Source organism: Triticum aestivum, chromosome 7A (genome assembly GCF_018294505.1).
Source record: "Triticum aestivum cultivar Chinese Spring chromosome 7A, IWGSC CS RefSeq v2.1, whole genome shotgun sequence".
NCBI classification, from domain to species: Eukaryota; Viridiplantae; Streptophyta; class Magnoliopsida; order Poales; family Poaceae; genus Triticum; species Triticum aestivum.
In genome coordinates, this window is record NC_057812.1 from 28,374,624 (window position 1) to 28,446,712 (window position 72,089).

Below are 72,089 nucleotides of genomic sequence, written 5' to 3' on the forward strand. Positions count from 1 at the left end.
TTTCGCAAACAATATTTGTTGTTTGCAAAGATATTTCCTTTTCTTTTAAAATTTATCGTTCGCAAACACCTTTTTAAAGTCATGAACATTTTTTTCCAAATTCATCATTCGTGAACATTTCTTCAAATTCATTGTCGGCGAACATTTTTTTTAAAGTCGCGAACATCATTTCCATAAACAATATTTGTGGTTTGCGAAAATATTTTTAAATTTACCGTTTACGAACATTTTTTGTTGTTCGTGAACATATATTTAAATTTGTCATTTTTGAACACATTTTTTTCTTTTAATATTAGTGGCCGGACAGATTTTGGATCTAAATAACACACTTACTGCACTTCGAGGACCTGGATGCCTATTTTTACAGTTTGAGGACCTACATGACACCCTTGAAATAGTTTAGGGACCTACGATGCACTTCACTCTTTCTGATTAATGTGGGATTTTCACCACCGGACTCGCGGGCTATGCCTACGGCCCAGGGCCGTCGGCATAGGTCCATTGCCGTCGGCATAGATCTATGCCTACGGCTGCCGTCGGCATAGCCCCGTCGGCGTAGATCACGTCAGCGTAGATGTGTCAGACCGTCGGCGTAGTATAGCCGTCGGCATAGGAGCGTATGCCGACGGCCGTGGGGCAGCCGTCGGCATAGTTTAGCCGTCCGCGTTGTTTTCCGTCTGACGGCTACGGACGGCGCCGTCAACAGCGCTGGCGATTCAGGGGACGACACGTGGCGTAGGTATGCCGACGGCTTGGCCGTCGGCATAGATGGAAATCTATGCCGACGGCTTTGCCGTAGGCATATCTCTGCCACGTGGCAGCTCCTGGTTTCCCCTGGCGGCAGGGCTATGCCTACGGCAAAGCCGTCGGCATAGTTTTTCATATATGCCTACGGCTTTGCTGTAGGCATATCTCTGCCACGTGAAAAGCCCTGGTAACTCCTGGGCGTATATATGCCGACGGCTTTGCCGTAGGCATAGTTTTTTTGTTTTTTTTATTTTCCCTGTTTTCTCTTTTCCAATTCATTTGACAGCATTTCAAAACAGAACAATATGAAATTATGCAGAAATATGACAATTCATCATGTGAACATACTCAAGTTCACCATCATCATCTAAACATACTCAAGTTCATCACATCATCTAAAGATCATCACCGATGAAAGTTCATGAACATAAAAGTAGTGCAAGACATGAAACATGATAAAAGTAGGAATATGAAAGGCATGGCACGATGGCCACATGCACGGAATCATCAAGCAAGAGCACCCCCGCCAAAACCACCACCTCTGCCAAAACCACCACCACCACCTCCGCCAAAACCACCACCACCACCTCCGCCAAAACCGCCATCGCGACCACCACCACTCTGCCAGATCGGAGTGACTGGGGTCGACGGAGCAGGAGTCGAGCCACCGGTCCCCTACATGTTTCAGAAAAGATTCTAACGGTAAATATGATATGATAGTGTTTCATGAACGAGAACTAGTTTGCTAGTAGTTAGGCAAATGTACTAACCGGACCATCACTGCCTAGTGCCACCCATTCATCGAACGTGGGCACGTGTGGGGGTTCTCCCGCAGGTGGTGGTGGGGGTCCCATTTGTGGTGGATCCGTGCGGTTAGTCCAAGACGCCAACATAGCCTGAATGTTAGTTAAACAAGCAAACTAGAAGATCAGAAGGAATGGAAGTGCAAAAATTTAGGTTGGTTTTAACAGGGCAAAACTAACCGTCATCATCTGACGGTTGTAATCATCGTTTGCCTTCACTCGTTTCAAGTACTCCCGCACCTCGAGATTCCTATGCTCGACAAACTCCTTATATGCCTACATAATTTAGGTTGTTTCTAAGTGAGCAATGCTGAAAATAAACTGAGAATGCAAGATAGAAAAAGATAAAGAGGAAGTACTTACAGCATGCTGGCGGGCTAAGGGAGTCTGTGAACGCCCCGTACTCTCTAACTGGCTCGGGTTGCTAGCCCGAAGCCGTGTGTACGAGATCGAAGGAGTGATCAAGCCATCAAAACACGGATACCGGCCATTCTTCTTCCCCTGGATGGCCACCACCGCCGTGTCGTCGATCTGAGACTGGGCGACCTCAGCAACAGGAACATCCGGATGCAACTCCTGATAGTGATGAATGTAAGACCCCAGGTGCTCCTCGGTCTTGCCGTAGTACTGGCTCTCGCCCTCCTTGCGATGACTCCGCTCGCGGGCCAGCTTCCATGACTCCATGTCTGAGAGCGGCCTCTTCAACTTGTCCTCCTACAACGTCAAATAGAAGTCAGCCATACATAAGAACATGACGTAAAGAAGAACAGAAATGCATCATGCACATAGATATACCTTCATGGCCTTGAAGCCCCAGTGGTTCCTGTTTCCTTGGCTGTGTGTCCCGTCGTCTCCACGGTTAGCCCGGGCCTTGATGCTCTTGGCAACAAACTCTGCATCGGCGCCGAGCCACCTATCCACCAAACTCGCCCATCCGTCATGCCTTCCATAGCACCAACGAGGAACAACCTATGCAAATTTTGGAAGCATGACATGTGAGCACGAAACATATAGTTGACTGCTTGAAACAATGAAAAGTTAGTAATAGTTACCATCATGAACTGCTCCTTGCTCAAGGTAAGTCGTAGCTTCTGCGCTTGAGTTTTGGGCATCTTTTGTTGCAGGTAGTAGTGGTAGTACTGCGAGACGGCAACCCAGCGCACCTCGTACTGCAACTGACGAGCTTTCTTCTTCGCAGCCGCAAGCAAGACCACGTCGGCTCTGGCCTTGTGCTCGTCAAGAACTCTATAGAGTTGCTGCAATCATGCAAAAACCAGAAGCAAACAAGGCATGAGTTGAGTGATTCAATGATAAACTATGAACGAAACTGAAGACAAGTGATTCAGAAGAGAACTTACCCAAAATTTGGTGATCACGGCCTTAGCGGTCGTCCCGTACTCCGCGTTGCTGCAAGCCTCGTAGTGGGCCCAGCTCGTGGCCAAAACCCGCTGCTGCGGGTCCCTGTCTGGCCGCGGGCAGAATAGGCCAGGCCAAAACTCCTTCAACAGGACAGTGATAAGGCCGTTCGGTTTACGGCCCTTTCCGTGAAGGATCCAGTTTCTGCAAAAGAATCAAATGATTGCCATGTGTACAATAAGAAAATGTTGTCATGTGTTGAAAATATGATTGAGAGGCACTTACTCTGTCCCCACAGGTTCAATGAGCCACTTGTGCTCCTCGATAGAAGGTGGTGTAGGTAGTCCGGCATTACCACGCAGCCACCCCTGCGAAGAACCCGGTGGCAAGTCACCCCACAACGCGGGATCAACCCCTCCCCCCTCCCACCCTCCTCGGCCTCCTCCTCACCCTCCTCCTCGGCCTCCTCCTCCTCGCCATCAGGAACGTACTCCTCCTCCTCAGACTCAGAAGGTGCCTCTGTATAGGAGGGCATCAAAGAAGACCCTCCTATTTCAGACACGGCCCGGAGTTTTTTGCCCCGGTTGCCTCTCCCCCACCTCCTCCTCCTCTAGGGCTCTCCCCCCACCACCTCCTCCTCTAGGGTCTCCTCCCCCGACCCCTCCACCTCCCTGTGAGGTGTCATCCTCGCGTAGTCGGGAGGGAACCTTGTGGGCTCGTCCACTCCGAGTAAGTCCTTTAAATTTACTGAGGAAACTAGCGCCGCTGGACTTGCCCATGATTACTAAACCTGCATTGAGAAGAGAATAAACAATTAGTAAGGATATCAATTAAACAAGCATACAGGAAAAACATTAATACCAGAAGAGCACATTAAGCATACTATTGTAATGATCATTAAAAGAACTTACATTTTCTAGAACCCATATGAATCATCACTATTGTAATCTATTTGTGGACCGGTCTCATCATCACTATCACGCATATCTTCTTCGTTGTCTGACGGAGGTGGAGGCTCTTCCTCATCGTCAGCGTCTTCATTTAACTTTTCAAGCATAATTATGTCTCTTTGATTCACAACTGCCTCACCATCAATCCGTGCGTCGTCGTCGTTTGGGTCCAGGTCAACATAACCCAAGTCATCATCCTCGTTGTTTCGGACCACGTCATCATGTTCCTCTTGATAGAACACTCCCTCGTATGTCATGGGGTTTATGTTGTAGTAATCATCATCGTTCGGGTCCGGTAGCTTACCATGCGGCGACACCTTGAACACAACTTCCCAACCCTTTAGGTACTCTTTCTGGCATGGGTAAGGCAGATAATATACTTGTGTGGCCTGGGTAGCGGCGATAAAGAGATCAGCTCCGGCATAGACGGTTGATGGTTTAACTTCAACTAAACCAACAGAAGGCGTATGTCTCAGACCCTTTTTGGGGTCGAACCATCGGCATTTGAACACAGTGAGACTTAGGTGTTCGCGGCCACGTTTGAATGTAAGCTCGTATATTTTTCCTACCCTTCCGTAGTAATCTACTTTATTATCTCCTTCAGTGAAGACTCCGGTATTTATGGTTTTGGGATCAGGCCGACTGTTCTGGTGCTCCTCTGTATGGAAGCGATACCCATTCACATCATACTTTTCGCATGTCATGACGACAGGATCAAAACCCATAGAAACCCATCTCAATTCTTCATCCATTGATTCGGTCGGATCATTTCCCTACAAGTTTAATTGAAATTATAGGGTGCATGAGTTTAATTGAAATTATAGGGTGCATGAGTTTAATTGAAAGTGTGAAAAATTACTTTCTCCATGAACCACGCAACGAAATTTTTCCTTCCATCAGCACCCTTTCGGAGAAGAGCAAGTGCCTCCGCTTCAGTAGGAGGCAGCATTCCCGTCCATTCTTCTTCAACGAATCGACTACAATAAGAAAAGCGGTATAAGAACTAGGCAAAGTGAACATAACGAATTGACTCAAAGAATGGTGCTAAGGTATTACCTCATCCACTCATCCTCAACTTCCTTGATGTTGTGCAAGATATAGAACATGACATCCTCCCACTCATCTCGTGGCATGAGATAAGGTTTCGAGCATCCAGCCCTACCACCTTGCCCGATGAATAGAGGCAACTTGGGTTTATACTTGGGTTCTTCTGTATTGTATCGAGACACCTTATTGTGCAACGTGGGAACATGGTCCGGATAGTAGGCTGTCCTGAGGTCTGCCACCTCCTCTAGGATAACTGCCTCAGCTATGGAAGCTTCAATCTTAGCTTTGTTTCCACATTTCTGTCTCAGATGCTTGTTCTGTCTCTCAGGGCCGTACTGCCAACGATTCTGCACAGGGCCCCCCAACAATACCTCGTTCGGGAGGTGCAAAATGAGATGTGTCATCGGAGTAAAGAAGCCTGGCGGGAAGATCTTCTCTAGCTTGCATATCAACTCCGGCGCCTTCTTATGCATTTCTTTTATCTTCTCAGGACATACTTCTTTAGCACAAAGCGTGCGGAAGAAATGGCTTAACTCCGCAAGCACACGCCAGACACGCTCGGGAACATAGCCCCGAACCATCACCGGCATAATCCGCTCAATCCATACATGATAGTCATGACTCTTGAGCCCGGTCACTCTGCCCGTTGAAAGATTGACCCCCTTACTTATATTCGACGCATAACCATCAGTGAACTTCACGACGTGTTTCAGCCACTTGAATGCCTCCATCTTATGATCCTTTTTAAGTACGAAGTCAGCATCTGGCTTGAACCAAGATTTTCGACTGCCTGTGGGAGGCTGCATGTGTAGACGTGGTCTATCACAAATATTCTGTTGATCAACTCTAGCATTAACATTATCCTTTGTCTTATCAGGAATGTTGAGGATCGTGCGAAAAAGGGACTCTGCGACATTCTTTTCGGTGTGCATCACGTCTATGTTGTATGGAAGTTTGAGGTCCTTAAAATAGGGAAGCTGCGTGAAGGGGGTAATGTGAGTCCAGTTGTGCGTCTCACCATATCCTTCAAAAATTTCCCTTTACCTTTCCTTTCCTTTGCCCTCGCCCTCGTCTTCGCCTGTGGCTTTGCCTTTGCCTTTGCCTTTGCCTTTCCCTTCACCGGCAGGCTTAAGAGCTTTCAGCTGAGCAAGCACATCCGCACCAGAAAACGTTGGAATCTCGTTTACTTCATGGACAACTTTGCCTTTTGTGAAGTTCTTCTTGTCTTCCCTATCAGGATGGTCTGGAGGGAGGAACTGTCGATGCAGGTCAAATGCAACATACTTGCCACCCTTCTTCAGCCAAATGAAAATCAAGGCCTGCATGCACACTGGGCAAGGCATCTTTCCACTTGTACACCATCCGCAGAACAAGGCATAACCGGGAAAGTCATGCATGCAATATTGTAGCCAAACTTTCATCAAGAAATTTTTCTGCAGATGTCGGTCGTATGTCAACCTCGGGAAGTACCAAGAATGGTGCAAATCATCCACCAACGGCTGCATAAACACACTCAAATTCTTCCCCGGATATTCAGGCCCCGGAATTATAAGCGACAGGAACATGGTCTTGCGTTGCATTATGGCGCCGGGAGGGAGATTCAGCGGAATAACAAATACGGGCCAACAGCTGTATGGATTAGACGACATACCATATGGATTGAACCCATCACCTGTTATAGCAATTCTGACATTCCCAGCCTCGGCTGCTTCCTCCGGGTACTCTATATCGAATGACTTCCATGCTTCACCTCCTGATGGATGTACAATTTTTTTTGGATTGTACCTTTTCCCTTCCTTGTGCCACTTCATCATTTTGGCAGACTCCTCGGTGATGAAAAGGCGCTGCAGTCTTTTTATAAAATCAAGATACCGAAGAACCTTCACAGGGATTTTTAGCTGCTGCTTCTGACCATGCTTATCGACCACCTCAATATACCGAGAGGAACCGCACTTCCTACAGTACTTGTCATCCGCATACTCATGCCTAAACAAAAGGCAATTCTTTGGACAAACATGTATTTTCTCATAGTCCATCGAGAGCGCCTTCATGATTTTCTTCGTACCGTACATGGTTTTCGGCAGTTCATGGCCCTCAGGCAGGCTATTAGCCCATACTCCCAGAAATGCTTCGAAGCAACCTCGGCTACAGCCGTACTCAGCCTTGACTGCCATCAGTTGCGAGATGGCATCCAGCACAGACAGCTTGGCACCCTCATAGAGAGGTTTCTTTGACGAGGCCAAGATTTCCAGGAAGGCCTTTGCGGTTTCCTCCGGCTCCTCCGGTTCATTCGCTGAATGTGACGGAGGTGTCGGCTGTGCAGCAAAGACATCATCTAGCATGTCTCTAACCCCATCGTCCTCATAACCAGCGACGCGTTGTCGTATCACATCCTCTCTACCACGGTCCCGCTGGGCAAAGTTTATCGGCATATTAAAGTTGGGCATAAATCCATGCGTGCGAAGGTGCTTAGTCATCTCACTCTTATCTCTGCGGATACGCCTCTTACATCTGGCACACGGGCATTCTGGCACCATCCTCATTGGACTACGGAATATCTCTTTCAAAAACACATCAGTTTTCTCGACCCACTCTGTTGTTACTTGATTCCGACGGAAAAACCCACTATACATCCACTGATTATCTGCCATCTCTGCTTTATTGGAAGCCACACAACAAAATTAAGGATTCATTTAAATTACTCACATCAATATTTTATTTTTTGCAAGGTTGACGAGAAACGACATTTAATCCACCTACATCTCTAATAGGTAAAGATGGGTCCTAATCCCACCCGAGAATGTGTAGATTGAGTACGTTGTCCATGCTCTACCCCATTCCGGGACAAAATTTCGGCAGCACCTCCCCACTGTTCTCCAAATACACGTCTCGGCAAAATGCCGAGAGAATGTGCATCCGGAGAACAACAGGGAGGTGCCGCCGAAATCCTGTCTCGGAACGGGGTAGAGCATGAACAACGTACCCAATCTACACATCCTCGGGCTGTCCGTGGAAAGCGCTGGACAATCCGAAAGAGCTGCGGTGATAAATATGCAATTGAATGCATATTTATCGATGCAACCCTTTCGGACGGGAGACCTAGGTTACGCGACTTGATGTGAAAATTTAATCTAGTGACATGATTAAAAGAACGTATGAGGTGGTGGATTTGTAGCTCACCCTCGGATGTAGATGATGTAGTCGATCAGCGAAGGGACAATCAAAGACCAAGAGCTCCAACGTCAATGATCACTCCACCGGAGGCAACACCAGAAATCCTCTAAATTCCACCAAATGAAAAAAATTAGGTCATCACATCACATATAAAGCATCATCACACATCACATCATATCACAAACTTGTTTTAGCAAGACCAACTTGATGAAGTAACCACTCATCATATTCAAATTTTAACTTTCGTCTCTCTATCTTCACAAAAAAATTACTCTTCCCTCTCATCTCATCTTCACAATACATATATCTATAATATTGAGTATGTATCTAAAAACATAGTAAAACTACACAAATATCCATTCATCTCATCTATCTATCTCACATTGTGCACTTAATTTTTTTCACATTTATATTCAATTTCATTTCATTCATCTATCTAACATCCATCTATCTAATCATCTATTACTATACATATATATGCATTCATCTACAACATTACTACACAAAAAGGTAAAAAAAATCTTACCTACGGATGAGGGGGCGACCACCGGAGCAGGGGACGACCACCGGAGCAGGGGGCGGCCGGTCGGGGCAGGGGACGACCACCGGAGCGGCAGGGGGCGGTCGCCGGAGGGGCCGGCCGGTCGGACCAGCAGGGGGCCGGCCAGGATAGGCCGTGGGCCAACCGGGGCGGCGTCCACGCAGGGAGGGCCGGGGTCGAGGAGGAAGGGGCGGGGGCGGCTGGAGCAAGGGAGGGGGCGGGGGGCGGCTGGAGCGAGGTGCGGCGGCGGCGGCAGGTCGGGGTGGGGGGTGCGGCGGCGGCGCAGGGGTCGGGGTCGGGGGGTGCGGCGGCGGCAGCTCGGGGTGTGGGGGAGTAAGTGAGTGGATGGGGGAGACCGTGACTGGATAAGGTAAACTATGCCGACGGCTAAGCCGTCGGCATAGCTCGGGGCGCCACATGGCACCTATGCCGACGGCTTAGCCGTAGGCATACTTTTTTTTTCTTTTTTATTAACCACGTCACCGATCCGCGTATAAGCTTCCCTATGGCCGCAGCTATGCCGACGGCTTTGCCGTCGGCATATTTTTATTTTTACTTTTCTTATTTTGTATAAATTTTATAATGTTTTCTTATTTTTTATAAATATTTTAATGTTTTCTTATACATATTTTTTACATGCAGAACATTATTTAAAATGTACCATACATTTTCTTTAATGATTTGGAACATTATTTTTAATGACATGATCTTTTTTTATATTGTACAACAATTTTCTAAAATATCACGTATATTTTTTTCTATGGTCTCGTGAAAGGTGATACATACGAGAGCAACTGAGTGAGGGGTACCGTTACCGAGTGCCCGATCCGGTAACTATACGAGTGCCTGATCCGTCTACTACCGTGTCATCGCCGTTCGTTAAGGGGGGCCACGCCCCGGAGACGCGTGCCGCCTCTTCGGACATGCCACCACACCACCCCGCATGTATGAGGGCCCGGTGCGACGCTCCGGTGGCATTGCTACCCCCCAGGGCCCTCGACCCGCCTAACCCTGTAGCGTTTGACCACGGGATCTAGCCCTTTGACTTTGCACGGACGGGATTTGACCAGTGGACCTCTCCACCCGGTTGTGTTAGGTCAGCCCATAGGAACACTTTGGAGCAACATCCGGGCCAGACCCACAGCAAGATCCCCTCCGTGTAGACCCGACGCGTCCGTTTCCCCCCTCCAGGTGCCGGCGGTGGCGCCGTCCGTGAGGGGGGCCAAACCCCGGAGACGCGTGCCGCCTCTTCGGACATGCCACCACACCACCCCGCATGTATGAGGGCCCGGTGCGACGCTCCGGTGGCATTGCTACCCCCAGGGCCCCCGTCCCGCCTAGCCCTGTAGCGTTTGACCACGGGATCTAGCCCTTTGACTTTGCACGGACGGGCTTTGACCAGCGGACCTCCCCACCCGGTTGTGTTAGGTCAGCCCATAGGAACACTTTGGAGCAACATCCGGGCCAGACCCACAACAAGATCCCCTCCGTGTAGACCCGACGCGTCCGTTTCCCCCTCCAAGTGCCGGCGGCGGCGCCGTCCGTGAGGGGAGGCACACCCCAGACACCAAAAATTATGAAAAAAATATTATCGTTCCTATAGCACATGTGCCCACGTCGTGCAAAAAAACTCATGATTTTATCGCGCTCCGAGTATTTAATAATATTCACGCCGCATCGTTACCACAGAATGGCTACTACCGTGTCATCGCCGTCCGTGAGGGGGGCCACGCCCCGGAGACATGTGCCGCCTCTTCGGACATGCCACCACACCACCCCACATGTATGAGGGCCCGGTGCGATGCTCCGGTGGCATTGCTACCCTCCCAGGGCCCCCGTCACGCCTAACCCTGTAGCGTTTGACCAAGGGATCTAGCCCTTTGACTTTGCACGGACGGGATTTGACCAGTGGACCTCTCCACCCGGTTGTGTTAGGTCAGCCCATAGGAACACTTTGGAGCAACATCCGGGCCAGACCCACAGCAAGATACCCTCCGTGTAGACCCGACGCGTCCGTTTCCCCCCTCCAAGTGCCGGCGGTGGCACCGTCCGTGAGGGGGGCCAAACCCCGGAGACGCGTGCCGCCTCTTCGGACATGCCACCACACCACCCCGCATGTATGAGGGCCCGGTGCGACGCTCCGGTGGCATTGCTACCCCCAGGGCCCCTGTCCTCCCTAACCCTAGAGCGATTGACCACGAGATCTTGCCCTTTGACTTTCCATGAACAGGCTTTGAACAGTGGACCTCTCCACCCGGTTGTGTTAGGTCAGCTCAGAGGGACACCTGGGAGCAACATCCGGGCCAAACCGACAGCTACATCCCCTCCGTGTAGACCCGATGCGTCCGTTTCCCCCCTCCAGGTGCCGGCGGCGGCGCCGTCCGTGAGGGGGGCACACCCGGACACGCGTGCCGGGCGTTTGCAACCACCACAACACTTCCAAACACATGAGAGGCTGCCTACGCAAAATTTTGCGGCATGCTAGCCTCCGGAGGCCGCCGGCCACAGCCGTAGACGCGCGAAGGGCAATCCGCGTAGAGGGGATTTTTCGGATACTTCTCCATCACCAAAAATTATGAAAAAATATTATCGTTCCTATAGCACATGTGCACACGTCGTGCAAAAAAACTCATGATTTTATCGCGCTCCGAGTATTTAATAATATTCACGCCGCATCGTTACCGCAGAATGGCTACTACCGTGTCATCGCCGTCCGTTAGGGGGGGCCACGCCCGGAGACGCGTGCCGCCTCTTTGGACATGCCACCACACCACCCCGCATGTATGAGGGCCCGGTGCGATGCTCCGGTGGCATTGCTACCCCCCAGGGCCCCCAACCCGCCTAACCCTGTAGCGTTTGACCACGGGATCTAGCCCTTTGACTTTGCACGGACGGGATTTGACCAGTGGACCTCTCCACCCGGTTGTGTTAGGTCAGCCCATAGGAACACTTTGGAGCAACATCCGGGCCAGACCCACAGCAAGATCCCCTCCGTGTAGACCCGACGCGTCCGTTTCCCCCCTCCAGGTGCCGGCGGTGGCGCCGTCCGTGAGGGGGGCCAAACCCCGGAGACGCGTGCCGCCTCTTCGGACATGCCACCACACCACCCCGCATGTATGAGGGCCCGGTGCGATGCTCCGGTGGCATTGCTACCCCCCCAGGGCCCCTGTCCTGCCTAACCCTAGAGCGGTTGACCACGAGATCTTGCCCTTTGACTTTCCACGGACAGGCTTTGAACAGTGGACCTCTCCACCCGGTTGTGTTAGGTCAGCTCAGAGGGACACCTGGGAGCAACATCCGGGCCAAACCGATAGCTACATCCCCTCCGTGTAGACCCGATGCGTCCGTTTTCCCCCTCCAGGTGCCGGCGGCGGCGCCGTCCGTTAGGGGGGCCACGCCCCTGAGATGCGTGCCGCCTCTTTGAACATGCCACAACACCACCTCGCACATGTATGAGGGTCCGGTACGATGCTCCGGTGGCATTGCTACCCCCCCCCCCAGGGCCCCCGTCCCGCCTAACCGTGGAGCGGTTGACCACGAGATCTAGCCTTTTGACTTCCCACGGATGGGCTTTGACCAGTGGACCTCTACACCCGGTTGTGTCAGGTCACCCGTAGGGACACCCGGGAGCAACATCCGGGCCAAACCCACAGCTACATCCACCGTGTAGACCCGACGCGTCCGTTTCCCCCCTCCAGGTGCCGGCGCCGTCCATGAGGGGGGCACACCGCGGACGTGAGGGGGGTCACACTCTGGAGACGGGTGTCGGGCGTTTGCAACCGCCACAAAACTTTTGCCGGCATAGCTGTTTTTGATTTTAATAAAATATAATGATCTATATTCAAAAGAACATGACCGCACATTATTAACGTGCTCGAAAAATACAAACCATATATATATATATATATATATATATATATATATTCATAATATATGAGAAAAATACAAACTACATATATATTCATATGTATGTTTATATTTAACATGCTACATGTTAGTTTATATAATAATACATAAAAAGCTTAAAAAAATACATATGAAAAAAAAGTCTACCTATGCCGACGGCTATGCCGTCGGCATAGAGACGGCCAGGTTTTAGGCGGCGGGCGGCGTGCCGCGGATCGCTGACGTGGCATGTATGCCGACGGCAGCCGTCGGCTTAGCTCATGGACGGTGCGCCGCGGATCTGTGACGTGGCATGACGATATATGCCGACGGCCGGCCGTCCAGGCCGTCGGCATAGATTTGACGACGTTAGCCGCTGGTCACGGGCGGGCTCGCCGGGCCCACGGGTATGCCGACGGCCTGGTTATGCCGACGGCTGCTGTCGCCATGTTCGCAGCTGGGCCGACGACATATGTATGCCGACGGGTGCCGTCGGCTTAGCTCGTGGTAGCCCGACGGCCAAGGTACGCCGACGGCCAAGACGTGGCTGTCGGCATAGCGCAAAGTAGGCCGACGGCTGCCGTCGGCATTGATTTGGCCGTCGGGGTAGGGCCAGTTTCCGGTAGTGTTTGTGGCCTATTTTCCTAATTTTGTCCCGTATTTTTATTTTATGATATAACAGATAGATAGAAGATTTCATTAGCATCTCTTGAGTTCAGATGCAGCATGATCTTGAGAACTGAGTTCTTTAAGATTATATTTAATTTGAAAGTGTTCATAACTAACTAAATCTGCGCTGGCAAAGTCATGCGCATAAGAGCCGTACCATTCACTTCCAGAAAAGTGAGAAGAATCTGTACCGAGAGGGTGAGCTCTATGCAGAAGCAATGCTCAGGTCCGAGTGGTATCGACAAAGCCAACGAGTGGGATAAGCTGGAGGTAGAAAGCGATCTCATTCTGCACCGGATGGAGCTGGTCAGCTTGCTTCCCACTCATAAAGCAGCTGTACAGGTAGCTGCCGTCCTGACAGGATCTGATGAGCATGTACGTATGCCGGAGCGTCTCCTCCAGCTGCTCAACTGGGTTCCTCGTCTCCGTATGCTGCATCAGCTGCGTGCTCTCGAGCTGCTGGAGAAGGTCTCCAATCATCTTCACAAGCCGCGCCAGCAGCTGGCAGGTTTTCCGGTTCCTTCTGACTGTCTTTGCAGCTTCCACGATCATCGTGATGACCCCATACGCGTACACCCCGGCAAGCTGTGCTATGTTAGCCACCTGACTCATGCCATTCCAGAGCATCATCTTCTCTCAGTTTGTTGACGAAGAAGACCGGAGTGTGTTGAAAACAGCCACTCAGTAACCAGCTCCCATACCTTAGAACTTCTCTGAGCAGCGAGTCACAGTCTTCAGACTTCATGATTAACTATGTGGTTGAGAAGTTGTACAAGGAACCTCCCCTGATAGGATGGCCACATCCAAACTGTTTAGGTGGTGACTGGACTCTGATTTTTCTGAAAGTAGGTACTATATCTATACTACAAGAAAATGACTTTTCAGAAACTAAAACAATTTGGCATGGCATTTCAACACCACCAACAGTCCAAGACTACTTCCTACACCCTAAGAATATCTAACAGAACGTAGATATTATCCTGGCACAATCAGGAGCACAGATTCTCCTCCTGCGGAATTTCCACAAACGCCTGGCCTGCGGCTGGAAGAGGCCAGTCCACAGAGAGAGATAATCCTGAATATCGGCCGGCGGAGACCACTCCACAGTCCACACGAGCCCATGACTGAGCAATCGATCAAAGGGCAGGACATCCATTAAATGGCAAGGAGGAGGCACTGCCATCTGGACAGCTCCACGCGGGCATCCATCGCCGATCGAAACCAAACGCCGTCGCCAGACCCCCGGCTGACCGCGTGAGGCACTTCCACGAGCTCCCGACCACTGTTCTGCCACGAACACGACGCCGTCTCACTCACACCGCCTCCCACTAGCTCGGCGAAAGCGCGCGTGCAGGGAGAACCGAGAACGCGTCGCGACTGCTGCGCTGCGTGCGGTGGCCCGGCCTCTCGCAGAGAAGACAGAGGTGGACGAACGGAGACGGGCAGGCTACAGGTGGCGGGGCTCCGGCGAGCGGCGTTGTAGGGAGGATTCGACCGTGGTCGTGGGGAGGAGGACGTTGACAAGTCAACTCACCAATGCTGGTAAGAGCATTTTCAATGACCGCCCAACGCGTGGCGTGTTAAAAATCAGTTTGCAGCGTCTTGATCGCCTGCTTTGGCCCGGCGAGGAGCGCTGGCTCCAACGGCCGCAATAAATTTAGCGCACGCGTATTGCTCCAGCAAGCGCGTTAAAATACAGCGCGGCACGCTAAAAATCAGTTTGCGGCGCTCCGATCGCCTGCTTTGGCGTGGCGAGGAGCGCTGGCTCCAGCGGCCGCGATAAATTTAGCGCGCGCGTGTTGCTCCATCAGGCACGCTAAAATGCAACGCGCGCACTCTCGCACAAACAACATATGCGCTTCAAACACATGCAAGAAGATCAAACACAAACAAAAATAAATCAACAATAAATAGTTTAATTTCGTTATTACAACTCAAACAAATTGTTTATCTTTCAATCCAACAAATAATTCAACAATACAACATCAAACGCACAAATCATGATGCTTTTTGTTGTCCATTTCAAGCCCACCACTCAATGAGATCCTTATGAAGATCATCATGCGCTTCAGGACGTTGAATGGCATAATAGGAGGCAACAAAACGGAAGAATCATACGATGAACTCATCATGCGCTTTGGTTTTCTATTGATGTGCATAGCTAGGATCATTGCAAGATCCTCCTTCTCTTCCACATCAAATTCTTTTTTGGAAGAATCATACGATCAACTCATCTACAATGTTCAATTTAAACTAAACTATAAAAACTACAAACAACATGCACCAAATTCATGTAAAAAGGTGAAGTTGAAGCAATACATACCTTGCGGGCGTTTTGTCGAACATCTTGCGGGCGCCGAGCGGCAGTGAGCGGCCGGGCGCTGTTCGTCGGAGGACTGCCACGCGCGACGGGCGGTGGTGACTAGAGGGAGACGGGGGAAGTCGCGGCGGCGCGGCGATAGGCCGGGGAAGCGCCAGAACGGTTCCCGGAAGAAATGGGGTGGCCGGGCGGCGGCGGCGCCAGCAGCTGGACGGGGTAGAGGGAGTTACGAGCGAGTGCTCGAGAGTTCAGCGCGCGGGAGCGGACGCAGCAAATAAGCGGCGCGCGATGGCGTTTCAGCCCACGCGTTGAACTGGATATGCTGCGCACACGGTTTTTGCGCCTCCGCTGGAGCGCCCGGAGCGGTAGCGCGCGCAAAAAAGCACCAATTTTTCAACGCGGCGCTTATATAGCGCGGCTGTTAGAGATGCTTTAAAGACCCTCGAAGACATCTTTTACGGCCTCCATGTGATCCCGCTGGATACCGGCTATATAACCTTAGACGTTCTACCTGATGTGTATATAAGATAAGACAGAGGGTTTAGCCCGTAGAGGGGGCTGAATCACAATTACATTTACCTAGCCCTAGGGTTAGAACATAATTTACGATCTCGAGATAGATCAAGCTTGTACTCGGTACATCTTCATCAATATAAACTAGAGCAGGATGTAGGGTTTTATCTCCATTAAAGAAGGCACAAATCTGGGTAAATATCGTCTCCCTTGTTCATGTTACCATCTGTATGGGATCCACAGCTCGGGACCCCTTACCCCGAGCTCTGCTGGTTTTGACATCGAGACCGATGCATGTGCATTCTAGATTGACCATGGAGCAGGCGTAGGCATATGCACGCACTTTGATGCCGCCATGGCGGAGGAGGAGCAGCCTGCACCGTCTACTATGTCGGTGTTCTTGCAGGCATAGGTGGAGCAGTAGTACAATCTCTTCTTCTTCCAGCAGTATCGGTTGGCGGAGGGTCAAATCTACTACGAGCGCGCAAGCGAGGAGGCCGTGGCCGCCATGGTCACTGCGAACCCGAACTTCTTTACAAAGCAGTGGGTTGTCTACGTGGCTGCGCTTGCTCAACGTGCCACTCGTAATGAAGCGGCGGCGCAGCCGGACACAGACTCGGCAACACACGCACATGCGCTGGCGGCCAAGGACAAGAACACCACCAGCTGCGCGTCCTATGTGCGGCCATCCAAATTTTAAGGGCGCATGTGGCAGGTGGACAGTGACGGACCGTTCACGTCCATCATCAAGCTCACATCCACCGGCAACGACGACAGATAGGTCACAAACTTGTTCGGGGATGAGCAAAGGCATAGTAGGCGGTAGTGCCTGGTGTCTCATGTGGGCCGGTCCGTGTCCCATGTCCTACGCTTCCTGGTGTCTCAAGTGGGTCGGTCTCCGTCTGCCATGTCCTACGCTTCCTCGTCGAAGACGGCACATTCAATTCACCTTCACGGGTCTTGAACCACGTTGGCGCTCATGCAGATTGCGGATGGAGGACGTGGTCATCAATGTGGAATACAAAGGAATTGGAAGTCGCACGCCGCTTTGGTCTGGCCGCTTTTTTTAATGAAAAATGTATGAAATGTAATGAATTTTGTTTAGTTTATACGAAGATCAGCCGTTTACAAGAATTACATCTGGTATATTTAGACCAGTGTTTGAATTGTATGCGAATAGCGTTGAATTGCCGACTTTCGTATTTGTGTTTCCGAACTGGTCCTTTGTCCATGGACGAATGCGGAAGCAAATTTATGGCCTTATGTGTTAGAATAATCCGAGGCACTCCATCGATTTACCGAGGACCAAACAATCACACAAGCACGACACCGAGATTTGTTAATGAGGTTCATCGTTATGGCTACATCCCCAAGGCATGACTACGGCGCTCCTCTTCATGACATCGCTACAATACCGCACCCCGGCCGCCCGGGCGCCGGCACACGCCGCCGGCTCCCTCGCGTACCCGTGCTATTATGTTGCCATATGTTACATCGTGTGTCTACCCCCGATATATATGAGAGGCCTAGGATACAAGTGTCCTATTAGGACACAACTCCTACCCTGTCTACACACAGTCCAAAACCAAGTCCAACTGTAACCTACCTTGTACAATAATATTCGACACAACTCTACCAAACTCCATCTTGGCGAATATTCTCCACCACCTTGAATTCGTCCGTGCGTCGAACCTCCATGTATATTGGACTTGAGATACGTCATGAGCACCGCTGCTACTCCCAGACTCCATGTGACTCCATTTGCAATTGTACTCCCTTCTCGTTTTCTTCACAGTCAACACTCGAGCAAAATTAAGTTCCTCATTACTCTACCTTGTGCTTCGAACTTCCGGAGTATCCGTTCAACGACATCACACACCAACCATTGTCTGCGTGAAAAATGAACAACTCACATATTGGACACCACATATGAGAGTTACGTGAACTCAACATCACTGTTTTTTCTGTACTGCTTGTCTAAAACTTGAAGGAATTTCACCGTCGCCCTGTATCACCCTGAGTCAAATTCACAGTTGTCTCATGCTTCTTCCAGATAGTCTCTGACATGTCCCACCGCTATAGCACTCCGCCTCCTTCTGCCTTGTCATCCGCACTTTGCATGTGCACTGAACACCACAGAATATACGGCCATGTACTCTCTCAGCTTTAGACAATTTTGGATTTTCCGCCACTTTCTCAGATTCTCCACGGTCAACTCTTGTCCATCAACTAGCACCGATAGACCCAGTCACCAACTTAAATCTGGTACTCGTCAACACTGCTTCAGCACCCTTGCAAACTTTGTCTGACCACATGTCTGACCACCAGTGCATTGGTCTGTCGCTGTGTCCCGTACTTACCGCACACCTCGTCGCTATCACCGCGTCGAGCCTCTGCTATCCTGGTCGAGTCTCCCAAGGTCGCGAACCCACATCACTCAACCCCCACTGTAGAGAACCATCGATCATCACCAACCGATGCCGAGTATCACGTCTCCATCAGACCATTGGTACCCAATCCGATCCACGTGTCTCTCGCTATCCCGCTGAAATAGGCTTCGACTCTCCATGCATTTACGCCATAGCCCCTCCATCAGCACAGAGTGAAGTCCTCCGTCAGACTCCAGCTCCACCTTCAACATGACTCCATGTAGCTGCGCCCCGTTACCCTGCGCCTTGTCGACTTCAAGCTCTCTCATGTGTGCACCATCTTGAATCAACCCCGCGTCATAGTCTGTCGAAGCCGCACAAGCCCTTAGTCATGCACCACGTGTTTCCGCGCCCCAGAAGCCGGCCACCATCAGCATCACGCTCCTATGTCGTCGTTGCTGAAATCAGCGTCGTCTTCTGCTTTGACCGACATCCCCGTCGATCCGTCAGACAGTCCAGTCCGACCCAACCGAAATTATCCAACTGCAACCATGCTCCACCCTGCGCTGTGTCCGCCCGCACATCTCCATGAATTGTTTGACGCCCTGTGTATGCATGATCACGCACGACACGCTCCAGACTCCCAATTATCTTCCGCGAATTTCCATCCAATACATGATAGTTCTATCTTAGCTGTCCTGACTTCTGCAACACCTTCAAACATCACTGCTATGCCAACTAAGCTACTCCTCCTACCGTAAAATCCAACCATGAAAATTTCATTTGGTCCTCACGGGGTGGTGCTTCTCTTGGCACAATCCCAATGCTTGATGTTGCTTTTTTCAGCCAACGTAACTGCCACCAGATGCAAAACTACCCATTGTATACTAGCTTCCTTCGCTGATTAATTTTCTTCTAGCCTCCATGCACGTGCTTCTTTTTCACAAACAAATCTCGTTTTTTTTTTGAGACAACACACGAAGCTTTTTATTGATTCGTCACAATGTTTACAGGGACGAAAGAAAGATCTCCGGGATGGCCTAACCATACACGGCGGCCACCCCCGAGAGATAAAGCATGCTTCGCTAAGTTGTGAGCTTCATAATTTGAGCTCCTAAACTCATGGCTAAACCTACACATATCAAAAGTTGCAGAATGGCTTAATATTTCATGCACAATAGCACCATATGGAGATGCGTCCTCCTTTTTCAGAGAGTCTACTGCCTTCTTGCAATCCGATGCAACATGAATGCGCCTTTGGTACAAGTCCTCCGCAAGTGCAAGGCCTTCTCTGATCGCCATGGCCTCCAGCGTTTCCGGGTCCCCAATATGCTCTATGATCAGCGCCGAAGCTCCCAAAAACAGACCATCTAAACTTCTGCAGATTGCACCCACAGCCCCGAAACGGGCTTGCCTTGGTGCGGCCGCGTCCACATTGATCTTCACGCATCCCGTGGCCGGAGCCTGCCACTGGGTTGGTCTTGCAGCTTTGACTACGGTCCTCCGAGGTTCACTTGCCTTAATATATCTCAAGTCATCAAGAAAGCTTGTGATAAATCCATAAGTAGATTGCGGTGATTGGAAGATGTCCTCATAGATCGCTTTCCTTCTTGCTCGCCAAATTGCCCACATAATAACAATCATGTGTGCAAGCATATCTCCGTTCAACACTCCACTCATAGCAAAAAGCCAATCCTTGGGGTGTTCTTCCACTCTGTCCACGAGATGATGAACCAACTCCTCCGGAGCTAAGGCCCAAACGCTGCTTGACATCGGACACATAAAGAGTGCATGTCTCCAAGAGTCAACCGCCCCGCACAAAGGGCATTTGTCCTCGGTGGCCATATTGCGGTGTTTGAGTAAATCAATAGTGGGCATGGAGTTTCTCGCCAATCTCCAAACGAACATGCGTAGTTTCGATGGAACCTGCATGTGCCAAATAGTACTCCACTTGTCCGCCTCCTGCTGCACAATAGAAGTTCCCGCTTCTCCGCTCAGCCAGGCCTCCCGCTCATGCTTTGTTCTGAGGATCATGCGGTAACAGGACCGAACACTGAAATTTCCTCTTGGTTCTTCCTGCCAAGCCCAAAAGTCCGCAACCTTGCGAGTACACAGTGGTATCTTCAGAATATCGTCGGCATCAAACCGAGCAAAGGTTGCTCGAATCAGCTCCTCTTTCCACGATGCCGTGGTACTATCTATAAGCTCGGAGACCATGATCGGAGGGTTTTGCGTTAGCGATGTGATAGGTCTTCTTACTCCCTCCCTCGGTATCCAATTGTGTCTCCAGATATAAGTGGACTCGCCATCTCCAATCCTCTTCACAGTACCCTGTATCAAAACATCCCGACCGTCAATGATCGAGCGCCAAACCTGAGAAGGGTGTGACCCAAGCTCCGCCTCAAGAATAGAAACCTCCGGGAAATAAACAGCTTTTAAAATCCTGGCACTTAAGCTCAGTTCCCCCGTTAGCAGCCTCCACGCTTGCCGTGCTAGTAGAGCTAAGTTGAAGATCTCCATATCCCGAAATCCCAACCCTCCCAAACTTTTCGGGCTTGTCATAATATCCCAAGCCACCCATGCGGGCTTTCTTCTCCCCTGCTTGCTTCCCCACCAAAACTGTCGTATGATTGAGGTTATATTTTCACAAAGGCCTCTTGGCAACCTGAAACAGGACATAGAATAGACTGGTATCGCTTGGGCCACAGCCTTGATTAACACTTCTTTACCTGCTGAGGACAACAGCTTCTCCATCCATCCTTTGATCTTCTCCCACACCCGGTCTCTCAAGTATTTGAACGTGCCATTTTTCGAACGTCCCACATCGGTTGGCATGCCTAGATAGTGTTCATTCAAAGTCTCCTTGTGCACATGCAAGGTGTTTTTTATTGATTCCTTCAACGTGGCCTGACACGACTTACTGAAGAAAATTGAAGACTTCTCATGATTGATTCTCTGCCCCGAAGCTGCGCAGTAGGTCTCGAGCAAGTTTGATGCCACACCTGCACCCTCTACGTTGGCCTTGAATAGCAACAGGCTATCATCTGCAAACAACAAGTGGTTAACGGTGGGAGCCGTTGGGGCCACTTGAATACCTGCAAATGATGACGAAGAACTTGATTTAAGGAGGCACGAAAGGCCCTCTGCTGCAATCAAGAATAAGTAGGGGGAGATTGGATCTCCTTGTCGGATTCCTCTCGATGGCTGGAACGATTCGAGCTTCTCTCCGTTGAACATTACCGAGAAAGATACCGAAGACACCATGCTCATCACAGTATCAATCCACTGTCCTGCAAACCCAAGTTTAGTCATGATAGCCCTCAGATATGTCCACTCTACCCGATCATAGGCCTTCATCATGTCCAATTTCAGTGCACAAAAATTATTTGATTTTGATCTAGACCGCTTCATAAAGTGCAGACACTCATAAGCTGAAATTATATTGTCAGTAATTAACCTTCCGGGGACAAAAGCGGACTGCTCCTCAGAGATAATGTCTGGCAGAATGAGTTTCAGTCTATTTGCAATTACCTTGGATGCTATCTTGTATAACACATTGCACAAACTGATAGGTCTATACTGAGATAAAGCAGTGGGGCTTGTTACCTTGGGTATGAGCACCAAAACCGTATCATTGATGCATTCCGGACTCTCCTCCCCCCGGACAATACTCAAGATAATTTTTGTTACCTCCTCTCCACACACATCCCAGTGTCTTTGGTAAAAATGAGCCGGGAAACCATCGGGCCCCGGCGCTTTTGTTGGAAACATCTGAAAGAGGGCGGTCTTAACCTCCTCATTCGTATAAGGGGCACACAATGAGGCATTCATCTCTGCTGACACCTTCCTCGGAACATGATCAAGTACTGCATCCATGTTTTGAACACCCTCCGAAGTGTACAGATCGTGATAGAATTCATTGGCCAATGCCCGTAGTTCAGCCGGATCATCAACCACTACCCCGAGGGAATTTTGGAGGGCTTTTATCATGTTTTTCTTCCTTCGGATACTGGCTCGTAGATGAAAAAACTTCGTGTTGCGATCGCCCGCAGTGAGCCATTCTATCCTGGATCTTTGCCTCCACATAACTTCCTCACGATGATACACCTCGATCAAATCTTGGTTTATTTTCAACTCATTATGTGAGGGAGCTATCCTTGCTGGATCGGCCCGCAGATCTTCCAACTCCTTCTTAAGCCTCTTTATTTCCTTCCGGACGCTGCCGAAAGTGTCTCTGCTCCATTTAACTAGGCCATGTGAGATGGTTTGCAGTTTTTGTTTCAAATCCTCCACCGACAGACATGGAGGGCTAGCTTCCCAATCTGCTAGAACCACATCCTTAAAACCTTCATGTGATTCCTACATCACCTCGTATTTAAAAGATTTCTGTGCTTGCAACCGATCTGTATCTCCGAACTCCACCAAAATCGGTGCGTGATCCGACGTGGCGCATGTGAGATGTGAAACCGAGGCCATAGGAAACTTGTTCATCCATCCCGCATTAGCTAATGCTCTGTCCAACCTGCATCTTGTGTAGCTTCCTCCAACAACTTTTTTCTCAAAGGTCCAAAAGTGCCCCGAGTAGCCCAAATCTTGCAACATGCAAATATCTATAGTATCTCGGAATGCTTGTATTTGAGCATTACTCCGCTGCCCAACCCCCGCATGCTCTTCCGGACGTAACACTTCGTTGAAATCACCCACGCACAACCACGGCAAGGAGCTCAAAGTACTGATATTCTTCAAAACTGTCCAGGTTTGGTGCCTCAAATTTGTTTGTGCTTCCCCATATACACATGTCAGCCTCCACCTATCCTGGTTCTGTTCCTCGACCAAAACATCCAAGTGATAATCAGAGTAACCAAAAATCTCAACATTTATTGACTTATTCCAAAACAGACCAATGCCACCACTTCGGCCCTGACTACTAACAGCATATGCATTATCATAACCCAACGTACCAGCTAAAGCTTCTACCCTATTACCATCTATTTGTGTTTCAACTATGCACAACAGGGTAGGGGCAAATTGCCTCGCGAAATCACGAAGCTCACGAACCGCCGCGACTTTGCCCGCGCCACGGCAGTTCCAACACATGGTACTCATTGGGCCCGGCGGCGCTCCTCGAAGGAGCCCGCCAAGTTCTTAACTGCTGAGTTTGATCCTTCATTCCCTTCTTCAAAAGTCTTAGATCTCTTCAACTCCCTCGTCGGTGGTGGACTGGCAACAGAGCTGCCCACAGGCACCAAGGCTAGATTATTGTCAGCTGTAGTCCTTCCCTGCCCTGCAGTATCATTCTGTGTCCTTTCTAACAGTCCAGCCGCTAGCCTTTTCCTGGTCGCGTCTTCCATGTCTACGTCCTCAGCCCCCGGCGCTGCAGCCGTCCCTGTTCTTCCCATGTTCTTGGTCCCAGCATAGCTAGTATTGCCCTCTTCATACCTGGTGTTGTTCCTACCACCAGAACGGCCTCCTCTCCTGCCTCCACGATTGCCACGGCCTCCCCCCGGGCCTCTTCCTGTACGCATTACCCAGCTCGCTCGCAGGTCCTTGAACACCAGGGCAGATGGTGGGTGGATCCCGTTCCCATGCTCCTTGTAAAGATGCCCAAGCCTACCACAGACGGCACACCAGTCAGGCAGCTTTTCGTATTTGACTCTGTAGATCTGCCTCTTCCCCTCTCTGACCATGGATACAGCATTCTTCAAAGGTTTGGATACATTGATCCGCACCCAGACCCGGTAGAAATTACCAATGAAATCATGAGACAAGGGCTCCGTAAACAAGACTTCCCCTACTTTGGCCGCCAGAGGGGTAATCAGATGGGCATACAGATCGGGCAGGTCGTGGATTTGAATCCAGATATCGATCGTCTCTAACTTGACCGTCGACGGCTTTGAGATCCCATCATAGCGAGCCATTACCACCGCATCTCCTCTGAAGTTCCACGGCCCGTCATTGATCACCCTCTCCCAATCTCCCAAGCACGAGAATTGGACGGTATACAGATTCTCTTCAAGAGGTTTGAACTTCACTTCCTGCGCAGCATCCCACGCCGAACGCATGTTCCTATAGAACCAGGTCTGGCTGTATGTCTTGGTGGTGTTGACTCTGGCAAGCATGATCCATCTAGGCCCCTCCGCAGGAGCTTGCTTCTCATCAAAGATCACATCATCTAGGTCTTCCTCCGTCAGTCCCAGCTCTCGCATCATCGCCTCAACATCCTCTGCTTCCGCCGTGGCCGATGCCGCGTTCGAAGCCATCAAGAACCCTAACCCGATGGGACAACAGATCGGGTTTTTTGTTCGGGGAACCCTAACTCCACCGTTCCCTAGCCACGCAGAAGCAGGGCTGCGGCACGCGGCCGCTCCCAGCGTCGTAAACGATCGTCTGAGATAGGGGTACGTGGTAGGGGAAGATAGAACTCGACGGCGGCGTGGTCGCCTCCGGGAGAAAAAAGCAAACCCTAACTAGAGGGAAAAAGCAAACCCACACAAACAAATCTCGTGTAAAGCCACATCTTGCACGCCTCGCCTCAGCAGGCCCAGCCAGCCACGCAGAGCCATTGGGCCGCCTGCCTCGTGCACCTTGGGCCACGTCAGCCCTCGCCTCGTGCTGCTACGACCTCCAGACGCTGTTCCGCGTACGCCGCCGCCGCCGCCTGATTCGAGTCTGCACCGAAGATCCCACGCCGGCTGCTTGCTCGCCCCGATGGACCACGCCCCTGCCGCGTCTGGGTGGCGCACTCGCACTGCCCGCCATCTGAGCCACGCGCCTAGCGTCTGCAAGCGGGCTTCTCCTCTGATTGCATCTTATCGCCAGCACGCTTCCGAGTTCTCGTCGAATCCTGTGCTTCTCGTCAACTTCAATCTTTCCGAGTTTCATTGCTCCCGATCGCCGGACGTAACACAGATCAAACCGAACCGTTCCGTGATTTCTCTAGCCTTTTCCTCTAGATCAATAATCCACGAATGATTGCTTCCATTGCCGCCGATGCGTTTCCCTTGCTTCATTGCATCGATCCGACCAGCTTCTCATTCGATTTATCACGAGCGATAGCTTCCGATCTCACAATCATGCACCGATTTACATCCCAAACAATCACAACCTTGTCAAACCTTGCTCATGATACCACTTGTTAAAATAATCCGAGGCACTTCATCGATTTACCGAGAACCAAACAATCACACAAGCACGACACCGAGATTTGTTAACGAGGTTCACCGATATGGCTATATCATCGGGGCGTGACTACGGGCGCTCCTTCCCATGACACCGCTACAATACGGCACCCCGGCCGCTCGGGCGCCGGCACACACCACCGGCTCCCCCGCGTACCCGTGCTATTATGTTGTCATATGTTACATCGTGTGTCTACCCTCGATATATATGAGAGGCCTAGAATACAAGTGTCCTATTAGGACACAACTCCTACCCTGTCTACACACAGTCCAAAACCAAGTCCAACTGTAACCTACCTTGTACAATAATATTCGACAAAACTCTAACATTATGGGTCAACATTGAAGATGCCCTTAATTTGGGTAGACAAGACATTAAAGCTGGTTAGTACTATGATTGAAGCTAGCGTATGTTTGAAGCTAGCGCGTGAGTTTAATTGTGAACAGGAGACGTCCTCTTCTTCAGAGAGAGAGAGAGAGAGAGAGAGAGAGAGAGAGAGAGAGAGAGAGAGAGAGAGAGAGAGAGAGAGAGAGAGAGAGAGAGAGAGAGAGAGAGAGAGAGAGAGAGAGAGAGAGAGAGAGAGAGAGAGAGAGAGAGAGAGAGAGAGAGATGATAGGTGAGGACCACACGGTTTCCTCACGCTGCTCTTCCGCGTAGCTGGACGAAAACTCGGTAAACACTCTATTTAGCTGGCTCTATATTAATTAATTAGCTTGCTTGATTGATCTCGTCCAAACCCAGATCGGAGCTGATCTCACGCTAGGAACGCCACTCATCCGACACGCTCTCCACTAGACAGTGCAGGTCGGGCTCGTCGGGGTTCTGCCGGAGCACCGATCTTTTCATATTGATCCGCCTCTCTCCCCTCTGGTCGTCTCCTCCGTCGGCGCGGCACTGAAGCAAGGCCGAGCGGACACGTTCTGCTTCGGTGGCGAGGTGAGCTGTGCTTGTGCTTCGCTTCCTTTGGCGATCGCATGCCTTGCTCGTCGATTGCTCTTTTTTTATGTCAAAAATGGAAGAGAGGACCCGGCGGTCTAGATTGTACTAGCAAAGTTCTTAAATAAAGGTAATATTATGATGGTGCTTAAATTTGTCACTGATGTTTGCTTTTAAGTGTTTAAACTTGAAAAATACGCCGAACTAGTTTTAGAATTTGGCATGAGCGTGCAATTACGGTGATGATCTCATCCGTAGACGTATAATGCTCTGATGTGGCACAGTGGCTAGGGCAGCCTGTTTTCTACGTCTACGGATGGATTATTACCGTATTTGCACGCTCGTTATGGCTTTTGGTTGAGCCGCCGCTAAATCGCATAGCCCGAACGCTATTTAAAACATTGGATTGTAGTAAAACTAATCCGCAATCATTCCCAACGCAGAAACGCAAAAAAGGACTTCAGCTGTGAGCACTTGCTCTCCTGTTCAGCCTTGGCCATGGAAATCGCCTGCACAGACCTCACCCATGTCTTGCGCTCGGAACGGCGGTTCAAGTACACCGGGTATAGCAAGAGCTTTCACATGCCGGGCAGGGACAAACACATCAAACGCAGATGGAATTTCGGTGGGCATGACTGGGAAATCCGTGTATATCCGCATGGCGGTGAGCCATCGGCTCCCTCCTGGGTGGCAATCAATGTTGTCCTTCTCAGCGAGTGCGCTGTGGCTGTGGTGACGACTATACGTGGTTGCTTGGTTGACCCGGAGGGAGTTCGTGAACCATCCGAGGAAATTTGTCAGTCAGTAGCATTCAGGAAACCCCAAGATAAATCATCTCAAATGCTTCTCATGCCATGGTATACCCTGAATAAATCGCGTTATCTCAAGGATGATTCTTTCATTGTGCAATGCACCCTTGAAGTTCTCAAGGAGCTGCCAGATATACCAGAACCAGAAGTGCATGTGCCATTGCCAACCTCTAACCTGCACCAGCACTTCGCTGAACTCCTGCAGAGCCAGATGGGAGCGGACGTCACATTTCTCGTGTCCGGTGAGTCCTTTGCTGCGCACAAGTACATACTCGCGGTCAGGTCCCGTGTCTTTAAGGCCGCGTTCCTTGGTGACATGATTGAGAGGGGCTCGGAATGCGTGGAGATTAAGGACATGGAGGCCGTGGTATTCAAGGCGTTGCTCCACTTCATCTACACCGACACTGTGCTAGAATTCGAACAGCAGGAGGGTGCAGAGGCCATGATTACCGACACCGTGCCAGAATCCGGACAACGGGATGAGGCGCATGAGCAGGCGGCATCTGTGATGGCTCTTGCTCAACATCTACTTGCTGCTGCTGACAGGTATGGGCTGGACAGGCTCAAGCTCATCTGCGCCAGCAAGCTCTATGATGGCATCAAAGTGGACACAGCAGCGACAACTCTGGCTTTAGCCGAGCAGTACAACTGCTGGGAGCTCCAGAAGAGGTGTGCTGATTTCATTACCAAAACTTATGCCCGGAACTCATCTCTTGATGCTGTGGCGGCGACGGAGGGGACCTCTGGTCGTGATTGATCTTCTCAGGTCTACGTGTGGGATAACAACGGGGCATATATTTTATGGTCCATGGTATTATTGTATCTGTTTGAGCTTGCCGGGCATGCTTGTCTACTATGTGCTGATAAAAATGGTTGTATCTAGACTTATTTTAGTTATAGACACATCCATTTTTAACCATTTCTAGGACAAGTATTTCCGGACGGAGGGAGTATCTGTTTGAGCTTGCCGGGCATGCTTGTCTACTACGTACTTTATGCCTGTCTTTCAATAAAATTACAGTTTTTCTAATTTTCATACGTCTGCTTTTAATTTTGCTTTAAGTCGTTTTTGTGGCCGTCGGATGTGCACGAATCTTGGCGCTGCTCGCTCTGTCTGTGTCATCTCATTGGGGCTTCAGTAGTCTGTGTTGGTCTGTACCCGGATCCGTTTGCAATCTGTGTTGGTCAGGAGAAGGGAGGGGGGAGGATAGGTGGAGGTGGTGGAGGGGAGTTACCACAGTCCGCGAGCAGCAGCGAGGAACTAGCGGGAGGTAATGGAGAGCGGGACTCTGCCAGCGAGCAGCCCTGGGGCCTGGAAGAGGGAGCCTAGCTGTCGTGGAGCAGCAGGAGGAAGGAGAGAGAGTGGTACCAAGAGGAGGCCGGCGGAGCTTCTCCGCCAGTCCCGCCACGAGCAGGTGTTAGCTGGTGAGGTCGGAACCGGGCGGGAGGAACATATGTCGTTGCCGCTTCTCATGTCGTCTGTGTGCTTACACCAATTTCATGAGGTATCAACAACAACGTCTCGATTCTTAGTTCAGTGGACCTGTGGCGTCCGATGTTTCGCCCAAGAATTTTGGGGGCTGTGCGTTCAGCTATTTTTTTCCCTTCAGATTATGTTTATGTGGGGGTACTCGATATCAGTATATTGCCTAGTGTATTTTGTCTGTCGATCAGTATTGCAGTTCAGATTAGTTAGTCTTTTAAAAAGATATTCAGATTAGTTAGCCTGTCGTGAATTTTGGTTTAGCGTTTTTCGTGAAGTGTGAAGAGACAGCAAGCTCTGCTGTGCTTTGGTGGCTTATTTTCTGAATTTTAAGCAATGTCATGGTTTAAAAAAAATTTGTTGCCTCTTAGGTTTGTAATCATGCTTTGGGTAGTTTTATTCAATATTTTTCTGATTGATCGTCCTTTGGAGTGCATGGATCCTTTAAATATTCAGTTTTGCAGGTTGTGTAAGTGATTTGCCGATTGCTTACACTATTTCTACAAGTTTTCCCAGGAATTTCCACAATTTTTTTTGTAAATGTACTGTCCCAAGAATTAGGGGCTGTATATACTTGATGAATGGCACTGTTAATCTGACAGTCTATATTTTTTAATGAACCAAGTGCTTAAGCTAGGACGCGGAATGAAAACAAGACTGCTAACTTTCGACTGATCGGAAGATAAGCAACAGATCCAAACACCTCCTTCTTCCTACCTAATCACGCATGCATGCAATCTTACTAACTAATCCCGTGGATGGTGGCGGAGGAAACGCATCCAACCAGCCTTGATTTGATGATTCCATGCATGCATGCAAAGTAAAAGATAAAACAAATGATGTGAGCAAAAGATTCTCCCAATTTTGAAATTTTAAAATGTTTTGTACCTCAAACCGTCGCTTCGATTAAAAATCTGTTTTCACGTAAAATACTTCACCACGATGAGAGCATCGAAACAAGATCCCATGTTAGTATGTTTCGCTGACATTTTTTTCAGGCCAAAAGTTACCACGCCCATAGTATGTAATTATCATGGTGTTACACTGAAGTTATCAGGGGTATGTTTCAACTACTTTTTTGCGCATTGTGCTTAGCTAGACTGGTTTAGGTATGTGCCAGACCATACAATGCTTAGGTCTATGATGCGTAGAATACCATGACATTTACGTTGAGGTTATTGAGGGAATGTTTTTTATTTTGTTCTCCCCAGATTAAAGTTACTGCGGTCTGTGGTCGAATATTACCATATTATTTACACAGAAAGGTATCGAGGTTATGTCTTTTTCAAAGAAAAAATGAGTGAAAGTTACTGTGGTGTTCGTACATGAGTTATCAGCTCTGCTGTGCGTATATTATCATGTTATTCACACAAAAATTATCGGAGGTATCTTTTTTCAACAACTTTTATTCCCGGGTCAAAAGTTACCGTGGTATTTGTACATGAGTTATCAGCTCTGTTGTCAATGTATTATCATGTTATTTGCACAGAAGTTATCAAGACACCCACTCAAAAGTTACTGTGGTGTTTGTACGTGAGTTATCAACTTGGATGTCAATATATTACCATGTTATTTACATAGAAGTTATCGGAGGTGTGTTTTCAACCCCCCCCCCCCCCCCCTCCAATGCTTTCAACAACAGTTTCCCCCTGGGTCAAAGTTATCATGATGTTTGTACGTAAGCTATGAAATCCACTGTGAGTAAAGTATCATGCTATCTACACAAAATTTATTAGGGGTATGTTTCCAACAACTTTCCCCCAGATCAAACTTACCAAGGTGTTGTATATAAGTTATCATGGTTGCGGTGTGTAAATTAACATGCTATTTACACAAAAATTACCGGGGTATCTTTTCAATACTTTTTTCCCAAATCAAAGCTATCATTGTGTTTGAACGCAAGTTATCGGAACTGCGGTGACTAAATTATCATGCAATTAACACAAAATTTTAACCGGGAGGCAGGGGGGTTGCTTTCGACAATTTTTTTCTCGGGGTCAAAGTTATGATATTTGTATGTTAGTTATTATGTTAGTTATCATGTTTATGGTGCGTAAATTATCATGTAATTTACATATAAAGTTACCCGGGAAACTTTTTAACCCCCCTGTGGGTTAAAGTAATTACCTTGGTTATAACAACTTTTTCCTTGAGTTAAAGTTATCGTGATGTTTATACCTAAGTTATGAGATCTGCGATGTGTCTCTTATCATACTACTTATCACATAAGTTGTCGGGCGGTGCACGAGCGGTGATGCATGCATAGTTGGATAGCAGGTTTTTCCCCTCGGGCAGGGGGGGGGGGGGGGTTGGGAGCTCCATCGCAATCTCGAGCATCTCACCTGACAGATGTCGAGTTGATCGGGACTGTCGGAAAACATAATGTTTGGTACTTAACTGTTTGGAGGCTTGCGGGCTGGCATGGCATGCTATGGTATTTACACAAAAATTTACCATGAGTATGTTTTTAATTTTTTTCGGATGGAAGTTATCAAGTGTTTTTATGTAAGTTACCAAGTCAGTGGTATGTGAATTACCATGCTATTAACGGGGTATGTTTCGACACTACAACAGAAACCTCCGTATAGCAACGCATGTCTTCCAACGATATGATAAAATGTGTTGTTGGCTGTGTTCCCACCTCCCACGTCCCACGGAGAGCTAACCTCCCTCAACCCACCTCCACCTTATCTGTACTTCCTCCGTGTAAATATCACGCACCGAAGCAGATTTGTAAAGAAAAAAGTTTTTCTCCCTGCCACCACTCTCCGCCGATTCCTCTCTCTCTCTCTCACCGGCGCGGCTCCCCCTAACCTCTCTCCTTCGATCCTCCACCTTGGAGACGTCCTCCACGCGCCTCCATGCGCCTCCGCATCCATGGGTCACCGGCTCGGCTCGGTGCCTCAGCTGGTGTGACGGCCCGGCGTCTACGCATGCGCGGGAGCCAACTTGGGCTCGACGGAGCTGCTCGGCCTCGGCCACCTCAACTTGGATGCTGAAAGTTCAGTAATGCACTCATCCCCTCTCCTCTTATCCTTCCCGCCGCTTCCCACCTACATGCCCGCGGCACCTCACGCGCGAGCGCGAGCCCAAGGGCGCAAGGCACACCGCCTCCGTGCCCCTTCCCCGGCGTCTTAGCGCTGTTCGACGCCACCGCCCAACCCTCCACTGCAGAAGGTGGCTGATGCCTTCCCCCAAAGCGACGCCTTGGCATCCCTCTCCTGACCACGACAGGATTGATTATTGCGCCTCCATCATCTCTTTTTAATTGTGCATTCCTCTCCTAGTTAAAATTTGGGTACATCTTCTCTGCTCATTAAGATGCAAGTAGTGTGTGCTCCTCTTCTGGTTGATATGCAAGTAATGTGTGCTATGCCCATTGGAAGTTGATGAGTATGTGTCAGATGTGGAAGACGAAAGCACAACAATGAACTGCAGTTGAGTCTGACAAATAATTGTTCTTATAATAAAGTTTGAGGACTATTCATCGTCAGAGCTTAGTTCGTGAGCTCTGTTTCAAAGTCCACTTTTATAGGAGTAAGTACGGTGCCACAATCCTGACCCCCCTGTTCATGTTAGTTCTTCAAGGACCTGATTGTGCTTGACCGTGTCGTTTTGATGTTGTGAATCACAAGCTAATAATAATTTTCTGTGTGCCTGCACCAAATCCTTTTAAAAAAATATGCTTTCAACACTGTTTGTATGTCAACTCCTCTGAAATAGGAATGCAACGAATGACACCATTGGGAGTTTGGGTACTACATTTTGATCAGTTCCTAAATTCAGTAATTTAGCTCTGGGTGAAAAACTAAATGACTTGATTCTTATACGATTAGAAGAATTATCTTTCTTTTTAGTGTGCATTTTGAATTAAATTAACAGTATGCATTTAACTTTTAGCAGTGCATGTGCAAGTCAGCTTTAATGGCAATCACAAACCGAAAGGCTCCTATGAGAAATTACATCGTCTATGCCCTATGGGCTTTTTTTTTGAATTTTTGCCCTATGGGCTTTAGCATACTTAGTACGTCAATAGGAGCAGGATCATGCCATACATGTCCGCTTGTGAGTTGTGAATAAAAGGTCTAATAAACATTCCCAATTGTCAGATGCATAAAAAGGTGATAGTAGTTTCCCTGTGTTGTTGTAGTTGGATTGTGTTTATATTATTCTGTCATCGAAGTTAACCATGGGTTCTGTCATATTCAGGGTTCTGTTCAAAGAAGTACGTAGCTTGCCTTAATTCTTCTCATCGGAGTTGTGCAGAATCCAGGACAATTCCTTCTTCCCATAACTACTTTGGTGTCCTGTTATGGAGCCAATTATACATCACTCAGGTACATCCACTGCCCACTTATCTTTCATGCCTGCATATAGTGATAGTGTTCATATATAATTCTTATGTAACTCCCAGCTTGCTTAGTAACTAGAAAACCCCAACAAGACACTCTTTCTGATATCTCTAATTTAGATCCATGCTCAAGCAGGAATACAGGTAGAGCTACTCTTGACTCCCCTTTATATGTATACATGTATTGCAGGAATGTTACTACTGTTCGTATTTAAATTTTGTTATGTTAACAAAAAAACTGTTCAAACTATGTGTATGAGATGTCCAACAGGGCAAACAATGTGTATGACCGATGTATATCTCTAGATACCTCTTTGAGTTTCAGTACAAAACATGCTGATGTACTCAAGTGATATGGGGCTTATTTTGCAAGTGGTTTATGGAAGAAAATAATTTGTATGCGGAGATGCTATGTTCATTATACAGAGATTATGCTTGGATTTTGTCATGCAACTTGTACACGTACATTGTTATAGATAATTCCATTGAGAATGCATAAACGTCAATTTGAGAATGGTGCCAGAACAACCTGTATACTGTATATTGCTATTAGTGGGATATTTTTTTTATCCCTGATTCTTATATTAGGACTCAGGACTCCATGTACATCAAGTCGCGTGTCTACAATAATCAAAGGTAAAGCCATTTGCCATCACCTCTTCATAGGCCATGTATCGATTCTATTCTCATCGCATTTTTTATTTTCAGAGATCTAAAAAATGGTGAATACTGGATAGCATCTTCAAATTTTGGGAAATACTCCCTCGGTTCACTATTATAAGAACTTTTTCTGAATCGGATGTATATAGATGTGTTTTAGTGTGTCTGTTGACTCATTTCAATCCGTATGTACACCATATTAAAATATCCAAGACGTCTTATTATAGTGAACGGGGGAAGTATATAAGCAAAAATGCAAAATCCATGTCCCTGTTGGCTGAGAGAAAATCTGATTGTTACACTGGTAGTACCGACCTAGAATATAAAACTGAGGCTATTAACTTCGGAAATGAATTGTAAGCAATCAGCAATGCCTGTTGATGCTACATTAGAAAATATGATCAGTTGATATGACCACTCAAAAATGTCAGAAGTATTTTTCATGCAGATAGATCAGTTATCTCATGGCCTTCAACATTTGTATTTGCTTTTTTTTCAAATTTATTGCTCCGTTAACCTTTTTTTATTCTTTGTTTAATAATACATTGTCCTTACTCATGTCAGCTTTTTGTTGTTGTTGTAGATCGCCCAGATAAATGGATGGTGCATGACTAAGTTGATTGCAAGGTGGAGAGTTGGGCCAGTACCAGATAGTTCTACATTATGTTACAGAATGTCACTTTCATGGTCAATGTATGGAAATCATGTATATATTCTTTGGATTGTGTTCTATGTAATGCAACCGACTGGATTTAATAAATGAGATCTTTCTCTTTACTGGATTTGCCACTCATGCGCACTTTCAATGTTGATTTACTAATGTTGTTGGTAATGTATAAAATACTACTTCATATAACGGTTGAACTAATCTGCTATGTCCATTTCAAAATCAGTTTGTGTAGGTTACCCACCAACACCAACGCATGCGAAGTGTTGTTAGGCTGCAACTATATATGTTGCTACCCTGCAACGCTTTTTCACGTTGATTACCAACGCAATTATATATGTTGTTGTAGACCCTTGCAACACCACCAACGACAGCGCATGATAATCCATTGGTGTAGACCTTAGCAACGGTTATATGGACATACGACAACGCATCGATGCGTTGCTAAAGGGGGGTTTGTGTTGTAGTGCGACAAAAAGAATTCCTCGGTCAAAAGTTACCAGGCCCTGGGTGCGAAAGTTATCGGGTCTACCTTTCATAAATTACCATGTTATTTACAAAAAAAAAATTCAGGGTGTGTTGTTAACAACTTTTTCCCCGGTCAAAACTACCGCGGTGTTTATATGTAATTTATTAGATCGGCAGTGCTAAATCATCAGAGTTTAATCCCCTTGTCAAACACTTTTTAAAATGTATTTAAAATTGATGTAAACATGATTTATAAACGTGTATGCCTCTCCCACTATAGTCAGTAACATGACGCACTAGTGAAAAAGAAAAATCAGTAGATATAATGCTTTTTTTCCGATGCGTAATAAAGAAGGATAAAATGTTCAGTTGCGTTCAAGTGCACAACAAGTAATGCTAGCCAGTTGGTTAACCTCTTTGAGGTAGCAGTAGGTGACCAGAGTTTAAATCCCTGCTCCAGCAATTTTTTTCTTCCACACAGCACAAAATCGCGTGGGGAAAAAGAAAACGGGATCGTGCGCGAGGGAACGGAAAAACGGGATTGTTCGGATCTTTCGCTAACTTCCAGTCGACTGGAAGCTAGCATTAATTTGTAGTTAACTTTACAGTGGTAGTAGGCTAGTAGCAGCAGTTCATCTTTTGTAGGTCCAGACAAGTAAAGGATTTACAGCCTCGAAAACCCAGTAGCAATGTAGCATGACCTTTTGTCAACCACCTGATATGTAGCTCTGCCGAAACTGTTTTATTTTTCTGAAGTAGCTCCATGTTGCTCCAGTTTAGGTTCAGATCTGAAGGTTTTCCAGTGATGTTCATCAGACGTCTCAGTGTGTGTTTATGCTCTTTTTTCGCAAATACGCAAAGCTTATGTATCATTTCATTGATAGAAGAAAATGGAGAAAGTACAAGATAGGATACAACACACTACACGAACGCTAAAGCGCGAGTATGGTGCCCAGAGTAGAGGGAAGAGGGATGCTCGGCCTAAACAAGGGACACATACGGCTAAATCCACCTACCCCGGCCTCCGGCCACATAAGGCAAGGAGACACGGGGCACAGGACACCCATACCGCGTCACGACTAACACAAGCACCACCACCGAATGGCCGCGGCTTCAGATTTGACATGATCAACGTACTCCCACCGAGAACGCTTAGAGATCGGCGAGTGGGCTGCAGGACCTGGCCAGGCCGAAGACGAAAACCATGGGAGAAGCATCTGGTAGGATGTACATAGCGCCTACGATGCCCATGCCATGAGATGCAGCCCGAATCGACGCGATCGCTCTCAAGACTCAAGATCCAACACCAGGGACGCCGAGCAACAAGACAATGCCTTTAAGAAGGGGAACGGCGTTATAGCGTCATCGTTCTTTTTGAACTAAACCAAGAATCCCCAGGATTGCATTCGCTTTTTAACATGGGACTACATATAGTCTAGAGGGCAATGATATAGTATGAAGGGAGATTGGTATCAGAATATGTTGAACTCTTAATTTTACATGGATGTTGGATGATTTGGGCAACAAGCAATGCATGAACATATGAAGAGTCCACAAAATCACTAAGGGAAATGATTCGTTAGACTTGAGAGACTACCTATGATTTGCTATAAGATGGAAAAGAAAATAAGCCCAAAGCCACATGTGTCAGAGCTCGTTGAAAGTCACCTGATGGTGACACTTCCAAAATCAATGTCAACTCATCGTTCATTGATTATGAGTGTCAAGGTGCTACGTGACTAGTAGTGAGAAATAGGCATGGCACCCTCATTTCAGCTCACACTTTTGTGGTACTAGCAATGCGACGTTGCCTATATGTTGTTGGAGGCCCAACCAATTCAGGGTGGAGTCCACATGATGTTGGATAAGGGAAAGGGAGCAAACCAAACACTACCATATAAACTCCGTCCAACTACAGGTGATAAACACCCCAAAGTGATAGAATCTAGTGCCCCTTATAACTGGTTCGACAAATTTCACCTAAATAAAGATTCACAATATTATTGATTTATTGATCCTTTCTTTTCTTCTTGAATATAAAAGGTGGATGTTTTTCTTTTTTCAGTTGATTGCTAGTTCAAGCCAAGATTGATGTATATTAAAGTTCATAGATGTCTCGAGCCATCTAGGGTGTAATCTAAGATTCTATACAATTCTCACGTGAACGAACAAAAATAGTACAATTCATCTTATATACTCCTTCCATTCCATAATGCAGTGCGCCCATGCTTCTTGAGATTTAACTTCGACCATAAATTTAACCAACATGGGCGACTGCGGCGGGAGCATCACAGATACCTTTGAATTCGCATTCAAAAGAAGTTTTCAAAGGTATAATTTTTCAGTAAAATTATTTATGTATTATGGGTCTAATTAATGATCAAAGTTGAATCTCGAAAAACGTGGGCACACTACATTATGTTTTCACTACATTATGGAATGTAGTAGTACTTTGTAGTATAGAAACATAAATTACAAAAACACTTGATTCATATCATATGTCCGTGCAACTTACACTATGGAGGAAAAGGAAACACGAGGTATGCACTTTTTAAGAACCGTTCCTAAACAAATAAATGAGTTAATGTCAATGCATTTCGGAGTTTTTAACCATTCAGCAATAGAAATCACGAGCCTGGGTCCTCGAATATCTCAATTGGCACCACAACAAATAAGAAAATTGTAGATATGATAATAGCCAAGTCATGTCTTATTGTCTTGCTTGCATAGAGAGAGGGAAGCTACCCCCCCCCCCTCGCCCCCCCGGCGCCCAACACAGACACACACATGCGCGCGCGCACACACACAATCCTTGCTTTCATCAATAATAGAGGAGACATGTTTCTGAAATCAACCTATTTTGGAAGCACTGGGATGGAAACCTGACTTTGGTGAGATGAGAGCCATCCGAAGCTCATCAAGGATGAGTGAAACTCCATAGGTCAGCATGGTACCTCTAGGCTAGGCGGCTCAGGTTCGTGCTACCACCCGCACATTGCCAGATTATGATCATGCAAAAATTTAGTGTCATTTTTTATTTTTGAAAGTTCGAACCCTTCAAACACAGACATCACTAGCTCAGACGAAATATAGGAACCGTTCAGTTTCGGCTGATGCGTCAACTGGCACCATGATAACAAAAGGATTGTAGATACCTAGCTAAAGATAATGGTTGCTAGATAAAATTTGCATGATGCTTAGATAAGTAACCAGAGAGGTAAATGGATAGTGCACACATCTTGTGAAATACGCGAGGATATATATTGAGCCCAATGCTAAAGAAGCTTAGCGAGGAAAGAAAGCATGTGGGAATTGTGAAACTAAATTACACAGCTTGATCATAGTGATATATATTGAGCGCAATGTTGAAGAATAAACTTAGCGAGAAAAAGAAACATGTGGGAGATACAAATGAACCACGCCCATAAAACTACTAATGAAATGCCACATCAAAGCATTACAACCACAAGCGTTCACTTTCGACCTCATAATGAAATGCACGCAACACTTACATTACAAGCACCCAAAACGATCTAAAAAATTAATACGACATAGTTTAATATTACATAAATGCAAGCGATCCATACCAAATATTTGAATAGGAATTTAAATGACTATAAATAGTAGGTAATGCTTGATCATAGCCTTAATCGAGGTTTTTGGAATTACATACCAAATATTTGAATAGGAATTTAAATGACTATAAATAGTAGGTAGATAGATAGATAGAATGCCTAGACTAAACTGGTAAAGCACATGGACATTGACACACAGTAATGTCTTAATCGAGGTTTTTGGAATTACATACCAAATATTTGAATAGGAATTTAAATGACTATAAATAGTAGGTAGATAGATAGATAGAATGCCTAGACTAAACTGGTAAAGCACATGGACATTGACACACAGTAATGTCGCGCCGAGCTGCCGCCGACGATACAGCATACACATGAATCAACCTAGAGAATCAAGAAAGTGAGAGTTGAATGAGCGTGCATGATCCGGGTGCATGCACACGGACGCCTGCACTCCGCCGTTTTTGGCGGCGACCAGCACCACCCGCCCGTCGCTCATGGTGACCACCTCCGTCCTGCTCGGTGCACCCCAACCGAAGTCGGTCACCTCGTATGCCTTGAACCGTGTGGACCCGTTGATGCCCACCAACCGGTCGAGTGGCACCCATGACACAATGTCCATCCAGTCCCAAAGGCCGAGCGGGTCCTCGGCTGTTCGCTGCACCTCCCGCTGAATCACCTCCATGGCAACTGCGACACCGTCAACCGCGAGAAGGTCCCGTGCCATGGCCTTGACGAGGCACCCGGTGATGCACGTCCCGAAGTAGTTCTCACTCACAGGCGGGTCAATGCCAGGCCGCCCGCGACAGTCGATGAAGAAGAAGAGGTAGACGTTGTGCCTGGTGGCGATGGCGGTCGGGTGCTTGGAACGGACGAAGGACACCCAGGCGAGCGCTGCGATAGCCACAAAGCTGGATGGCATGGGTGCCGTGGCGGGCTTCCCGGAGGTCGTTTGGCCAGACATGCATTGCTTCAGGTGTTGGATGTGCTTTGTGGTGATGGTGAACGTCCGACGAGGGAGTTTAATTGGGGCGCTAGGGAACATGTTGGCGGCCTGCAATGCAATGAGTGTCCGAAAATGTTAATTTTATAGCATTGGCAATAAAAGGAAATCAGTACTCTAAGGATGCATATTCTAGTGCTTATCTTAGGTCCTGTTTATTTGGGTTGCGGTTGAAATGACAAGCAAGTGAAGCTAGTAGAAGCTGAGAAACCACTGAAGCTGATATAAGTCGAGAACACCAAAACACCTATGTTTCGAAACAGCTTTTAGAATGCCTTGCGAGCCCGTAGTTGGTGGCGGAAGTCTCAAATGCCCATGTGCGTTGAAAATGTTGTTCAAATAGTGATTTTATATGATTTATTATGTTCTATATTAGCTCAAATCATGTGCAAGGGGATTTCGTGACAATACACATGATTTGGAAGATTTTGAGGAGCAAGGCTTGCGTGGATGGTATATGTAGGGGATTCACATTGATGTATTTTATGTAGGTTCGGGCCCTAGGTAATACCCTACTTCTCCTATGTGTTTTATCTGGCCTCGTATGAAGAGTTTGAGTAAAATGGTACTCTAGTGTTGTCCGGTCATGTCTAGATTCTCGCCAAGCCTTGGCTTAGTTGGCTAATATATGGGTGACGAGGTTATGCGCACACGACCAAGCCTCTAGCTTTATTAAGTTACAATAACACCAGCGTTACTAAGTTACACCAATATCAGGTTGTGAGTGACTTCCCTTATCTATCTCTTTGGTTTGAAATTCTCTTTAATGGGTTCAACAACATCAATTTTAGAAGCAACAAGACGCAGCCGTCGCCTCCCTCTTCAAAAGAAAACTTAGGGTTCCTTCGCGTCCTGCCGACACCGTCGGTCCGCCTCGTCTTCGGTGGCCCTAAGGCCATCTAGCATGACTATGAGGTGACATAGGAGGCAGCAGTGGGAGATTGATGCGCAAACAGGACGCTTCATCTGGGATAATCCCCCGGCTGGCCAAGTCGTCTCCAATCTCACGACGGCGCCTATTAGAATGGGATGCAAGTGTTGTCATCCATTTTCGTGTTGTCAGGGACCATAGCCATGTCTACCATGCGACTCCTGTCCCCTAGGAGCTCCGTTCCATCGAGACCACGCCGGACTGTAACAATGCCACTCTAGTCCTTGAGCTAAGTCGTCTAGTAATATATGCATGCAAATGTCGCTTATCATTTCCGTTAGTTATATTCACTACCTATTTATAAAAAGCGATAAATTTTGAACACCTCGAATACTAATTATGCATGAAAAGGTTGCAAATCAACATTTCTCCCCTATATAAGAATTTTATATTGCAATACTATCTCAATTCAAAGATTTGAGTCCATCCAATTGAGTGTGTGAGTATTGAGTTGATGCGACCAAACAAAATAAAAGCATAGAAAAAAATGAAGATCTCATTATGGTGACTCTAAGTTTGCGGGTGGCCTCGACAACCTCTAAAAGATTATGAAGTTTGCTTCATAGTTGTTTTACAAACTGGGGATATGACGATTATGCTATTTAGAAACCTACGAAGAAACATATTGCTTTATGTTGCACTATAAGAATTTTCTATACTATAATTTTTTAGCCGTGGTTTTTTTATAAATTCGACAACATCTACCATACCGAATATATATTCCATGAAACTACATTTCATTATGAATTTAATAATATTAATTTGTCATTAAAAATCTTGATACTTTTTTCTGTAAGTTTGGTCAAAATAGAGATGCTTTGACTTTCGACAAAAACTTAGGCTGGCAATAGTGGGGGTAACATAACTAGTATCATGTACTACCTTCGTCATGGTTTAGAAGGCGCGTTTGGAAATTCTCTGGGACCTAGGTGATTATCTATTGGTTATGAGATGGGCTAAAAAATAGCATTCACACTACGCATGCATATAGAAATAATATGGCGGAGTACTAATTAGCTACTAGAAATAAATGCAATGCGCCCTAAACCTTGTCTATTGTGGAAACGCACGCAAATTTAATTATGCCTTCTAAACCGCGACGGAGGGAGTACTTGGGACTCGCAAACATGCTTACGTGGCAGATAATTAAAGAAGAGAGAGACAGTCATAGTAACATAGGTATATACCGTAACATAATAAATGTTATGCTATGTGTCATGCGGCAATAAATGAGACCACTTATGATACTACTTTATGATACTATGCACTATGGATGTAGTATCATACACTAGTATCATATGCATGATATTAATATATGTTACTCCTCACTATGATTAGCCTTATATGCGGACTAAAAAAGACCGAAGGGAGTACTAATACCTCCGTCCGGATTTAAAAGGTCTTGTGACCATGAAGCCCCGCCCGGAAAAGTTAGGCTGCTCGAGCTGAAAGCCTGCACGGCTGCACCAATGACTTGCATTTTCCTTTTCCTAAGGCTAGTCATAGTGGGAGTAACTTAGCTAGTAACATAACACATCGCAAGACATGTTTGCTTATATGGCACCTAATTAATGAGGAGAGAGGTGTTTGGAGTAACATATTATGTTACCATCACATAGCGCTTCCCAAGAAATGTTGAGTCTATAAGCTAATAAATACAACCATATATAATACTAGTATTTCTATGACACTTTGCATTATGAAGGTAGTAACATAGACTAGTGTCATATGTATGCCACTAGTCTAAGTTACTCTCCACTATGACCAGCCTAAGGCTGCACACCTTCCCATGCGTAGCGATGAGGTTTGCATGCAAGTCGTTGCCTGCAACCGGCCACGTATGCTGCGCCTCGTTTCCTGTGCGTGCAGTTAATCTTTGCATGCAAGCGTTGGTAGCTAAAACCGCCGGACTGAAGCCGGCTGATTGGCCATTTTGAGCTCTACAAAACTAGAGGGTGTTTGTTTTTAGGGATTATAAGTCCCATCTAAATCAAATAGAAGGGACTTATAGGGATTTAAAGTGGGCATTTGGGACTTATAAAATAAGACTCTCAAGGAGAGACTTATAGTTATAATATGGTTTTGTAGAGACTTATAAGTCCCAGGAACCAAACAGGTAGAGACTTTTTAGGGACTTGGGACTTATAAGTTGGGACTAAAAAAAATCCTAGGACTTATGAACCAAACAGGGCCTTAATGTTTCAAGCTTTGAAGATTACTAGTCCCTCTGTCTGAAATTGTTTGTCGTAAATAGATAAAAATGAATTTATGTAGAACTAAAATGCACAACTTGAAGCCACGTAGGTAGTGGCGGATTCAGGATTTCAAAATTGGTTGTTCAAAAAAAATAATTGCACTACAATATCTAAAAGGTTCATGTAGCTAGTAAGAACTTTTTTTCAAAGAATAATGGCAGTATCCTACAGAAAATAGTAAAATTTGAAATTCTTTTCTACACAATCATAAAATATGTCATGGCCAAAAACAAGGCGTCGTGAAAACCATAGTTCATGTAGGGCTGGTAATAGTAATAGGGTGTTAATGCAAGATATGAGACAGTGAAAAAGCATCGATGGTAATTGGTCTTAAGGGAATCAAGATGTTTGTGATTGTTGGAACGAAGATTTGAGGCCAGTTTATATGAAACAACATGATGTTTATTGCACAAACCACACCACTTTTTATACATGCATCTAGTATAAATCATATATAAAAAATTTCTGCCAAAACATTTGGGTGTACAGATGTACACCCTTGACCCCAGGTGCATCTGCCCCTGCACGTAGGGGGCGATGGTGTCGAACCTCCACGAGAAAAAACAATAAAACATGAAACTTACCCAAAAATTGATGGCCAGTGGTTGACCTGAGTTATTAGGAAATCAAATCTACACGGTGCAGACTGCAGAGGTAGAAAGGTATTTTAATTTTTCCGAGGAAAGGGAATCGGGCTGCTTAGTTTGACCGCGCGGCTAGCTAGACACTAACGGACATGGAAGGGAAGTAAGGGGCGAGCAACATACCAGCGGCAGATTGGGCGCATACTTCCGCAGCGTGCTCCTCGCCAGCTCCTCGCCGCCGGGGATGGCGACCACCGCACGGTCAAACGTCATGGTAGCCACGGCAGCATCATCATCGCCGCGGCAGGCCGCGGCCCATGCCTGCAGGAACATCCACACCGACCGGCCGTCGACCACGGCGTGGTGCAGAGCCACGCCGACCGCCACCCCGCCTTTGAGCCGCGTGACCTGCACGGCCAGCACCTCCGCGGGGAGCGCCTCCACCTTGAGCTCCGGGACGAGCGCCTCGAACGCGTCCACGTCGTGGTCCGCGTCCCCCGCTAGCCGCCGCACGTCCGTGTCGTCGCTCTCCGCGATCACGAACCGCACGCCGCCGCCTCCCTCGGGGCCGGAGCAGTCGATGGCGGCATCGCCGGTGGACGGTAGGAAGACGACCCTCCCGGCGAGCGGGGGGAGCCGCGCGAGCGTGGCCACGAGGGACGCGCGGAGGGAGCCCACGAGCGACTCGAAGGGCGGGTGCTGCTGGCCGCCGGCGTCATGGACGAAGAGGAGCACGCGCTGGATTAGCGGGTTCGCCACCCACGGCGCGTCCAGCGCGGATAGCCTGACTACCAAGTCCTTCGGTTGTGGCACCACCACGTGGCCGACCTCCATGATATTTACCGTCGGCATGACTAGCGAGGACGACACAGACGAGCGAGCTGGGTGGTGGTGGTGGAGGACTGCGTTGCGTGCCGACCTGCCTGGATCTGGACCTGCTTAATTATCCGGAGTACAGTACAATTCTGACCGAGAGAGCTCACTTGCAAGACTGACGGTGGGCCTCATCTCTGTAATAAGAGAGTGGCACATATCTGTAATAAGAGAGCGGGGATCGGGGCGTCTCTTCAGCCTATCTATCGAACCGGTACGTATGGCACTTGGCGGTGGCACAACTCTGTAATAAGAGCGAACTCCAGTTTTTGCGTTTTCTGGGATTTCCAAGGGCGTGTTTGGTTGCAATTTGCAACACTAGTTGTATTGCATGTTCATCTCCAGCCAATCTCGTTGATAAAATGTAGCCTTATATGCAGCAGATGCAATCTGTTTGGTTGCCTGCATCACATGGAGAGGCATTTATCCCCCTGCTGTTTGGTTGCCGTTTTTGTGCTTATGGTGTGAGCAGATGCAAACTTCAGTTGTTTTGTTGCGAACAACGTTTGTGTTCTGCTCACCCCATTCAAATATGATGGCCTTATCACCACATGATCAGCACAACAGCAACAGCAAAACAACAAGATCAAACAAAGCAAGCAATGTAATGACAGCACACTTAACACAACAAGTAAGGAAAAGACAGCAAACTACTTAACTACATAGCATAAGTCTAGATTAAAAGCAGGGGCATCCTCCTTTCCTGCTTCATACCAAGGTGCTGCTCCTGGCCAAAATATGAACAAGTTCCAGCACAAGTCTCGCCACACACCATAAAAGTTCTCCACTAACACCTTACTTAAGTTAACTACATAGCCTGCTCGATGTTACCAACGCAATTGTGCCTGGTGCAACGAAACATGCACATCACCGAGGAGTCGTGGTTGTAGATCTGAACCTTCAGTCCGAGTTCGGAGATGCGCACAACGACGAGGTCGCCGGGGACGATCCGGTGGCGGCGGCAGAAGTAGTTCTAGCCCCGGCCAAGCACCATGTGCCCCTCGAAGTTCTGCACCAGCATCCAGAACACGCACCGCTTGTTCGCCGACAGCCTGACGACGCGCGGGAGCTGCTTGATGACCAGCCAGGTGTTCATCACCTCCATGAACTTGGGAGGCACGACGAGCATGGCGAGGTCCTCGTTATCCTTGATCTGCCGGTATAAGCGCATCGGCTCCCTGGCCCCCTCCTCGTGGCCCTGCCTCGGAGATCGTCCCCTTGAACGTGGCACACTCATGAAGGCAATCCTGCCAGGCAGGTCCACCTTCCCGAGCCACCTGTTCATGGGGATGAAATCCTCGACGCGCTCAGCTCCGGCCACCACCTGAGCTCCTCCTCCCGGCACATCCCAGTCAGTCTTCAATATCTTGTCAGGTAAGATGACAAGTATTAGTGCGCAAACTCTTTGCAAAATGGCACTAATCAGGGACATTTGCCCAAGAGCAAATGACACTGATCAGTCCACAAACTCTTTGAGGAAATGCCACTTATCAATGGCACTTGCTGTTGGGCAAGTCCACTGATCAGTGGACTTGCCCAACAACAAGTGCCATTGATAAGTGCCATCTTCTTTGATGGAACTGACACTCAACACTGCACTATCCTAAACATGGTAACATCTAAAAATAGCAACACCAAGTGTCAATAGCACCCATGTGCAGCCATGCAGATTTGGCACCATCTTAAAATGATCCTACTACATGCACGTATAACATTCAACACAAACCCTAGCAAGAACATGTATGTTAGCACCATGAAACATGAACATGATCATATCTAGAACATGAACATGCCATTAGTCAACATGATTCTAGCATTCATCACTCAACATGAACATGACATCAGTATAACATTCATCACTCAACATGAACATGATTCTAGCATGAACACACCTACTAGCATGAACACAAATCATAGAACACACAAGCAGTAGCACAAGAAAAATTATCCTAGCACACACACTGTACAAAACAAGAACAGATCAGTCCGATTGGATTCGATTGGGATAGCATCCAATCGATCTGCTATAATCCTATCTAATCCTATTGAATCCACCTACTACTACAATATGCCTAAGAAATAAACATATAATCTATATCTAGGAGCAAGGATCGAGGGGTTTGACTCACCGGAGCACGTGCAGCCGCGGCAAACCGAGGCCAGGGTGAAAACCCCGGCGGGAAGGAGAGAGGGGGAGGAGCAAAGGAGGCGCCGGCCCCGGCGCCGGCCTGCGGCCTCGGCCCTGTGTTCAACGCCACGCCGGAGGTCGAGAAGGACGGCCCGCCGACCGGAGAAAACCCTTGGACGGGGGTCAAGAAAACCCCCATGGCCAATGGGGTCCCAAGAAGGGGCGGCTCCGTCGACGGTGCCGACGCCGAGCCCAGGACCACGAGGTCCGGAATCGGCGGCGGAGCAGGAGCGGCCGGCGCCGCATTGTCCGGAGCTCGTGGTGGCCGACAGCAGATGGGGGATGGCCCGAGTTCTGGAGCCCGGCCAGCCAGCGCTCCTGGATGCCGGCGATGCGCTGGTCGACGGGGGTCAGAGGGTGGCGCGGCGGTGGGCGTGGCGGAGCCATCGGAGGAGAGGAGAGGGAGCGGCGCTGAGGGAGAGAGAGGGAGCGGTGGGAACAGTGCATCTGGGCGGTGACAGGAGAGTGGGGAGAGAGTAATGAGACGTCGCCTCCGTCTCCTGCGCTTCCCGAGGCGTGCAACTGCCTCGCACGCATGGCACACGCGGCCAGGCTCGCGAGAAACTACCGATTCAGCAGTTTTCGCCGGGCCAGACCGCGGGCTGCTTTAAGGTTCGTGCGGGCCTCAAACCGCATGCAGCCCAGGCAACCAAACAGGTCGCGTACATCCCGCGCGGGCCTGGTTGGGCTGCATGCGGGCAACCAAACACACCCCAAATAAACTGCTCCACGTTTTTGTACATAGCCCGGCCTGATCCGGGAAGCCAGCTTCGTGGAGCCGAGCCGTTCGGGCCAGCTCCAGTCGCGGATTCGGCAAAGCGGGGAGCTGGGAAGCTACCGAACAGGCCCTTATTCAATCTGGTCACAATGTGCAGTTTCAGAGTTAAATCATTGTTAATGGACAACGCTAACGCCCACACATGTGGTGGGAGCCAAACTCGCCCACACGCCATATAACACACAGACTACGCCATGTCACCGCATGCATGCATGTGAAAATCTTTTTGGATTTTCAGTTTTTAAAATGTTTTATCTCTTAAATGAAAATCCGATTAAAGATCCGTTTTCACCATTAAAACCCCCGCGACGAGATCTTCGAAACTAGATCTCATATCGATATATTTCGGCGATTTTTTTTTTGTTAAAAGTTGCCATGTCTATTGCACATGAATTGCAGATATTTGCACTGAAATTGCCATGATATGTTTTAGTTATTTTCTTTTACATTTAAAAGTAAATTTTAACATATTATAAAACAAGGAATTAAGACACTAGAATTGCCATGCACCATAAACTAAAATTGCCATGATACATGCACTTAAAATTGCCATGGTTCATAAACAAAATATTTTCATGGTAAAAGTACTGGAATTGCCATAATAAAAAAACGAAAATTGTCATGATCTACAAACTAAAATTGCCACATGGCAACTTTAGTTTAAGTACTATGGCAACTATAGGGTAAACATCATGGCAACTTCTGAGCAAATTTTTTTTCTTCGAAACATATCAACATGGGGTCTAGTTTTGAAGATCTCGTCGAGGCGGATTTAATGGTGAAAACGGATTTTTAATTCTCTTTTTTAATTAGGAGATAAAACATTTTTTAAGCTGAAAACCAAAAAGATTTCTGCTGATGTCATCTATTTATACGTGACAAAATGAGTGGTGATGGAGGTGTGTGAGCGATGTGCAAACGCCCACACGTGTGGACGTTAGTTTTTCCGTTATTAATTATTATGTATCCTTGCTGCAATTTTGTATACTGTATTTTCTAATTTATATGCAATTGGAAGCTTACTAAACTCGGGAAAGGAACTATCGTCTAGTGAACATACATATGAGTGTCTTGTGACTGCAGGACTAGGGGTGGACTAACGAGCAGGTCGGCTCGTTAAGCTCGTACTCGTTAAGCTCGCGCTCGTTAAGGCTCGGCTCGTTAAGATTAACGAGCATAAAACCTTGCTCGGCTTGGCTCGTTTGAAGCTCGTTAAGCTCGTGAGCGCTCGTTAACAGATTATAATGTGTTACTATATACATGATGAACGTGTAGGTACGATTCTCAAGTTGAAATATGGTGACTACAAAAAGAAATGAAGTAGTTTGTTGTCTCGTATGTCGATTAGATTAAATAGATGAGCTGAGATGCTACAAAAAGTTTGTCATGTAAGATGAAAATATGTATTGTGTTGTTACTAACGAGCTTAACGAGCTACTCGTGAAACTCGTTAGCTCGCTCATTAAGCTCGTTAAGCTTAACGAGCTAAAAACAATGATTGGCTTTGTTCATTAAGAAGCGAGCTACGAGCTTAACGAGCTGAACTATCGAGCGCTTATTAAGCTCGCGAGCTACGAGCTTTTGGTAACCCAGAGTTCGCCTGGGCCATGCATATTGGACTGGCCCTGCTTTACTTTATTTCTAGTTAGTTATGTCCCATTTGCTTTAATTAGGTTCTTTTGAATTTCTCTAATGCTAAGAAGTGATTTTCAACAGCATGCTCACATCCTTTTCGATTTATTGTTTACTCAATACATTTCTAATTTCTACATTTATGTATATAACTAGCGAAGTGGCCCGCTCGATGCGCATCGAGCTAGAATTTTATAAGTTTTTTTATAGGACCATATCATCTGGTTTATCTAAAAAATATAACCATATATGATATCATTTACAAATACGTACATGTTTTATATCCATTTAGCATTACCTTCTAATTATGTATTGCATGTCGTACTAACTGCATGTTTTTGATCAGCCACGGTGTTAATATTATATTTGTAATGTTTTTCTGGTACTTTTATCATGCTACATTGTTATATCCTTTTTTATAAAATTATATTTTATGGTTTCTTTGTTTTCATGCAGACATAGGTAAATTTGCTAAAATTGTGAATGTTCGACATATTAATTTTATTTTTAATGATTGTTTATTCTAAGTGATTTTTAAAATTCTTCTATGTAGTTAGAGTGCATTTATATAGTATATATATCCATTAAAATTGTATATTCTGTGTAAGGTATTTATTGTCACGGTAATTTTGCTAGACACGTGCACTAAGAAGCACCAACGTTGGCTCATATTTTCACATATGCAAATTTGGATATAACAATATTCAGTATGGCAGTGTTTCCACAGGCCGCACCAGGTTGATACTTCACTTTCCCCTTTCTCAGGTCTTCTTGTCATTTTAGGAACTTCTTATCAGGTTTTGGGATATGGGGAACCACAAATCAACCTCATGCATGTAGTATAGGTTCTATGTTAAGTTTCTGTGTTCTTGGCCGCGACAATATCTAGATGGTTGAGATTGTGTCATACGGAATAAGGTCTTGTAGCTCCATCATTGTAGTAGTGTGGCCATTCTGGTCTACTCCATGCATAGATCCATTGGTTACCATGAGTTGCTTTATCATGTTTTTTTTTCCTTTTTAGTTCAATGTTGGTGCCATAGATTGTTAGCATCTATTATGATTGTAGTATAGTATTCATGGAGAAAGCATGCTCAACGATCTTAGGGTCCCACCAGTAAAGCCCGGCTGCTGTTAAAAAAAAGGATAATCAGAAGTACATGCACACTTGAGGAGAACATTTTATGAAGAGAGAAGTGCATATTACACCCCCAACTCTAGCCCTAGTCTAATATACACCCCTCAACTCCAATACCGTCTAAAATACACCCTCAACTCTCAAAACCGGCTAGAATTCAACCCTCCCCTCCCTGTTGACCGGTTTTGACCCAGTTTGACCGGTTTTGACTGAGTGAACAGTAAAAATAAAAATTTTAAAAACAAATTTTTTCTGACAAAATTCAAAAAGTTCCAAGTTTTTGCACCGCGTGAACAGTAAATTCAAAAAAAATCACCTTTTCAGCATGTTTGGATACCTGAGTAAATTTGAGATGTCCGTAAATTCGAAAAAAATTCAAAATTTTCAGCATGGTGAACAGTAATTCGGGAAAAAAACCCAAAAAAATCAGCACGCGCTCAAACATCATCCATGCAAAAAAAGTGTTTTAAAAAAATCGATTTTACTGTTCGCCTAGCTGAAATTTTGAAAAAAAAATAGAATTTACGGACATCTCGAATTTTCTCAGGTGTCCAAACATGCTGAAAAGGTGATTTTTTTAATTTACTGTTCACACGGTGAAAAAAACTTGAACATTTTTGAATTTTTTTCAAAAAGATTATGGTTTTTAAAATTTTATTTTTACTGTTCACTCAGTCAAAACCGGTCAAACTGGGTCAAAACCGGTCAACAGGGAGGGGAGGGTTGAATTATGGCCAGTTTTGTGAGTTGGGGGGTGTATATTAGACGGTATTGGAGTTGGGGGATGTATATTAGACTAGGGCTAGAGTTGGGGGTGTAATATGCACTTCTCTCTTTTATGAATTATGTTGTAAGTCTTTTATATGTTTTACTAGTGGTAGTCTACAAATATATGTCTACATGTATATTTTTCTAAAACAAAATTGAGGAGCGGAAAAAGTATTTTCATTGGGAAAAAAATAAAGAGCTCAATGGAGCTCGGTCTCTGTAGGCACTTTTCGAAAGTGAGAGTAGGTACTATTGGTTATTTCTGGATTTTGAGATGCATGCAACAACTCTCTCAAATAACTCTTCGCAAGGCTGTTAACGCTACAACCCACCGTGTACTTTCCAGTGATGGGTCTTTACGAGAGGCTAAGCTAGCTAGCTAAGTTGATGTTAACTTGATGGAATTATCTTTGTCGCGCCAGGTTCTTTGTTTGGTACATATTACACACATGGTGATTATTTTAATAGCTATCTAAGGCTAGACCAAGTGGTACCTTGGTTTGTTGAAGGGGTTCTGGTCAGTTCACACTCCCATTCGTGTTTGCGCACAATTGATCATTGATTGAAACACATGTCCAGCTCTGATCCAGTGGCGAATCTTGGGAAAAAACGGAGGGCGGGCTCAAACTAGACGAAGGAAGGATTCTGGACAAGTATAAACAGGATTTGAACTATGTGGGCTTAATGGGTTGCCGCTGATTGCCTGGGCTGGGCCAAATACTAGTAGAAAAAAATAAATTGCATCCCCCTCCCCCCAGTAGATTCGCCCCTGCTCTGATCAATCATTGGTCAGTTGCCGCTCCGGACAACATATAGACCCACAGGGCATTCCCAACTACGATGCTCTATATAACTGAAAAACAGTTACATATCTATACTATTATTAAACAAGCAAAAATATTCATCCCTAACTGCACCCCATCTAATGCACACAAAACATACCGAAACAATTAGAGCCTTAGATCAGGCCCACTCATATCAATCTAACCGTCACGATTAACAACTAATCCTCCTTAGATGCGCGTTTAGCAATTTTAGGTGCCCGGACGAAAACTCTGCCAGCATCGCTATCGATTCCAAAAAGAAAGGAAACAAATCCCTACAATCACGTAACACCCAATCTTCTCCCGAACTGCCTCCGGTACACCTTCATGGGCGCCCTTCGCTCGAGCCTTTCCTGCCTCCTACATGTCGTCGCCGCCGCTCCCTCTTTCACGGGTCGCCGTGCTCCCTCCCTGCAGCCTCCGCCGTTCGCTGCAGCAGACGCTTGACGCCCACGTGGTGCTACTGCCGCACACAGCAGCAAGGGTTCTGCGGCAGAGACATGGAAGAAGGATGACGGAGAGGGGCCGTTGACGCCGACGAGCGCAGCTGCGAGAAGGCTCTTCAGACGAGGCTGCTTCTCTCCCTCTCACTCTCCATGTTCGTTCTTCCCTCCATACTCTCCTGTCCCTCCCAAGCTGCAGCAAGGCGTCACGGCGGTGCCGGCATAAGGGCGTGGGTGGCGGCAGGATCAACTGCACCCTCTAGGCCTCTACACCCAATCTCTCTTTCTAACCCCTCTGTTCAGTAGGGATCTCTCTTTCTGACCTCTAGATATTTATTACAGCATGTTGACGCATCAAAAACTTCATTAAGGATGGATTGTCTAATGGTGTGTTTCTTATATAGGTTGAGGATGGTTTCTGTGACCAAACTGGAATGATGCAATGGAGAGACCGAGGACATGGGGGAAGAGGTTGTGGCTGGGGCCTTTACCATGGCGAGAGTTGGGACGGCGGGCATCCAATTGGCACTCTTCCATCGAATCACATTGCTGAGCATCCGGTGGTGTCAAAGCCGCCTCCTGGTCCACATATGCCGGATGGCAGAAAAGGATTTGCCAGAACAGCGCTTATATGACCCATTTTTATGTGATCCCATGAAGAGGAAGGATAGTAATACCCTGATAGATGCGTCATGTATACTGCATTACTGCTGGTCAATGGACATGCGAACCTGTCTTTTAGCAGCACATATATATATGCTGGTTCATGTCATCTTTAGTGCTTAACAACTTAACAAGATAATATGCAGGTTATCAAGGGCAAATGACCAGATTCAGTTTCAGGATTAACATTTACAATTGAGCTGGACGCCTTCAGGCTACAACCAGAAGCTCTTGTATTTATGATCATGCACATATTTAATGCAAAGTAAAGTTTTTGTTACCATCCACATGTTCATGTTTTAGATTACAAAAAGAAGGATTACCTCAAAGAGCACCAGGAACTCAGTTCTAGAATCTCTAAGAGCACATATTTATTGCTTGGAAGTGATTTGTTTCATTATCTATTTATTTCATATATATATGGGACCATTTTTTATATTGACGCGTATCACATTTGGTTACCATTGTGTATCTGAATGCTTGCTTAATTTAGGTGTATATGTAAGAGCTAAAACTTCAATACTGATTCTCTGGCCGTCCATGTTGGCAATAAAATACTATATAATCCCAATGATGCAAAAGAAGGTTGCTACCACTCATCCAGTCGATCGCCACCGCTGCCCCGTTGAGGCCCTTAGAAAAGGTAGACAACATCCAGGAAAAGGTCGACTCAGCTCCTCCACTCATGCTTCTTTTAATTTAGACAAGCTAAATTCAGAACATGGTTCTCTGAATTTCTATAGGATAAATTCAGTACATGCTTCTCTGAATGTTGCCTGCCAATTGGTATTGTATTGCAGACTTCAGAGGATTGTATCCAGACCATTTATGCCAATGGATTACTGCATTTTTATGTTAGTTTTAAGGCTATTTGAATGTAAGGACTATACGTAATCTCTTTGACAATCTACGGCAAACCATTTTGTGCACAGATAATTCAATACATGCTTTATGAATATCTGCAATACAAGAAGGAAAATTTGTTCTTATATGTTGGCCTGCCAATTAGTATTGGTAGCCTTGCATGCATGTTTTAAAAATGCTTAATCCAATTGCCACTTCTGTACTAAATAATCTGAACTTTGATTTAGATAACTAAATGGTGGTTTGCCGAAGTTTTCTTGTGGTTGAATTATGGAACTTACATTGTCCAGTTCGCAACTTTACATATGGTCATGCAGTCATGCCGTTCTGTCTATAGGTTCTTTTGTACTTGTCTTATGTTTAACAGGTTTGGCTGTTCTTCCTCTATACAACTTCATCTTATAGTATCGACCAATAATTCATAGTTAGTACATGGTTCTTCAATACTGTGGTAATAATTGAGGGGAATATTATGGTGCTCTAGGGCTTTATGTTACCTTACCGTACCATCCAACAAAAATGATCCTCTTCTTCAATACCTGTCTAACCACCTTTCACATGTTATTTGTTGGCTTGGCCTGTACTCTTTTCATAGAGAGGTGTCGACTTGTGATGCAAGGTTTTGCCATGTTGTTGGTGAAAAGATATCTACATCGAAGACTATATACTAGGATTGCTTTAGGGAACGTAATACATTTTGATTAAGAAGGACAAACGAGCTGGTTCTTTGTTTATTTACTCCGGTTGCTCAGGCCTATTATTATCCTTACCAGTAGCTCTTCTAATGGATAACTGGAGAATTTTATTGAATTTCACACAATTGAAATTGTGTCTGCACCATCTATCTCATCGCATGGCATGTTTAGGCACCATGGCTCTATTACTACAAATTCACTTACCTTTGTAGACATCTGCCAAAATTTAGTCAAAATAAGTATTTGTAAGTTGAAAATTTCTTTTTGGCGGGCTAAAAGGACGAAAGTTGTCTGGGAAGAGATTGTTGTTATTGAAGGCCAACTATTGTTGTTCACTCACTTCCTCTTTCTATTGCTGGTATGAGGTTATCCATATATATGATAGCTGGTATTGAAAATGCAACTACCTACCCATGCTCACCAAGCATTGACTAATTTTTGTCTTCATACATAATGATATGCTAAATTTTTTGTTTTACTTGCTTGGATATAGTACCATGTCATTTATTTAGAATATTACCAGGTCACACTAGTGCAGAACCGGGCAATAGCACCGGTTCGTAAGGCCCTTTAGTGCCGGTTTAGAAACCGGCACTAAAGTTTCGGCACTAAAGGCCCCCCCCCCCCCCCTTTAGTACCGGTTCAACATGAATCGGTGCTAAAGGGAAACCACGTGGCACGAGCCAGCTCCGGGGGCCAGGAGCCCTTTAGTACCGGTTGGTAACACCAACCGGTACTAAAATGTTTGGGGGGTTTTTGGTTTTATGATTTCTTTTTCATTTAATTTTGTGTTTTCCATTTTAATTCTTTTTCGTTTGCTGGTATTTTACGGTACTACACATTGTACACGTTATGCATATATATATACATACATATATATATATATATATATATATATATATAATTTCTAGTAGAACCAATCATATATATATCATCAATGTCTCACAAACCACCATATTAATTTACACATACACACATGTATAGCTATATACAATTTCTCTTACATATGCATGTTGCCTTCGGAGCCAGTGGCATTAGCCTAATTGGTGCCTTCGGAGCACGATGACAATTGGAAGTGGTTCATGACCTGGTCGATGGGGGCGGTAGCGGGTAATAGTATTCTCCCTTCGGATTTATGACCTGGTCGAGCAAAAATCCCGCTATTTCCTCCTGAAGTGCTTCTACGCGCTCCGTTTCTAGGAGCTTGTCCCGCACCTCTTTGAACTATTAAGAAGGAGATCAATATGCATGTGTATTAGTTGTGTGACTAGATATCGATAATGGTGTAAAAATTATGAATAGTGTTCTGACAAGCGTACCCATTCCTGTCTTTGAGATCTGCTCCTTTCGGACGCCATCATGCGAATGTTCTCGCAAACGCAGAATGCACACAGATCAGTCCCCTGCCTCTGCTTCAGGGCCTTTATTACGAGAATGGAATTTAATTTGATCAGATAATAATTAATCAAGCATGATAATTAAAGAGATGGCAGCTAGCTAGCTAGCTAGTACTACTTAATTACTTACCTTGGGTCGAAACCAATTCAGCTGTGGTTTCCATTCGCCTTCCGTGACGCTGATGAACCTTGCCCAAGCCCTGCCCGCCGACAAAGAAAATGAATAAAGGGGTTATTAAATAGTTCATATCATGAAATGACAAACTAAATAGGCCGAGATATATAGTTAATAATGATTGAAATTATCTGTTGACTATCCCAAACAAGATGTTATAGTCACTATTTGCTTTGAGTAGTGAGTCCAGTATTTCAACTATTCCGGCACCAACTTTAATGATACACAAGATCCAGTGAAATCTGCATGCACACACGTTTGCATGTCTTAATTAAGCGGGCATATGTAAGCAAAAACATGTAGCTAGCTAGTAGGCAAAAACAGAGAATTTGTAGTACAAGAAAGTGTGACTCACTGGAAGTTGTAAGGAAGTAGTATATCTTCATTGTATTTGAGGCGCTTCAAGAACTCTAGCATGCTATCCTCTACCTCTTTTTCATGATGCTTGTTTATTTTCCATGTGTATTCATTAACGGTGTTTGGGTCAATGAACCCAATGCCATAGCGTCCACCTTTTCTCATTTCATACATCTTCATCCTGCATAATACCACAGAAAAGAATATAGTGAGGATAATTACACGTAATGATTGATCAAAAGGATCACTACAGCTAGCTTGAGACTTAAATTACAGAAAGAAATCACTTACAGACAATAGCAACTGACGATAGATTTGTCGAGTGCGTCTTGGTTGTATAACTGAAACAGTTCAGAATACTCAACGGGCACAACTTTCTTATGGTAGTAATCATCCTTCTTGACATACACCATGAGGGACTCTCGATCGGATCTCTTGGTAATGTCCATGTACCATTGATGCAATTCATACATTCTCGTTGGGAGCTTCTTGACATCTTCTGGCTCGACCAAAGGTTGGCCCCGGACATATTTCCGTTTTATTTCCTCCTCTGTAATCACAGGCATGTCCTCAATCTCGAGGAGTTGTCCAACAGTGATCTTGAGTTCTTCAGCCTGCATTATATGCTCCTGGGTTATTACCACATCGCCCACCTCGGGAACGTAAACTGTTTGGCCACAATAATATTGGGCGCGCGTACTGTCACGTGTTGTTGGCGGCACAACAAGCGGGGGGGGGGGGGTCGATTGCGCCGCCTGTTTTCCCAGCTGGGCAACGGTTTTCCCGCATTTTTTGACAGCTGCTTGTTGTTTGCTCGAGCTCGAGCTCGCCTCCTTCTGTAGACGTTGTCGATGTAACTTCCTGATGTGACGCTCATAGTCTGTGTCAACAGGCTTAGGAGCTGGTGGTTGAGCCATACGAATGAAGTGGTCAACTACTTCCACATGCACTTTCTCCCTTGGCGGCGGTGGCGGTTTCGGTCCAAAATGGGCGTCGACTTCTGCCCGCACTATGGCATTGGTTTGCTCCTCGGTCCTGTCGTAAGCCCTCACAGGAAGAGGAGTAGTGAGGTTTGGACCATATTTATATCGCTTGCCTCCGCCTGTACTTCCTGTACTATGACCTCGACTCGTACCGCTACGCACCATAGCTGCGGGGTGTCTCTTCTGCGATTGTTGAGGCGGCGGAGACGGCTGACGGGGCTGAGTTGGACGAGGAGGAGTGGCCTGAAGCTGTGCCGGACTTGAAGGAGGAGTGGCCTGAGGTTGTGCCGGACTTGGAGGAGGAGTGGACGTTTGACGCTGTGTCGGACTTGGAGGAGGAGTGGCCTGACACTTTGCCGGACTTGGAGGAGGAGGAGTGGCCTCCCGCGTTGGTGGACTTGGAGCGGGAGTCTGCTGACTCGGTGGCGGACTTCGATGAGGAGTCGGGTGACGCGGTGTCGGTGGCCTTCGAAAGATGATGCAATCCTTTCTCCATAGGATGACATGATGTATGGCCTCTCCCAATGTGTGCTCGTCGTCACCTCCAGGAATGTCAAGCTGTAGCTCCGAATATGGGTCCACCACCTCATCAACCAAGACACGAGCATAGCCCGCTGGAATCGGGTTGCAATGGAAGGTTGCCTCGGGGGAATTTGAAAAAGCAATGGCGTCCGCCACCTTCATGGATATGTTCTTCATTTTGAAGTGTAGCTCGCAGTTAGTGTTCTCCGTGATGTCATCCACGGGGTATCTATCCAGCACTGCGTCGCCCGGGGCGGAACCCATGCTGCTTCTCAGCATGGATGGGGCGGTGCTATCCAATGCTGGATCATCCGCTAGCTGCTGCAGATGCTGAGACCCCCTTTGCTGGCTAAGTGAGTCGATCTGCTCCTGCTGCCGCTGGAATTTAACTGCCAATTCCGCTTGACTTGCTTCTAGGCCTTGAAGGCGTTCATAGCCCCGCTTCCTCTGCTCCTCCTCCATCTTCCTCTTCTTCTCCTCCGCAATCTTCTTTCTCGCATGGGTTCTGTAGTCGGCGTTCCAGTCCGAAAACCCCTCATACCACGGAATAGCGCCCTTGCCTCGTGTTCTTCCCGGGTGTTTAGGATTTCCCAGGGCACGCGTAAGCTCGTCGTTCTCTCTGTTGGGCTGGAACACCCCCGATCGAGCCTCTTCTATTGCAACAAGTAGCGCATCGTCGGCTCCGTTCAGACATGCCTTCGTCGAAACATTGCCCGTCTTCGGGTCCAACTCCCCCCCATGCGCATAGAACCAAGTCCTGCACCTGGGGGGCCAGCTCTTAGTAACCAGAGTGACACTTGCATCCTCCATCTCTTTCTCAGACTTATCCCACTTAGGCATTGCCACCGCGTAGCCACTTGGCCCCAGCTTATGGAACTTATCCTTTTTTCGGCATTCTTCTTGTTTATTCTCGACCGTTCCTTAGCTAATTCTGAATCCTTGAATTTCACGAAATCGTCCCAATGAGCACTTTGATTCTCTAGTATCCCCTCGAATACTGGAGTCTTCCTTCCTCCCTTGACGTACTTCTCCCACGTCGTTTTCTTGTGGTTCTTGAATGCAACCGCCATCTTCCTAAAAGTAGCGTCCTTGACTTTCTGCACATCTACTTCTGTGACATGATCTGGTAGGGTGAAATGTTCCATGAGAGTATCCCAAAGCAGTTTTTTTTGATTCTCGTCGACAAAAGTAACATTTGGACGTGGCTTTGCTGGCTTTCTCCATTCTTGAAGGGAGATCGGGAGTTGGTTCTTCACAAGAACTCCGCACTGATGAACGGACTTGTCCGCAATCTTCTTAGGCGCTAATGGTTCGCCATTAGGTTTGAATGCCTCGATATTGTACTTTACGCCCTCCTTCAACTTTTTGTTCGGGCCTCGTTTCGTCCTTTTGCCTGAAGATTTGCTCGATCCAGATGGCTGAAAGAAGAAAGATCGATTCGTTAATATATCTTCAACTCATTTAAAACATGCGATGATCACCAGCTTCCTGCTTATATAAATATATATACCTCGCCGGTGTTTGTTGTTTCAGGATCAACATGTTCTTCGTCGTAGTTCATGACTTCATCTTCTCGGTCGTCGCGATCGAATATCATATCACCCTCTCCGGTGTTGTTTAGAAATTAGGAGCCGTCAAAATCTTCTTCATTCTGATCATCATCTGGCCCGCATATGATATCGAACATGGTCTGTTCTCTCTCTCTGTCGGTATTGTCCGCCATAGCTTTTATTTAAGTATGCCAAAAGAAATATAAAACAATTTAGTATAATCTCGAATAATAGATATAATCTCGAATACATCGTCTCGAATAATAGATATAATCTCGAATACATCGTCTCGAATAATAGATATAATCTCGAATACATCGTCTCGAATAATAGATTTAATCTCGAATACATCGTCTCGAATAATATATAATATTGAATAGTACATGACTGGCTAGGCGGTGGACACCCAAAGAGAAGGAACCCTCACAAGATCATAGCTAAAGTGAGATCCCTGAAGAAACTGCCAGGTATTGGAGAACCTGCCGCCCTCTAACGCAACCATGTAGCAATGGACGTGCTCGTCCTCCTCCCTGACACGACGACCTACCACCTCCGGCGGGGCCGGCTCCCTCCGCACCAAAACTGGCCCACGCGAATGCCACCAAACGAGATCAGGGTCGACGATGGGACCCGGGGCCGGGTTCCTCATCAAGCAGCGCGCCCCTCCAGGCAGCACCTCCTAGTGCCAGCCCGGTGGAGCCCAGTCCCGGACATGGGTCAGCTGGACGTCGTCGCGGACGTGTCGACGGCGAGGATGCGGGCCGGGCATCGTCGACAACAAATACTAGCTATATGCCCGCAAAAAGTAACATTTTTTTAATGATTGGATTTTGATAACTAAAATTTCTAACATTTCTATATAACACTAATTATGCTATCATTGCATATGTCAAAATTCTATATGCTATTTCATACTAATTAAGCATCTAACACTAAAAACAGAAAACACAACGTTTATACATCCATTAAAAAACTGAAAAACAACATTATATAAAAAAATTTCCATACTAATTAAACACTAATTATATCCATCTAACATGCATTCATACATATATACTAGTGAAAAAATAATAATCTAAAAAATCTAAACTAATTAAACATACAAAATACGTATATACTAATATATACATGCATTAATTCATACATATTGTTGGAAATATGCCCTAGAGGCAATAATAAATTGATTATTATTATATTTCCTTGTTCATGATAATCGTTTATTATCCATGCTAGAATTGTATTGATAGGAAACTCAGATACATGTGTGGATACATAGACAGCACCATGTCCCTAGTAAGCCTCTAGTTGACTAGCTCGTTGATCAATAGATGGTTACGGTTTCCTGACCATGGACATTGGATGTCGTTGATAACGGGATCACATCATTAGGAGAATGATGTGATGGACAAGACCCAATCCTAAGCATAGCACTAGATCGTGTAGTTCGTATGCTAAAGCTTTTCTAATGTCAAGTATCATTTCCTTAGACCATGAGATTGTGCAACTCCCGGATACCGTAGGAGTGCTTTGGGTGTGCCAGACGTCACAACGTAACTGGGTGGCTATAAAGGTACACTACGGGTATCTCCGAAAGTTTCTGTTGGGTTGGCACGAATCGAGACTGGGATTTGTCACTCCGTGTGACGGAGAGGTATCTCTGGGCCCACTCGGTAGGACATCATCATAATGTGCACAATGTGATCAAGGAGTTGATCACGGGATGATGTGTTACGGAACGAGTAAAGAGACTTGCTGGTAACGAGATTGAACAAGGTATCAGGATACCGACGATCGAATCTCGGGCAAGTATCGTACCGATAGACAAAGGGAATTGTATACGGGATTGATTAAGTCCTCGACATCGTGGTTCATCCGATGAGATCATCGTGGAACATGTGGGAGCCAACATGGGTATCCAGATCCCGCTGTTGGTTATTGACCGGAGAACGTCTCGGTCATGTCTGCATGTCTCCCGAACCCGTAGGGTCTACACACTTAAGGTTCGATGACGCTAGGGTTATAAAGGAAGTTTGTATGTGGTTACCGAATATTGTTTGGAGTCCCGGATGAGATCTCGGACGTCACGAGGAGTTCCGGAATGGTCCGGAGGTAAAGATTTATATTTGGGAAGTCCTGTTTTGGTCACCGGAAAGGTTTTGGGGTTTATCGGTAATGTACCAGGACCACCGGGAGGGTCCCGGGGGTCCACCTAGTGGGGCCACCAACCCCGGAGGCTTGCGTGGGCTAAGTGTGGGAGGGGACCATCCCCAGGTGGGCTGGTGCGCCCCCCCACGAGGGCCCAAGGCGCCTAAGAGGTGGAAAGGGGGCAAACCCTAAGGGGGTATGGGCCTTAGGGCCCATCCTGGTGCGCCTCCCTCTCCCCCTCCCCTCTTGGCCGCCTCCCCTTTCCCATCTAGGGCTGCCGCCCCCCTAGGGGTGGGAACCCTAGAGGGGGCGCACGCTCCTCCCTCTCCCCTATATATAGTGAGGCCTAGGGGCTGCCCATCACACGCGATTAGATCTCTCTCGTTGGTGCAGCCCTCCCTCTCTTTCTCCTCATATCTCGCGGTGCTTGGCGAAGCCCTGCTGGAGTGCCACGCTCCTCCACCACCACCACGCTGTTGTGCTGCTGCTGGATGGAGTCTTCCTCAACCTCTCCCTCTCTCCTTGCTGGATCAAGGCGTGGGAGACATCGTCGGGCTGTACGTGTGTTGAACGCGGAGGTGCCGTCCGTTCGGCACTAGGATCTCCGGTGATTTGGATCACGACGAGTACGACTCCTTCAACCCCGTTCTCTTGAACGCTTCCGCTTAGCGATCTACAAGGGTATGTAGATGCACTCTCCTTCCCCTCGTTGCTGGTTTCTCCATAGATAGATCTTGGTGATACGTAGGAAAATTTTGAATTTCTGCTACGTTCCCCAACACATATGTACGTGTGTGTGTGTGTGTGTGTGTGTGTGTGTGTGTGTGTTCATCATGCTTGTGTGTGTGTATGGGCTCGGGGAGGGACGGCGCCCATGGTGGCCGCCGGGGGCGAGGGAGAGGGGTTAGAGGGGGAGAGCTCACAGCGGGGTGACGGCGACGGCCGGGGGCGGCGACGGGCCGGGGCGTGACGCGGGGGCGGCGACGTGGGGACGGCGCGACGGGGACGGGCCCGGGGTGGCGACGGAGACGAGGGCGGCGACGGGGACGGGGGCGGCGACGGGGACGGGGGCGGCGACGGGGACGGGGCGGCGGCGGCGACGGCGTTGATCGATCGGGGGGCGCGTGATGGGGTTATGTACCTAGGGTAGGGTCATGGACCTGTTCCAAGTAACTTACCCCAAGACATCCTTAGAAGAGGTCGCCTTCCAGTCGACCAATGAGGACTCACTCGACTGACCTGAAGGACTCGACCACGAAGACTCACTCGACCACCAGGAGGTCAAGAGGCACTCTGCACTGCAACGACCTGTAATCAAGTAGACTTTATAATAGTAAAGGCACTTTATGTGGGGCGTTACCAGTAACGCCCCAGACTTAACTCACCTTAAACCCTCTCCTGCGTGGGCTGGCTAGGGTCCTGGCGCACTCTATATAAGCCACCCTCCTCCACAGGCAGAGGGGTTCGGCACCTTGTAATTCATACATTCATAATCCACTCGACCGCCTCCGGGCTCCGAGACGTAGGGCTGTTACTTCTTCCGAGAAGGGCCTGAACTCGTACATCCTTTGTGCTTACAACCTCTCCATAGCTAGGACCTTGCCTCTCCATACCTACCCCCCACTCTACTGTCAGGCTTAGAACCACGACAGTTGGCGCCCACCTTGGGGCCGGTGTTTTAGCGATTTTGTGGAGAAGTTGCGATTCTTCGGAGTACTCTCATCATGGTGTCTGCTGGAGTTTTGGTCAAGGGTCAAGAGATCCGTCTCGGCACTCTCACCTTCATCGCCGACGACTCCGCATGGCTCCAGGAGGCTCCACTCGACGTAGACGCGCTCCCCGTCCGCGGTGCGACGCATTTTCGCGCATGTGTCCGCGGCGTTCTGCTGCGGCAACCGTCGACCCAGTATCGGTCGGCTCCTCCATCGTCCACCCTCCCGGTCTCCCGCCAGCGCAAGCGCTCAGGCCGGTCGAGGCTTCAGCGATGGGTGAGTCACGCGGTGGCTCGCCAATCGGCCACTACACAAGTTGCGGCAATCGAGCCCAACGAATCTCTCTACGGCTTGTTCGATCAGTCGACTGGCTCCGGAGAGACTGCATCCGAGTGCGGAAGCAGTGATCCAGCGGCGGAAATCTTGATGGTCGACAGGCCCCACAGCCCTCCTGGCTTCGCCCGTGGTGGTGGAGCAGGTGACGGCGGCGACCCTGCACGAGACTACGAAGAGTACCAGCCCGAGCCACTCGACTCTCTACAAAGAGAAGAACTTCGCCGCAGGAACGAGGATCCCCTGCGTATTCCCATCGCAGGAGAAACCCCCGAGGCTCGTGCCCTGGAGGAGGCGCGTTTGGCCAATTTGGCCGAGCGCACTCGACTGGAGAACCTTCAGCGAGCACTCGACGAGCGCGCGCGGCAACGAGTTCCCGACACCAGTCGACGTCAACTCTTCCCGCCGACTCAGGTATATCGAACCCCAATTCAGAATTTAGCAGCTGCGACCTGTATAGCAGAGTCCATTCAGCCTTCGCAGTCGGAAGCTGGCAGAGGTTTGCTGCAGATCAGGGATCTGCTCCGGGCAGCAGGAGATCAGAATTCAGCCGTGTCTCAGTCACGCAACAGAATTCACAGTCGATCTGTCACTGTGAATACGGTTCAGTCGGCTCACAGCCCCAGATCGCCTCCGCGGCGCGAAGGGCGTGAGAATCGGCGAGATCAATATGGCGACAGACTCGACCGAGATGATAGGCGTCGAGTGCCCTATTCCCCTCCGAGGGGTGGGTCTTACGCTCCTCGGCAGCCAGATGATAGGCGTCAGTACAGTACAGGGCGTAGGGTTCCAGTTGACCCCAGAGAGCCAGGCTTCGACGCGCGATCCATTATCGTGCAAGGGTTGGTCGACCGGAACAGAGCCCATTGAGGCGCACTCGACAGAGATGTACCCACGAGCAGTCGAGTACATATTTCTGGTCCTGAATGTTTCAGCAGAGCTATCAGAGCCGCAGTTATCCCCCCCAATTTCAGGTTGGCAACAGGAGTCAGCAAGTTCACTGGTGAGTCTAAGCCTGAAACTTGGCTTGAAGACTACCGAGTGGCAGTTCAGATCGGTGGTGGGAACGACGAGGTGGCCATGAAGCATTTGCCCCTCATGTTGGAAGGTTCTGCCAGGGCATGGTTGACTCAATTACCTCCTAGCAGCATTTACACTTGGGAAGATCTGTCCCGAGTGTTCGTCAGAACGTTTGAAGGGACTTGCAAGCGACCAGCGGGATTGACAGAGTTGCAAGTCTGCGTGCAGAAAACTAATGAGACTCTCAGAGAGTATATTCAGAGGTGGATCACTTTGCACCACACTGTGGAAAATGTCTCTGATCATCAGGCAGTATGCGCCTTCAAAGACGGCGTCAAGAACAGAGAACTGAGTTTGAAATTTGGTCGAACCGGTGACATGACCTTGAGTCGGATGATGGAGATTGCTACCAAGTACGCCAACGGCGAAGAAGAAGACCGACTCCGAAGCGGCAAGCACAAGCCGAGTCAGTCGGAAAAAGGAAACACCAGTCGGAAACAGAAGCGGAAGGCTGAACCGGCAGCTCCTGGAGAGGCTCTGGCCGTGACTCAAGGAAAGTTTAAGGGGAAACCAAAAGGATCCTGGAACCCCAAGAAGGTAAAGGATAAAGAAGGGAACGACGTGATGGATATGCCGTGTCACATTCACACGAAGAAAGATGAAGAGGGGAATATCATTTACCCAAAGCACACCACTCGCCAATGTCGACTCCTGATCCAGCAGTTTCAGGGAAAACAGTCTAAGGACAAGGAGAAGGAGTCGGACAAGGCCGAAGACAAAGAGGACAGTGAGGGAGGATATCCGCATATCAACTCCACTCTGATGATCTTTGCAGATGTGGAAAGCAGAAGTCGACTGAAAGTGATTAACCGAGAGGTGAACATGGTTGCCCCAGCAAAGGCAAATTATCTGAAGTGGTCTCAAACACCCATCACATTCGACCAATATGATCACCCGACTCATATTGCCACCCCCGGGAGGCAAGCTTTGGTGGTCGATCCAGTTGTCGAAGGCACTCGACTGACAAAGGTGCTGATGGATGGTGGAAGTGGGCTGAACTTATTGTATGCAGACACATCAAAAGGTATGGGCATTCCGATGTCCCGACTGAGCACTAGTAACATGAGCTTCCATGGAGTTATACCAGGGAAGAAGGCCGAGTCACTCGGCCAGATAGCTTTGGACGTAGTGTTTGGTGATTCGAAGCATTTTCGCAAAGAAAAGTTGACGTTTGAGGTCGTGGATTTTCAAAGTGCATATCATGCCATTTTGGGGAGACCAGCCTATGCACGGTTCATGGCTCGACCATGTTACGTATACCTCAAATTGAAGATGCCCGGTCCCAAAGGTGTGATCACTGTCACCGGTGATAGGAAAAAGGCAGAGGAGTGCTTTCAGAAGGGCTCCAAGATTGCCGATTCCCAAGTGACAGCGGTCGAGTTCGAAGAATACAAGCAAAACACAGATCCGAGTGACTTGCTGCGATCCAAGAAGCCCGCCACAGAGTCTGCATTCCAGTCGTCCGGTGAGACGAAGCCTGTTCACATTCACCCGACCGACCCCGAAGCAGCTCCGACCCGCATCTCCACAACACTCGACCCAAAATAGGAAGAAGCGCTCATCCAGTTCCTCCGTGAGAACTGGGACATTTTTGCATGGAAGCCCGCTGACATGCCAGGTGTTCCCAGGGGACTGGCTGAGCATTGCCTAAGAGTCGACTCGTCTGCAAAACCAGTCAAAGAGCATCTTCGGTGGTCCGCCGTCCAGAAGAGAAAGGCCATCGGTGAAGAAGTGGCTCGACTGTTGGCGGCAGGATTTATCCGAGAGATATACCACTCCGAGTGGCTCGCTAATGTCGTCATGGTTCCTAAGAAGGACAAGTCACTCCGAATGTGCATTGATTTCAAGCACATCAACCGGGCCTGCCCGAAAGATCACTTTCCTCTCCCTCGCATAGATCAAATTGTTGACTCGACCGCGGGATGCGAGAGGTTGTCTTTTTTAGATGCTTACTCCGGGTACCACCAGATCCGTCTGTACGGGCCCGATGAGGTTAAAACAGCTTTCATCACTCCATTCGGGTGCTTCTGCTATATCACCATGCCATTCGGCCTCAAGAATGCCGGAGCCACATTTATGCGAATGATTCAGAAGTGTCTAATCACCCAAATCAGTCGGAATGTGGAAGCTTATATGGATGATATTGTTGTCAAGTCACGAAAAGGTTCCGACCTGCTCGCTAACCTCGCCGAAACATTTGCCAACCTCAGAAGGTATGATATCAAGCTCAATCCATCAAAGTGCACATTTGGAGTTCCTGGTGGCAAGTTACTCGGTTTTCTCGTTTCCAAACGGGGAATCGACACTAACCCAGAGAAGATTGGCACTATTCTCTGAATGAAACGCCCTTTGCGAGTGCACGATGTCCAGAAGCTTACTGGATGCTTGGCCGCATTAAGTCGATTCATCTCACGACTCGGTGAAAAGGCACTGCCTCTTTACCGACTGATGAAGAAGGCTGACAAGTTCGAGTGGACTCCAGAAGCTGATGCAGCGTTTGCCGAGCTAAAAGCTCTGCTCTCCACCCAGCTGGTGCTTGCTGCTCCAATCAGCAAAGAGCCTCTGTTGCTCTACATCGCAGCCACAGGACAAGTCGTCAGTACTGTGCTAACGGTCGAGCGGGAAGAAGAAGGAAAAGCTCTCAAAGTTCAGCGCCCAGTGTATTATTTGTCTGAAGTCTTGACTCCATCCAAGCAGAGATATCCTCATTATCAGAAGCTTGTGTATGGAATATACATGACCACAAAGAAGGTTGCTCATTATTTCTCTGACCATTCCATCACAGTCGTCAGCGACGTCCACTATCAGAGATTTTGCACAACAGAGATGCAACTGGTCGAGTGGCCAAATGGGCGATTGAACTTCTTCCCCTTGATATCAAGTTTGAGGCAAAGAAAGCCATTAAGTCCCAGGCAATAGCAGATTTCCTCGCCGAGTGGATTGAACAACAGCAGCCGACTGAAGTTCACTCGGAGCATTGGACCATGTTTTTCGATGGCTCTAAGATGTTGAATGGTTCCGGTGCTGGGGTTGTCCTGGTTTCCCCCAGAGGAGATAAGCTCAGATATGTGCTCCAGATTCACTTTGATTCCTCCAACAATGAGGCAGAATATGAGGCCCTCCTATATGGGTTGCGCATGGCCATTTCACTCGGCGTCCGTCGCCTAATGGTCTATGGCGACTCGGATTTAGTGGTCAATCAGGTGATGAAAGAGTGGGACGTGAGAAGCCCAGCCATGACTGGATACTGCAGTGCAGTGAGGAAGCTGGAGAAGAAGTTCGAGGGGTTGGAGCTCCATCATATACCCCGACTGAAAAATCAAGCAGCTGATGATCTAGCAAAGATAGGTTCCAAGAGAGAAGCCATTCCGAGCGGTGTGTTCTTGGAGCATATACGCACTCCGTCAGTCAAAGAAGATCCTTTCACCGAAGAAACTCCGCAGCCCAAGAGCGCCACAGATCCGACTGAAGTTGAAGTCCCAGCGGTGGTCGACTTGATCATGGAGGTTTTGGTGGTCATTCCCGACTGGACGATTCCGTATGTCGCATATATCTTGAGGAAAGAGCTCCCGGAGGATGAGGAAGAGGCTCGACAGATCGTCCGTCGATCTAAGGCCTTTACCGTAATCAAAGGACAATTATACAGAGAAAGCGCGACTGGAGTCGGTCAGAAGTGCATAACACCAGAAGAAGGTCGACTCATCCTCAATGATATTCACTCGGGGACCTGTGGTCATCATGCGTCCTCTCGGACCATCGTGGCCAAAGCATACCGAGCCGGATTTTACTGGCCCAAGGCGAATGAGATGGCAAAAGAGATAGTAGATAAGTGCGAGGGATGTCAGTTCTACTCGAATATGTCGCACAAGCCTGCGTCAGCTTTGAAGACCATCCCACTCGTCTGGCCTTTTGCAGTTTGGGGGCTGGACATGATCGGTCCTTTGAGAACAGGACGAAGTGGCTTCACGCATGTACTGGTGGCAGTCGACAAGTTCACCAAGTGGATCGAGGCTAAACCAATCAAGAGCCTTGACACCGGTACTGCTGTTAGCTTCATCAGGGAACTAATATTCAGATATGGAGTCCCGCACAGCATCATTACGGATAATGGGTTGAACTTTGACTCAGAGGAATTCAGAGCTTTCTGCGACTCCCAGGGCACACGGGTCGACTACGCATCAGTCGCCCATCCGCAGTCGAATGGACAAGCAGAGCGAGCTAATGGACTGATTCTCAAGGGACTGAAGCCTCGACTGATGCGTGATCTCAAACACGCGGCTGGAGCTTGGGTCGACGAACTTCCATCTGTACTCTGGGGACTGCGGACCACGCCTAATCGGTCGACCGGAAGAACTCCATTCTTCTTGGTCTACGGAGCTGAAGCAGTCTTGCCGAGTGATCTTCTCCACAATGCTCCTCGAGTTGAAATCTACAACGAAGCAGAAGCTGAACAAGCGCGGCAGGACGCAGTCGACCTTTTAGAGGAAGAAAGGGAGATGGCTCTGATCCGTTCGACCATCTACCAACAAGATTTGCGCCGTTTCCACGCCAGAAATGTGAGAGGTCGAGCCTTCCAGGAAGGGGATTTGGTTCTCCGAGTGGATCAGCACAAACCACACAAGCTTGCTCCTTCTTGGGAAGGCCCCTTCATCGTCACCAAGGTCCTCCACAACGGGGCGTATCGTCTTTACAACGTCGAGCATAATATCGACGAGCCCCGAGCTTGGAACGCGGAGCTACTCCGCCCATTTTACACTTAAGTTTTATCACTCGGATGAGTTGCAATAAAGTACTTTTGTAGTTCATGGACCTCAAAATAATAGTGTCATAGTTCCTCCATAATTTCTGTCACTTTTTATTTTTGTCCACATAAAAACTCCCCCTCAGTGGGTGACTTAGCCGCGAATCCGTTTCGCCTAAGTTTGTAAAAATCCTACCGAGTGGTGAGCCAGACTCTCACTCGGAGGCTTAGCTGCGAATCCGTTTCGCCTAAGTTATCAAAATCCCACCGAGTGGTAAGCCAGACTTTCACTCGGGGGCTTAGCTGCAGTCCAAGGACTCGCCTAAGTTTATCAAAATCCTACCGAGTGGTAAGCCAGCCTTCCACTCGGAGGCTTAGCTGCAGCCTCATGCTCGCCTAAGTTATAAAAATCCTACCAAGTGAAGAGCAACCCTCTCACTCGGGGGCTTAGATGCAGTCCAAGCACTCGCCTAAGTTGTCAAAATCCTACCGAGTGGTAAGCCAGCCTTCCACTCGGAGGCTTAGCTGCAGCCTCGTGCTCGCCTAAGTTACAAAAATCCTACCGAGTGAAGAGCAATCCTCTCACTCGGGGGCTTAGCTGCAGCCCTGTGCTCGCCTAAGTTACAAAAATCCTACCGAGTGAAGAGCACCCCTCTCACTCGGGGGCTTAGCTGCAGTCCAAGTACTCGCCTAAGTTGTGAAAATCCTACCGAGTGAAGAGCAACCCTCTCACTCGGAGGTTTAGCTGCAGCCATGTGCTCATCTAAGTTATCAAAATCCTACCGAGTGGTAAGCCAGCCTTCCACTCGGAGGCTTAGCTGCAGCCACGTGCTCGCCTAAGTTATAAAAATCCTACCGAGTGAAGAGCAACCCTCTCACTCGGGGGCTTAGCTGCAGTCCAAGCACTCGCCTAAGTTGTGAAAATCCTACCGAGTGAAGAGCAATCCTCTCACTCGGAGGCTTAGCTGCAGCCTCGTACTCGCCTAAGTTATCAAAATCCTACCGAGTGGTAAGCCAGCCTTCCACTCGGAGGCTTAGCTGCAGCCTCGTGCTCGCCTAAGTTACAAAAATCCTACCGAGTGAAGAGCAACCCTCTCACTCGGGGGCTTAGCTGCAGCCCTGTGCTCGCCTAAGTTACAAAAATCCTACCGAGTGAAGAGCAACCCTCTCACTCGGGGGCTTAGCTGCAGTCCAAGTACTCGCCTAAGTTGTGAAAATCCTACCGAGTGAAGAGCAACCCTCTCACTCGGGGGTTTAGCTGCAGCCCTGTGCTCGCCTAAGTTACAAAAATCCTACCGAGTGAAGAGCAACCCTCTCACTCGGGGGTTTAGCTGCAGCCCTGTGCTCGCCTAAGTTACAAAAATCCTACCGAGTGAAGAGCAACCCTCTCACTCGGGGGCTTAGCTGCAGTCCAAGCGCTCGCCTAAGGCACCTTGCTTTGAACCTGCAAAAGACATTCCGAGCCGAAGGCAATCGTATTCAAGCACCAAATCCAAGTTTGAATCGACATCTAAAGGAACCGAAAGTGCTCAGGCGTCAAGCCTGTTAAGGTTTGTCGGTTACAATTTCACTCGGCATACCGAGGCAAATTTAAACCGTCGAGCCAGAAGAAGTTTTTTACCCCTCCTGTGGAGGGCTGGAAGGTGCAACAAATTCATCAAGGTCAATCCCGTCGGCGATCCGAGTGGCAGCTGCAAGGAAAGTTTCCATAAAGGATCTGAAGTCGTGCTTCTTGGTATTGGCCACCCGAAGGGCCGCCAGCTTCTCTTCTCGCGCATCTTTGCAGTGGACTCGGGCCAGACACAGAGCGACATCTGCACCACACCGAGCCGAGGACTTCTTCCACTCCCGCACTCGACCAGGGATCGTGTTCAAGCGGGCCATCAGCGACTCAAGGTCATTCTGAAGCGTCTCCTCAGGCCAAAGCGTCGAGTCGATGCGAGATGTGGCGGCCTTCAGCCTTGTGAGATAGTCCACGACAGTTGCAACACGAGACTCCAGTCGGAAAACATCCATGGCAACTTCGTCGTTCACCGGAGAATTGACGGGGTCAAGGTTTGGCTCCAGTCGGCTGGTTTCTTCTTCAAAGTTTTGACAAAATTCTGCAAGGGTGATCACTAAGTCAAGGAGATAGTCGAATGGAAAAAGCCACAATTGGAAATATTTGCCAAACATGGAGGTCTACCTTCAAGCATAAGGAACAACTTCTTGGCAAGGCCACTCAGGAAGGCCTCCAGTTCAGTTTTCTTCTCAGTCAATTTGCTGACTTGGTCGGTCAGGGCAGCTTTGTCAGTTTTCAGTCGACTGACCTCCTTGTTGGCAATCCCAAGAGCAGCTTTCAGATTGGTATTGTCTTGTTCGAGCTTGGTGACTGAAGCTAACTTCTCGTCAGCAAGCTTGATCTCCTCAGCTAGCTCAAGGTCTTTCTTCTGCTGGGCCTCCCTTACCTTACCTGCAAGTTACAGCAAGATCAGATGCTGAAACAAGCAAGGGGAAAAGCAGTCGTCAGGGTCTCACCAAACATACCTTCTGTCTCCTCCTTTGCCTTTGTCAGCTTCTCCTGAACCAGCTTCAAGCTCAGCTCGACTTGAGTATGTTTTTGTTCCAGCTCTGAGTAGCGAGCCACAAGATCACAGGAGTTCTGTGAAGAACCAATCGACTAAATGTCAAATATAATTCACTTCCGAGTGAAAAAGGGATAAACACACGTTTCTAAGACTACAGCCAAATACAAGCATTCGACTGTAGTCTTGGGGACTACACCCAGTGGGTGCACTCAGCGTGCCCCCACTAATCCTGTTGAAGACAAAGTCGACCAGTCGACCTCAAAAAAAAAAAGAGAGATGCATTCTCTAAGACTGTGATCAACTGCAAGCAGTCGACCACAGTCTCGGGGACTACACTCAGTGGGTGCACTCAGCGTGCCCCCACCGGTTTGTGAAATCCAGTCGAC

General features: G+C 47.6%; 3 protein-coding genes across 4 annotated transcripts; 1 reads left to right on the forward strand and 2 right to left on the reverse strand.

The window, feature by feature from the left end:
• Positions 1 to 13,394: 13,394 nt before the first annotated feature.
• Positions 13,395 to 13,802, reverse strand: LOC123152887 (cell number regulator 13-like). Its single transcript, XM_044572279.1, has one exon. It carries the CDS (start codon positions 13,800 to 13,802, stop codon positions 13,395 to 13,397), a length of 408 nt encoding a protein of 135 aa, XP_044428214.1.
• Positions 13,803 to 26,262: 12,460 nt separating this feature from the next.
• Positions 26,263 to 28,312, forward strand: LOC123150812 (BTB/POZ and MATH domain-containing protein 1). Of its 2 annotated transcripts, none has more exons than XM_044570635.1 (2): positions 26,263 to 26,619; positions 26,933 to 28,312. In XM_044570635.1, exon 2 carries the CDS (start codon positions 26,988 to 26,990, stop codon positions 28,053 to 28,055), a length of 1,068 nt encoding a protein of 355 aa, XP_044426570.1. In that variant the 5' UTR covers positions 26,263 to 26,619; positions 26,933 to 26,987; the 3' UTR covers positions 28,056 to 28,312. The 2 variants fall into 2 exon arrangements, with proteins under 2 accessions (XP_044426570.1, XP_044426569.1); XM_044570634.1 differs by having other exon boundaries at positions 26,264 to 26,489.
• A 10,414-nt stretch (positions 28,313 to 38,726) lies between these two features.
• Positions 38,727 to 44,213, reverse strand: LOC123152651 (malonyl-CoA:anthocyanidin 5-O-glucoside-6''-O-malonyltransferase-like). The gene is made up of 2 exons (XM_044572147.1): positions 43,459 to 44,213; positions 38,727 to 39,556 (listed from the first exon to the last, which is right to left on the reverse strand). Exons 1-2 carry the CDS (start codon positions 44,125 to 44,127, stop codon positions 38,882 to 38,884), a joined length of 1,344 nt encoding a protein of 447 aa, XP_044428082.1. The 5' UTR covers positions 44,128 to 44,213; the 3' UTR covers positions 38,727 to 38,881.
• Positions 44,214 to 72,089: the final 27,876 nt, after the last annotated feature.

Excerpts from the sequence above, each read along its gene's own strand:
- LOC123152887 (XM_044572279.1), bottom strand. The coding sequence starts at position 13,802 with ATGATGCTCTGGAATGGCATGAGTCAGGTGGCTAACATAGCACAGCTT.
- LOC123150812 (XM_044570635.1), top strand. The coding sequence starts at position 26,988 with ATGGAAATCGCCTGCACAGACCTCACCCATGTCTTGCGCTCGGAACGG.
- LOC123152651 (XM_044572147.1), bottom strand. The coding sequence starts at position 44,127 with ATGCCGACGGTAAATATCATGGAGGTCGGCCACGTGGTGGTGCCACAA. Across the intron at positions 39,557-43,458 it reads ATGCGCCCAATCTGCCGCTG|GCCGCCAACATGTTCCCTAG; the intron begins GTATGTTGCTCG and ends ATTGCATTGCAG.